A 72,089-nucleotide genomic window follows, 5' to 3' on the forward strand; every position below is an offset into this window, starting at 1 on the left:
ATGCGAAATTTGCATTTATGTTTATTTAAATTATACAATGGACTACAAAATGTAAATGTGTCATGATATTTGTTTTATTATATCACCTTTATCTTTCAATATTGTTGAAATGAAGATCAAATATCTGTATGTTGAAATATGTTGAAAAAGTCAAACCTTTACATGGGGTGTATTTACTTTTTCATGTGTCTGTATGTACATATATATATATATATATATATATATATATATATATATATATATATATATATATATATACATATATATATACACACACACACACACACACACACACACACGCACGCACGCACACACACACACACACACACACACACACACACACACACGTTATTCATATACACATCAGTTTAGAACTGTTGGGGAAAATATGATATTGTAGCGGTTACCGGAAGCATGACACAATTACCGTGCACCGGCCGATGACGCAACCAGCGAGCGGTCACGTGTCCAGACTTGCCCTCTTGGGCGAACACTTGCCTTGCATACCACGCCCCGCCGAGAGGCGTGACTTACCTATTTTGCATACCACGCCCCGCCTGAGAGGCGTGGCTTTTGTGTGTTGAGTTTGCATTATAAATTGCCGCCCGTTCGAGGGGCGGATTCAGTGTGCTTTTGAGTTCTTTGGTTTTGAGCTAAATAAATAGCTCGGTGAAACTTCGTTCCTGTGTCGTCCATTTTGTCTGGCTTTATCGTGCGAGCACAGCTCCCACAATTGGTGACCCCTTTCTACGAACACGGCGATGGAGTCAGCTGTAGCTTTGAAGCTCCCGGGCTTTTGGGAATCTCACGCGGCCGTTTGGTTTGCTCAAGCGGGTTCTCAATTCGCCCTGCGGAACATTACGGAGGACACGACGCGCTACCACCACGTGGTCTCCGTGCTCAATGCCTCCACCGCGGCCCGGGTCCTGAGCTTCCTACAGCACCCGCCGGACGCCGACAAATACGGTGCGCTCAAAGACCTACTCCTCGGTGCGTTTGGACTCACGGAGACCGAACGCGCACGACTACTACTACACCTCCCAGAGCTGGGCGAGGCCCGTCCGTCCGAAAGCATGGACCACATGCTTGCTCTTCTCGGTGACCACAGCCCGGACTTCCTCTTCCGCGAGCTGTTCCTCCAGCGGCTACCCGGGCAGGTACGCTTAGCTTTGGCTAATTCACCCATCACGGACCCTCGCGCCCTGGCCAAGGAGGCCGATAAATTTTTCTCGGCCAGACGATATGTCGGAGCGGCCGCCTGGGACCCTGGGCCAACCGAGGCAATGCCCGCGCCACGACCGGTGCCTCCACCGGCCGAGTCCGTGCCACTGACGGCTGCGGCCGCCGAGACGCCCCGTTGACCGAACCCGACACGACCGCCGGAGCCTCCACTAGAGCGGACCATGTGCTATTACCATGCCAGGTTCGGGCAGAAGGCCAGAACGTGCCGCCCACCGTGCACTTTCGGCGGTTCGGGAAACGACCAGGCCGGCGCTCGCTGCCTGCCATGAGCGTCGGCCATTCAGGCAGCCTTCTGTTTATCACGGACACGGAGTCCGGGCGGCGTTTTTTGTGTGACACCAGCGCTCAGCTGAGCGTGATACCTGCCTCGGTGGAGGACAAACAGGCCGCGCTTTGCGGCCCCGCCTTGGTCACCGCAAATGGTTCCTCCATCCGCACCTTCGGTTCGCACAGCGTCGCATTCTGCTTTGGGGGCCAGCGCTTCAGGTGGGACTTCATCACGGTAAACGTGCCCATGGCCTTGCTGGGTGCAGATTTTCTTTTGTGCGCATGGGCTTTTGGTCGACGTCAAATGGCGTTGGCTCATCAACGCAGAGACCTTCAGCTCACTCGTTGCTCATTGAGCGGCTACAATCCGACCAAGCTAGCCTGCGCGCTCCCGGCCGTGGACAATTTCACCCGCCTACTCGCCGAGTTTCCCGCCCTCATGCAGCCGACGTTTTCGGCTGTCGCCGTCAAGCACGGCGTCGAACACCACATCCCGACCACAGGTCCACCGGTCTACGCCAGGGCTCGCCGCCTCGACCCGGCCAAACTCGCCGTGGCGAAGGCGGAATTCGACGCGCTGGAGCGGTTGGGCATTGTGCGGCACTCGAATAGCACGTGGGCCTCGCCCCTGCCCATCGTGCCCAAACCGGGTGGCAGATGGCGACCATGCGGCGACTACCGCCGCCTCAACGACGCCACCACCCCCGACCGGTACCCGATACCACACATACAGGATTTTTCCGCCCCTTTGGCGGGGCGGGTGATCTTCTCCAAGGTCGACCTTATTCGGGGCTACCACCAGGTACCTGTCCGGCCGGCCGACGTTCTGAAGACGGCTGTAATTACACCTTTTGGCCTCTTCGAGTTCCTCCGAATGCCGTTTAGCCTTAATAACGCGGCCCAGGCCTTCCAGCGGCTGATGGGCAGTGTGCTGCGCGATCTCACCTTTCTGTTTGTCTACCTGGATGACATTCTCATTGCCAGCACTTCCCGGGCGGAGCACCTCGTCCACCTGCGCATGCTTTTTGAGTGCCTCGGCCAGCATGGCCTCATCATCAACCGGTGAAATGCCAGTTTGGCGTAACGGCCGTCGACTTCCTGGGGCACCGCATCACGAAGCGTGGGGCCGTCCCGCTGCCTACCAAGGTGGAGGCAGTCACAAGTTTCCCACGCCCCCGCTTCATCAAGGCCCTACAGGAATTTTTGGGGATGGTAAATTTTTACCACCGGTTCGTACCTCGCGCCGCCCAACTCATGCGCCCCCTGTACGAAGCCCTCCGGGGAAAGCCGGCCAAGCACGACGTCGCCTGGACCAAAGAAATGGACGAGGCATTCACGGGCGCTAAGCTGGCCCTCGTCAACGTGACCATGCTGGCGCACCCGGTGCTCGACGCACCCATCGCCCTCACCACGGACGCTTCCGACTATGCGGTGGGCGCCATGCATGAACAGTGGGTGAACGGAGCTTGGCAACCGCTGGCATTCTTCAGCCGGCAGCTTCGCCCTAACGAGCGCAAGTATAGCACTTTCGACCGTGAGCTCCTCGGCCTTTACCTGGCCGTTCGCCACTTCCGCCATCTTTTGGAGGGCCGCCTGTTCACGGCGTTTGTGGACCACAAACCCCTGGTCTTTGCCATGACCAAGGTTACGGAGCTGTGGTCGGCCCGCCAGCAGTGCCACCTCTCCGCCGTGTCCGAATTTACGATGGACATCCGGCACGTTGCGGGCAAGGACAACGCTGTGGCCGATTGCCTCTCCCGGTCTGGCGCGAACGCCGTCCACCTGGGTGTGGACTTCGCCCACATGGTGGCTGACCAGACCGCCGACCCCACGGTGCAAGCCCTCCGGACAGCGGACACAGGCCTGCGGTTGGCCTATGTCCCCTTCGAGGACACAGGCACGGTTCTCCTGTGTGACGTTTCCCTGGGCCAACCTTGCCCCATCGTGCCCACCGGATGGCAGCGGCACATTTTTGACGCCTTCCACGGCCTTTCCCACCCGGGCCGGAAAGCATCACAGAAGCTCGTGGCAGCAAAGTTCATCTGGCACGGGCTCCGTGAGGACGTCCGTGACTGGGCCAATGCCTGTGTCGCCTGCCAGCGCACGAAGGTCCACCGGCACACCCAGGCCCCATTGGCACCATTTGATGTGCCCGCGCGGCACTTCGACCACGTCAATGTCGACCTGGTGGGACCCCTTCCCTCCTCGCGGGGTTTCACCAACCTCCTCACGATGGTGGACAGGACGACCAGGTGGCTGGAGGCCATCCCGCTGGCATCAACAACACCCGCCGACGTGGCACAGGCCTTCATTGGCACTTGGATTGCCCGTTTCGGCGCGCCCTCGGACATCTCCTCCGACAGAGGCCCGCAATTCACCTCCGAGCTTTGGGGTGCGGTCGCCCAGGCCTTGGGGGTCAAGCTTCAGTGCACCACGGCCTACCACCCCCAAGCCAACGGCTTGTGCAAGCGGTTCCATCGCTCGATGAAGGCCGCTCTCAGAGCCAGCCTACAGGACGACGGTTGGGCCAACAGGCTCCCGTGGGTCCTATTGGGCCTCCGAACAGCCCCAAAAGAGGACCTCCAGGCTTCCACCGCCGAGCTGGTCTACGGCCAGCTACTGCGCATGCCGGGCGAATTCATCCCTGACGCCACTGGCCCCTGGTCCGCGGCTCGCCAACGCTCGGACCTCCAGGAGGCCGCCAGGAGATTTGCCCCCGTGCCCACGTCCCACCACGGCTGCCCCCAACCCCACATCCCCCCAGCACTTCGCACTGCAAAGTACGTTTTTATCCAGCACGACGCACACCGGGGACCGCTCCGGCCACCGTACGATGGGCCTTTCCAGGTCCTGCAGAGGGACGACAAGTCATTCATCATCGACATCGGCGGCAAGCCGGACCGCATCTCCGTGGACCGCCTCAAGCCGGCCCATTTGGACCTCGACCAACCTCCATGGTTGGCCCTTCCTCCACGACGGGGCCGTCCCCCGTAAACCAAGCCCCCCGCCCGACCATCCACCGCCACGCTGCCTACCACCCCCACACGAATCGCCAGGGGTCGTTTCGGCCGGGTCATCAGGACCCCCCTCAAACTGACTCTCCCGGTGCAGGTTAATTCTGGGGGGGCGCATGTAGCGGTTACCGGAAGCATGACACAATTACCGTGCACCGGCCGATGACGCAACCGGCGAGCAGTCACGTGTCCAGACTTGCCCTCTCGGGCGAACACTTGCCTTGCATACCACGCCCCGTCGAGAGGCGTGACTTACCTATTTTGCATACCACGCCCCGCCTGAAAGGTGTGGCTTTTGTGTGTTGGGTTTGCGTTATAAATTGCCGCCCTTTCGAGGGGCGGATTCAGTGTGCTTTTGAGTTCTTTGGTTTTGAGGTAAATAAATAGCTCGGTGAAACTTCGTTCCTGTGTCGTCAATTTTGTCTGGCTTTATCGTGCGAGCACAGCTCCCACAATATGTCTGGGTTTATACAACACTGATGCATTGGAGAGATCCATCTGGAGGTATGCTATTGTTCAACCAACCCCTTCAAAAGGGGGGAATGGTTGTAAATTGTTTGTTGTTGTATTTTCCATCAAGTTTTGTTAATGTTAGAATTATTCATCAAGTTTTGTTAATGTTAATTTTGTTATTAATGTTGTTGTTAATTCCACAATTCCCTTGGGTTGCTTGATCATTTGAAATTTTCTGCTGAGGCAACTTGTACATTAGTAGTAAAGTCCATTACCACATTTGGGGGACAGAAAAACCTCAGAATATTTGGCAACATTAAAGAACTCAGCAAAAATCAATGTTTGGTGTTCCCTCATGGAGTCACACACACACGTCATTGGTTCTTTCTTTTTTTGGAAGAGGCAAAAGTCAATGGTGAACGTTACTTTGCAATCTTGTTGGGTTTCTTTGATCCCAAACTACGATGATTAAAGCTTTCACATTTCACCATTGTGTACCACCAGCAAGATGAGGCTCTATGCGACTAAGCTTCAAATACACAACGGTTCTTGAGTGATATCTTCCCAGACAAGTGGATCAGTCAGTAGATGTGGACCAATTGCTTGGCCATCTTGGTTCTCTGACCTGTCTCATTGGACTACATTTTAGGGGTTATCTAAAGCTTTATTTACTCATCAAAAACTGTTGTTTACACATTCTTTGGATGAACCTAGGGCTATGATCACAAATGCAATTCATAAAATTATTCACCACCAACTGCAGAATATTTTCAACAAATTGCAAAATCGGATTGAACGATGTATTATGAACGATTGTGGTTATGTTGAAGTCTAAAACTTTCAACTCTATTGAGTAAACACGATATGAATTTTGCTTTCCTGCACCACTTATAGTTTGTTTATGACTTTACATCAGAAGTTAGAAAAGTTAAAAGTTGCACAAGGACTTTATGGACACCCTGTACAAAACAAGCGTTACGCCTATGTCCCCCTTCATTGAAGTGATGTGAGTTGACAAAGTGGAAGACGCAAGGCGGCCATCTTGGATTTTGACGTGGCGACCCAATTTTAAACAGCGTTCTTGCTTGTGCCTAGATACACCCACACACCAGATTAGAAGTTAGTAGTTCGTTTATTTGTCAAGATATTTCGCTCACAAAGTTCAGACATATATATGGTGGCGGCCATCTTGGATTTTGACGTGGCGACCCAATTTTCAATAGCCTTCTTCCTTATGCCTAGATACACCGACACACCAGATTAGAAGTTGGTACTTCGCTTATTTTTCAAGATATTCCGCTCACAAGGTTCAGACATACATGGCGGCGGCCATCTTGAATTTTGACGTGGCGACCCAATTTTCAATAGCGTTCTTCCATATGCCTAGATACACCCACACACCAGATTAGAAGTTAGTAGTTCATTTATTTTTCAAGATATTCCGCTCACAACGTTCAGAGATACATGGCGGCGGCCATCTTGGATTTTGACGTGGCGACCTAATTTTCAATAGCGTTCTTCCATATGCCTAGTTGCACCCACACACCAAATTAGAATTCGGTCCTTCGCTTACGCACGCACGCACGGACACACGCACGCACGGACGGATGCACTCACGGACGGAGGGGAAAACCATAGTCCCCCTCTCGGGTGCGGTGCGACGGGGGACAATTAGTTATGGACAAATTTAGTTTATGGAGAATTATGTTCTCGTATTCAGTTAGTTCATACAACTTTTGATTTTATATATTTTGAGCAAATTGCTTTCATTGTTTTTCTTATTACAGGTGAGTAAATTGATACTCTGGAAAATGGAGTGGCATCATAAGTGAGCAAATCATTTATATTTTGAAGTTGTCGTGGAAAACTGGAAGGAATTACAGATAAGTTTCTACAGCATTTGAGAATAAGGTTCCAAATGTTATTTTTCTATCAAGCCAAGTAATACACATGCTTGATAAGAAGTATGATGTAACAGGAAACGTTGCAGATGCACCAAGGAGTGGTCGCCTCATAACATCTACAACAGGTGAAAACAAACAAATTTTTGCAAACAGTCCTCAAAAATCTGTTAGGAGAGCTTCAGTCGAAATGAATATTTCTGTAGCCAGTGTCAATCGCATTTTGAAGCAATTGAAGATAAAACGTTACAATTCACACTTGTAACAAGGTTTAAATGAGGATGAGACAGATAGACGATAACAATTTTGTGAATGACTTCTTAATCGTGCAACAGCAGATCCGCAATTCATAAATCACATTGTGGAGTAATGAGACAACTTCAAAAACATTGGCTAGTAAAAAGGCATAATTGTGTCTATTGACCTGATGTCAATCCAAATTTTGTTATTGAGCACGAACTAAATGTTCCAGGAGTTATCGTTTGGAGTGGAATCTATGCATTTGGTGTAATCGGGCTGTACTTTTTTGAAGGGACCGTGACTGCAGACACTTATTGAACCATGTTATAGGTCACTGTCTTGCCACAACTGCAGCAACTGCCATTCTTTGATGACTTGGTTTTGCAGCAGGATGGGGGCACAACCACACTTTGGGCTACAGCTTCGGGAATTTCTGAATGAAATATTTACAGAATGACTTGGTTGTCATGGGACTAATGAATGGCCACCTAGTTCACCTGATCTGTCAGTGTGATCTTTCTGTTTGGTGAGTCATTAGAGAAAGAGTTTATTCGACACACCCCACAACTGTAGAAGACTTGGAAAAAAAGCCATTCAGCTTGAATTGATGTTTTTTCACAACAAACATGAACAGAACAACAAACATGAATCTGTCATAATGTTGTCGTAAGATGTGAAAAATGTATAGAGAATGGTGTTACTCACTGTGTGCACCATCTGTAACACCGTGAAGTTAAGATTATAACAGGTTAAAATCTGGAACGGCACTCAGTAGAGAGCATACTTCCGCCAGGTGAACAGTTTACGTTTTGTATCCCACTGATAGGTCATATCTGGATACGGACCTGAACCAAAATCTAATCAGCTTGTTCTTATCACCTAACCAATTTATGCACCTTGTTTTATCATAACTCGTCCATAACTTTTTGATACATCCTGCGATACATAGTTTTTGGCCCTATCTCTCAATGGAGAAGAATCACTTAGAAAACTAAATAATTCTCTTTTCTGAATCCATATTCAGATCTTTACCAAAATCGAAATGATTCGTCCTTGTTACACACCCAACCTGTCCACCAAGTTTCGTCCAAATCCGTCCATGACTTTTTGAGATATCCTGCTATTTATCGTTTTTGGCCATATCTCCCAATGGTAAAAAAAAAATCACTTAAAAATTCTACAAGTAAGATCCAAATCCAGATCTTCACCAAAATCTAATCATTTCGTCCATGTCACATAGACTACCTCTCTGCCAAATTTAGTCCGAATCCATCGACAACCTTTTGAGATATCTTGTTCACAGCCAAAGAAACTAACAAGAAGATGTCATGCAGAGCACGATACTTGCAAAATCCGCCCCCCCCCCCCCAAAAAAGGTTTCCATTGACACAGCAAATTGTCCATTTCATCAAGATTAAAATTGACGATCTTGATCAAAACTCAGGTTAAGAGGATGAAAAGTGACGATTTTTCAAATGAAAATTTATGATTTTAGAAGTTTCACCTTGAATTGACATTTGACCTTTTGACCTCGAAAATAGTTGGTTTCCCAATTCAGTGAGGCACTATGCAAATGCTGTTAAATTTTCAAGTCAATTGGATGAAAATTGATGATTTTAGAAGTTTCACCTTGAATTGATCTTTGACCTTTTGACCTCAAAAATAGTTGGTTTCCCTATTTAGTGACTCAATATGCAAATGTTATTCTATTTTCAAGTCAATTGGACGAAAATTGAATGTTTTTTCAGATGAAAATGTATGATTTTGGAAGTTTGACATCGGGTTGACCTTTGACCTTTTGACCTCAAAAATCGTTGGTTTTCCTATTTATTGACTCAATGTGCAAATGCTGCTCAATTTCCAAGTCAATCGGATTAAAAATGGCGATTTAAAAAAATTGACCTCCAGATGACCTCTGATCTTTGACCTCAAAATCAAGAGGCTTCTCAATTTCAACGACCTCTAAAACTTGGTGAAGTTTTGTGACGATCGGTTTAGAATTGTGACCTATAGGCCGGTGACAAACAAACAGACAAACAAGAAGACGTCATGCAGAGCACGATACATGAAAAATCCCCCCCCCCCCCCCCTCCCCCAAAGTTTTCCATTAATACAGCAAATTGTCAATTTCATCAAGATTAAAATTGACGATCTTGATCAAAGCTCAGATCAATAGGATGAAAAGTGATGATTTTAGAAGTTTGACCTCGAGTTGACGTTTTGACCTTAAAAATAGTTAGTTTCCCAATTGAATGAGGCACTATACAAATGTTGTTCAATTTTCAAGTCAATTGGATGAAAATTGAAAAACATTGATGAAAATCTTCGTAACAAGAAATATGTTATGCATAGCACGACACTTGCAAAATCCCTCAAATAGGTTGTTGGCCTATAATGACCTCAAAAATAACTGGTGGTTGAATTCAGTGACCAGACATGCAAATCCTCTTAAAATTTCAAGTAAATTGGATGAAAATTGAGGATTTTAGAAATTTGACAAATTTGGTGACCTTTGTCCTATGTTGACCTATTGACCTTTTGACCATTAAAATCAATAGGATTCTTGCTTATGGTCAACTATACCATTTGGTGAAGTTTCGTGAAGATCGGTTGAAAATTGTGACCTGTAGGCGACTGACATATAGACAGACAAACAAACAGACAGACACACAAACAGACAGGAACGGGAACAGAACAGACAGAAAGGACAGAACAGAACAGAACAGAACAGGAACAGGAACAGGAACAGAACAGAACAGACAGGAACGGAACTTCCAACGGAAGGAAATCTCATTTCCTTTCACAAAGCCCGAAACAAGTGTGTGTCCACCCTCAGGAGAGCCAGGAAACAATATCTCTCCATTCTCAATACCGAACTCTCTTATCGGTCTCCCTCTTCCAAATCCTTGTGGTGACTGGTTAAATCTGTTTCTGGTGTTTGTTCCTCCTCCATCCCCTCCCTTACCTCAAAGGGCTACACAGCTGACCGCACGTGAAAAAGCTGAATGCCTCAACTCTGTGTTTGCCTCTAAATCTTGTGTCCCAAACCCATCCCTCTCTGTACCCACCGTACCCAGTCGTACCCAGCTGCTCCTGGACTCTGTGTCCTTTCCTCCTGACAAGGTGGAAAAGTTTCTGTCAACCGTCGACTCTGATTCTGCAACTGGACCTGACGGCATCAGCCCATGGGTCCTAATATCCTGTTCTTCCACTCTTTCACTCCCTCTCTCTATACTCTTCACCCTCTCTTTTGCTCAAGGTCAACTGCCATCTGCTTGGAAATCAGCCAACATCACCGCTTTACACAAAAAGGTGCAAAAACAGATCCTAGCAACTACAGACCAATCAGCCTTCTCCCAATTATCAGCAAAGTCATGGAATCCATCATTGCTTCGGATATGAAATCTTTCCTCTTCTCCAATGGCTTGATCTCTGATCATCAATTTGGTTTCAGACCAGGTCACTCTACTCTGGACATGCTGCTTCTGCTGTCTCAACAATGGATGGAGGTCCTCAATGCCAAACAGGAAATTAGAGCTGTCTCCCTCGACATATCACGTGCCTTCGATACTGTCTGGCACCTCGCTCTGCTCACCAAAAGTCTCCTCCTTTGGTATCCATGGAAATCTCCACACATGGCTGGCGGACTTCCTCTCTAGTCGTAGTCAACGTGTGGCCCTGAATGGGTTTCTCTCATCTCCTCTTCCTGTTCAGGCTGGAGTTCCCCAAGACAGTGTTCTGGGCCCTGTGCTTTTTCTGGTCTTCATCAATGATCTCTCCGACTCTCTTGAAAATCCTCTCTATCTCTTTGCTGATGACTCCACTCTCTGCCGCTCCATTCCTCATCCCTCAGATCGGCAGTCTGCAACCTCCTAACTGTCTGCAGACCTGGACAAAACTGGTCGTCGTGAAACATGTCTTTCAATCCTGACAAATCTCACACTCTTACGATGTCTCTCTGAAAAGACAGACTGGACAACCCTCCCATCCACTTTCTGAATAATCCTCTCCAAGAAGTTCTGTCACTCAAGCTTTTGGGTCTCACTATCTGCCATGATCTTTCCTGGGAAAACCACATTTCAAATCTGGCCTCCAAAGCCAATCGCCGACTGGGCATCCTCCGTCGTGCGAATTCCTTCCTTGGCACACCTGAGCTCCAGACCTGTGGTGCGAAGTCACCACATACAAGGCTTTCATCCACAGCAAAATGGAATACTGCTCTCCCCTCTGGGCTGATGCTCCTGCCTCACACCTAGCTCGTCTTCACGCTGTTGAAACCAAAGTGTTCAGAATCATTGGAATCTCCCGTTATGAAGCTACCTCCGAGGGCCTTTCACTTACTCACCGCAGGCAGGTTGGTTGTCTTTCTGTCTTCTACCGACTCCTCTCCGGCCTTGCTCCTCCAGCTCTCTCTGGGCTCTGTCCCCCAAATATTCCTAAAGGTCGCACAAAATCTGCCTGCAACCCTCTTATTGTTAAACTGCCAAAATCAAGACTCTCTGCTCACCTTCACTCTTTCATTCCCCTTTTCTCCCGCCTCTGGAACAAACTCCCCCACTCCCTTCAATCCCACTCCTCCCTCCAGGTCTTTAAAACAGCTGTTCACCACCATCTCTTATCTTCCCCCATCCAAAACCTTGATCTTTTCTACCCCTGCTAATTTCACCCCAAAACCTCTTTTTTGAAATACCAACTTCTTTCCTGGAAGTCCTTGGTGTCCTTGTGTTTATACTTCTCCCACCCCCTGCCCCCCCCCCTTCCCACGCCGCCACCCCCCAAGCCCTCTCCTTCCCACACATTCCCGATGTCCCTCACAAATGTTGTGTTTATGTGCTTTCCCTTCTCTCCCCATCTTGTCTACCGCTCCCCTTTTTACATACTTTGTTTGTTTGTCTGTTTGATTTATTTCTTTGATAAATGTTAGCTCTTTCACGAGCCTCGATTATGTATACAAAAAAAAGAAAAAAAGAATGACGCTCAAGACCAACCAATATACTTGAAAAATCTTCGATTTTCGCAAGTACCAAACAAACAGACAGACAGACAGGGGTGAAAACATAACCTCCATCCACCTTTGGTGGCGGAGGTAACAACCTCATTGTGCAAACAATTTATGTTTACACAATGGGGTATTTGGGGGTTTTATCGGGTATTTGGGGTCTTTGGGGTGTTAAGGAGTATAATCTCCCAAGCATATAAAAGGTCTTCTCTCAGGCATGTAATATATTCTCTCAAACATGTAAAAAGCATGTAAAAAGGATCTTAGGGGTCTTCGGGGACTTTAAAGGCTGAGGTGGTGGATGAAAATATGCTCAGGACAATCCCGGGTCGGACTTGGTTTGTGTGCCAAATTTGGTTGTTGGCGGGCCAGTGGTCTTTGAAAAAAACCAAAAAAAAAAATTGCGAACACAGACAGACAGACAGAAAGACATCTGATTAATTTTATTTCTTAGATTTTCATTCCTGTGTTGCTGGTCGGGTTTTTTATTCAATTTTCGGTGCCAAAGCATACTTTTTTGTGTTGAATTGTCGAATTATTCTCCCTTGTAAAGTCCGGCCTACTCGTGCAGAGCTGGGCTAGTCGGGTTGTTGCTCCTGCTTCCGTTTTTGAACGCATGTGCTTCACTCCTTTTATCCCAGGTGTTGTTACTTTTGATTCCTCAACGTAATCCTTTTCCACTCTCACTTGAAAAAAAATACAAACAACAAAAACCATTTTTCAAACAAACAAATATAAAAAAACAACAGAAAAAACAACAAATTAATCTGCCGTGCACAGTTACGCCTTCATTCTCTATCCCTTTTCATTTTCAGTATCCCCAAACTGAATCTTCAATAAATAAAATGGTTGTTCCTTTAAAAGCTCTTGATAATGTTTTTTTTAATGTGAAAAAAAAGTATTTTAAAATGGCTTACTCTCCTTACTACTCCGTCAGTAACAACCCATTCATTCTTTTTCGTCATCAAAACCTCTTACTTTTCTTTTTCACAAAACTTTTTCCCAAAACCTCTCCACTTCAAAACGTGTAGTTCACCCTCATACCGACAGCCCAATTTTTCTCCGTGCTTTCAATTATTACCACCCAACCCATGAAGTCTGTCACCGTATATCCAGTTTGAGAATTCTGAAAGTCCATTTGCAGAGGATAGGAGGTTACACATGAAGGTTGCACATGACAATAAAATCCCTCACCTTCCCCATCATCCCGTCTCCTCTCCCCCTCTCGATCACCCCCTCGAGGATTTGACCCCAACACACACCACCCTCCCAGCTTCCCTCCCACCACACACCCTCCCAAGGTTCACCCCCACCCCCCATGCAGTTTCGTCCCAGCAATACACACTACCAGCTTCACACCAGCACTACAGCCTCCCACATTCCCCTCGCCCCGCTCTCTCTCCTTCCTTTTTCCACATTCTTAAATAAACCCTACAAGCATCTCCTCCTCCCCTGTCCCTAACTGTGTCGATCTCAACCATCTGAGTCCTCCACTCTAACCTGACAGATCTCTTAATCCATGTCGCTGCCAATAAACCGGACATCATCTGTTTCGCAGAATCCTTCTTCACACAGGACGGTCCCTCCGTCCTGGCGGCGGATTCGCACTGTACATTAATAACTCCACTTTTCACTCTCTGTGTACTGCTCTTACACCTCCCGAACCCCAGGAGTACATCTGGCTGTGAATTCCATTCCGTTCCCACCTCTTGATCATCTCTCAGACAACCTGCACCAACTTTTAACCATTCATTGCAACTCTCTCTCTTCCCCATTTGTGGTGATTTAAATTGTCACCATGTCATGTGGCTGAGTGTTTGTATCTTCAACCATGGCACTTCAGCAAAGCACTTCAATGACTCCATTGGACTGACTCAGTCTGTAAACTTTCCAACTCCGATTTCTCCCAATGGTAAATCCTCCCGTCTGGACTTGGTGATGAAAACTTCTCCACCAATGTCTCGTGTTCTTTTTCTGTTCCAATTGGTTCATCTGATCATGTGCTTATAAAGATAAATATCTCTCTAGCCATTATCAGAGATCAGCCTCAGTGTCGGTAAGTCTGGCAGTACACGCAGGAGGCAAACCGGCAGGGACTGCAAGGAGCGATTACACTTCAGGACTGGTCTCTTATATCTCTCACTCCAAGTCGCTGCCACTGATAGTGATATTGTCGCGCGAACCCTTCGGTTAATACCAGGGCTCACGGATGGACCAAAAACGGCTTTACTTGGAGGCGACGACTGAACACGGATTTAACTATGAAACGCGGGAGGAAGAAGGAAAGTGGAAGCTGCGGTAAAAGTGTGTACCTGTGGAAGGCGAACGAACTCAAACGGCAGCTCCGATCCTGCATGGGAATTAACTCAAGCGAACGACACAGATTTTGAGTGGAAAGGGAAAATAATGCAAAGGTTTATTTACAAGGAATCGCGGGACAGGGAAATACGCGCCGGTAATAAAATGTCCTAAATCGGGATCCCGCACACCAGACTTCAGATACAGATGAGGGAATGAATTACGAAAATAGAAACGTCCGTTATGTTTCGGGGAAATGTGGAATGGTCTTATCTGTCTTGTTGTCTTGCGTCCGTCGACGTGCAATGCGGCCCTCTCCGTCTGCCTCCGAGCACCACCAGGCCTCGCTCCAAGCACCACAAGGCCTCGCTCCAAACACCACGCGTCCAACGCAGGCTAGCAGCTCCACACGAGGTCGATCTCCACACACGATCGGTCTGCCAAGTCCCAGTCAGTTCTCCCAAAGGTTGGACGTGCCAGAGAGACAAAGGAATGTGCAAGAAGCAAGCGAACTCCACTCAACTCAAGAGAACTCTCAGACGCAAGCCAGCAAACTCGGGCTAGGACTGCGCATAGAGTTTGGTGCGCCCTCTTATAACCATGCTGCGGTGACGTCAGCCTCGGCGCGCCACCCAATCAGTGCCCTCCACAGGCCTGGAGCGTGGTCATAGCATGTAGCGTGTAGCATGGTCATAGCACGTAGCGTGTAGCGTGGTCATAGCTCGTGCTACCCGAGGCCTAGCGGAGATGCAGCTGGCCACGGCCCATGCGGCGGTGCCCTGAACTGGCCTCCCGCCTGCCCCCTTCCAAAGTCTTGACAGGGAAGGGAATTTAATTAATGCGTGCACTAAAGGGCCTAACTAAGTGTCTACAAGTGTGCATTGCCATAAGGGACAAAGGTTTGATGACCAGGTTGGACACACAGGGGCGTTATTCTTAATCCCTATACTATCTAACACTCGAACATCCTGGTATGTTCACAAGCAGACATCTTAACCCGACAAACCGCCTAAACACACAGAACTTATTACAGGTAGATTCCCTATCACGACAGTCGGATACCTACCTACACAGATCTATCTGGCTCTAGATATTGCTTTACCCCCAGACATAACAATATTTATTCAGCCTGTAACAGAAACCTGCTCTCCCTTATGCACAGATTCATCCCATCTCGTCTTCAGTTGTCATACCCATCCTCCCACCGATAGTAAACTGAATCCTTGAAACAACTTGCATTCCCTGGAAGGCGAATCTGACTGAAAACAATCTCAGATAATTCCACAATTCCTCCAACAAGAGTGTGTCCACACTCAGGAGAGCTGGAAAACATCTGTCCAACCTCAAGAATTAACTTTCAAAGTTGTCTCCCTCCTGAGAAATCCTACATACGTATGGGCACGTGCATGCGCACACACACACACACACACACACACACACACACACACACACACACACACAAACTCTCTCTTTCTCTTTCGAAAGAACTATGTATATGGCAAACCCTCCCATCTGCTTTCTTAACAAGCCTCTTGAAGAAGTTAAATCACTCAAGCTCTTGGGTCTCACTCTCAGCCATTATCTTTCTTTAACAAACAATATTTACAAGTTGGCCGCCAAAGCCAGTCGCTAAGTGGGCATCTTCCGTTGTGCAAAGTCCTTCCTTGGCACACCTGAACTTTTATCCACCTACAAAGCCTTCATCCGCAGTTTAATGAAATATTCTTCCCTCTGGGCTGGCATCCCTGCCTCACACCTTGCTCAGCTTTGATGCCAAGGAAATCAAAGCCTTCAAGATTACTGGAATTTCCCATAATGAAGCGGAGTCTATGGGTCTATCACTTTGCCATCATAGACAGGTCGGTGGTCTCTTTGTGTCCTTCTGCATTCTTTCTGATCTTACTCATACCTCCTCATATCCTGTTTTCCCAACTTCTCAACTTCTGCTTTTACCGCATTCACAATCTCGGTAACAGTGAGACAATCTCGTGACAATAATTATCCAAACTACCTCCAAGTCCCAGTGGTTTAACAGGATAGAAAAGTTCATGGTTCTGTTCGTTGCCCCCCCCCCCCTCCCTCCCCTACAGGTTTCTGCTGGGTGCACATAGTCCAATAGCAACCCCTACTCGGGAAACTCCCAAAATTCAGAATCACTGCTCACCTTCACTCATTTGTTCCTCTGTTTTCCCACCTGTGGAACCAACTTCCACATTCTCTTAATTTCTCATTCTTCCTTCCAGATATTCAAGACAGCTGTTCATCACCCTCTCAGATTTTCCCAAATCCAAAACCATTATCTTTTCTACTCCATTAAACCATTGGGACCTGAAGGTAGTTTGGATAATTGTTGAGACCTCGAAGGGACCTAATTTAAGGTAAGACCTCGAAGACCCATAAGACTTTGAAGACCCTAAAGACCCGCAAGGCCTTTTAGACCACTTTACCCACCGGCATCACCTCAACCCACCATTTAAAATATAAACCCAAACCGGCATCACTTCAACTCACTATCTATCTATCTATAATTCCAGTAATCTCTGTGTGTCTGTGTGTGTGTCTGTGTGTTTGTCTGTGACCGCTGTTTCTCGACAACCACGGGTCCGATATACTTGCAACTTGCCAGGTATATTGCTGGGGACCCGAGGATGTGCCTTTTCAAGGTTTCATATTAATCGGACAAGTAGTTACCGAGCTATGGCGATTTCTTTACCAAACTCCGCAAGCCGTTCGCTTTGGACCAAACCATTTCATGTAAATAGAGGGGGGGGATTGTCACCGTACTCGCAAGCCGTTCGCTTTGGACCAAACCATTTCATGTAAATAGAGGGGGGGGGGGGGATTGTCACCGTACTCGCAAGCCGTTCGCTTTGGACCAAACCATTTCATGTAAATAGAGGGGGGGGATTGTCACCGTACTCGCAGGCCGTTCGCTTTGGACCAAACCATTTCATGTAAATAGAGGGGGGGGGGATATAATTTTAGATATATATATAGTACGGGCATGCCCTAGTATATATAAGTGCGCGTTTTCTGTGTGTCCACGTTTTATTCAGATATGGCTGAACGGATCTTCATCAAACTATCAGAGGTTCATCAGTGAGTGCCTGGGGATGTTTTAGGCAAAAAATATATATATTGAAAGAAAACAAGTTCGTTTTTTGGAGAGAAAAAATAAATAAATAAATAAATTAATAAATCGCTCGATAGTGCCTAAGCCTTTTTAAATTAATGACAGTTATATACAAATACACATTCGCATAAATAAATACAAAACAATCACCAGACATTTGAATACAAATGTCTCAAAAAATTCCGGAAGTGTACGAGGTTGCTAGTCTTCCTGATCGGCAACACACTTAACTCAGAAACGTGATGAACGCCACATTCACCCACCAGCATATATATGAACCCCCTTCTGCTCCTGTCTCCCTTCCCCTCCCCTTTCCCCCTCTCCCCTCCCCTCCCCCACCCGGCAACGCAGGGTACTTCTGCTAGTTTTATATAAACCCAAACCGGCATCTCCTCAACTCACCATTTTCTATAAACCCAAACTGGCGTCACCTCAACTCGCCATTTTCTATAAACCCAAACCGGCATCACCTCAACTCACCATTTTCTATAAACCCAAACCGGCATCACCTCAACTCGCCATTTGCTATAAACCCAAACTGGCATCTCTTCAACCCACCATTTTCTATAAACCCAAAGCGGCATCTCTTCAACCCACCATTTTCTATAAACCCAAACAGGCATCTCCTCAACCCACCATTTTCTATAAACCCAAACCGGCATCACCTCAACTCGCCATTTTCTATAAACCTGAACCGGCATCACCTCAACCCACCATTTTCTATAAACCTGAACCGGCATCACCTCAACTCGCCATTTTCTATAAACAAAAACGGGCATCACCTCAACTCACCATTTTATATAAACCCAAACTGGCATCTCGTCAACCCACCATTTTCTATAAACCCAAACCGGCATCACCTCAACTCGCCATTTTCTGTAAACCTGAACCGGCATCACCTCAACCCACCATTTTCTATAAACCCAAACCGTCATCATCTCAACCTACCATATCATATAAATCCAATCCGGCATCACCCCAACTCACCATTTTATATAACCCAAACCCACATTGCCTCAACCCACCATTTTATTTAAACCCAAACCCGCATCACCTCAATCCACCATTTTATATAAACCCAAACCCACATTGCCTCAACCCACCATTTCATATAAACCCAAACCGGCATCACCTCAACCTCCGATTTTATATAAACCCAAACCGGCATCGCCTCAACCTCCCATTTTATACAAACCCAAACCGGCATCGCCTCAACCCCCCATTTTATATAAACCCAAAACGGCATCGCCTCAACCCCCCATTTTATATAAACCCAATCCGGCATCACCTCAATCCACCATTTTAAATAAACCCAAACCGGCATCGCCTCAACCCAAAAATTATATATATATATCCTCATGTTCCCCACCTCACTGGCTCTCTCTCCCTCACCCCTCCCCAACTCCCATCTCACAGGTTTTCTCTCCCCCATGCGCCTCCCACCTCCTCACCGGTTCTCGCTCCCCCACCCCCGACTCACGGGCTCTCTATTCTCCACCCCCACCCCCCGACTGGCTCTCTCTCTCCCCACCTCTCCGAGCCACCCATCTCCCACACCCCACCTCATTGTCTCTCTTGCCCCCAACCCTGCCTCACCGTCTCTCTCTCCACCAACCCCCTCCCCTCCCCCCCAGAGGTCTCCGGCACTCAGCCTCGTCAGCTCTCTCTCCCCCACCCACCACCTCACCAGCTCTCTCTCTCCCACCCCACCTCACCGGCTCTCTCTCCCCCAACCCCGCTCCCCTCCCCCCCCCCCACCCACGAGCTCTCCTGCACCCAACCTCATTGGCTCCCTTGCCCCCAACCCTGCCTCACCAGCTCTCTCTCTCCACCAACCCCCCCCCCCCCCTCCCCAGAGCTCTCCTGCACTCAGCCTCACCAGCTCTCTCTTCCCCACCCACCTCCTCACCGGCTCTCTCTCCCCCACCCACCTCCTCACCGGCTCTCAATCCCCCACCCACCTCCTCACCAGCTCTCTCTCCCCCACCCACCTTCTCACCGGCTCTCTCTCCCCCACCCACCCGCTCTCTCTCCCTCCCCGCCTCACCAGCTCTCTCTCCCCCACCCACCCGCTCACTCTCCCTCCCCACCTCACCAGCTCTCTCTCCCCCACCCACCTCCTCACCGGCTCTCTCTCCCCCACCAACACGCTCACTCTCTCTCCATCCCCGCCTCACCAGCTCTCTCTCCCCCACCCACCTCCTCACCGGCTCTCTCTCCCCCACCCACCCGCTCTCTCTCTCTCCCACCCCGCCTCACCGTCTATCTCTTCCCTACCCCCTCCTCACCGGCTCTCTCTCTCCCCCACCCACCGGCTATCTCTCCCTCCCAACCACCGGCTCTCTCTCCCTCCCACCCACTGGCTCGCTCTCCCCCACCCACCGGCTCTCTCTCCCCCACCCACCGGCTCTCTCTCCCCCACGCACCGGCTCTCTCTCCCCCACGCACCGGCTCCCTCTCCCACCCCCCCACCCCCGAGCTCTCCTGCACCCCACCTCACTGGCTCTCTTGCCCCCAACCCTACCCCTTCTCGGCCTCCCTCTCCGAGCAATGCCGGGTACCTCTGCTAGTAAAACAATAAAATAACATATCTGGTCCGGAAAATTTTAGCTTTGTTAAGCTGGAGCGAGAAACTCACTCACGAAGCAGCAACATTCAGGGACAAACCCGGAAGCGGAAATGAATTTCTGATCTTGCGCATTTCCTCTTCATTGGTGTATCGTGCTCCGAATGGACGCTGAGCTGTGTCCATGTGCTAGCATTAGTTGGTGGACATTAAAGATCCCACATTTACTTTCCTTAAGAGATGAGTTCTTTCCAGGCACCCTGAACCAAGTACAAATTCCTACCCAGATCAACTAATTAGGCGAAGGTGAGGCCTGATCAACTGGTTCGTAAATGACTTGGGACAAACTTCCCCCACGGCCGAACTCACAAGGTTTAAAAGCAAATCTTACATACTGAAGGATGCAGTGCATTCTGAGAATGATTATTTATGAAGTTACTAGGAGGGCTTCAGTGCTTCATTTGGATCTCGAAGTAATCGCCTAACAGTAAGAGCCCATCCATCTATTTATTATTGTTACGTTTGTGGGAATGTCAGTCATTTGGGAGGTGTGTTGTTTGGGGTATGTTGCATTGGGGCGTCAGTTCGGTTGAGGTTCCCCAAATAGGAGTTTTTCGTATTTATTTTTCCTTTTTCCTAAAGTTGACCCCATACCGACTCCCTTTACGCCACGTGATTTTGACTGTTGGTGGTGTTGCACAAAAACAGCTTTGGAAAGGATTCAACCCTTATTCTGAGGCAAAAAAAGGGCAGGAAAATGGAGAGGAAGAAGAAACGTGGCCGGCGTGGAGGCCTTGCTGATTTACCGTTTCCTGGACCTTGTGAAGCAGATTTACAAGGATCTAGCAAAAGTAGTGTGCCTGAAGAAGTCGAAGTTCCTCGGAAACCAAAAGCTGTTCCAGAAGCAAGAAAGTGGGGGAGAAGGATAAGGGAAGAAGAAGAGCGGCTCTTGGCAGGGTGGTGAAAACGCGATCCTTGCTCGTGGAGGTTGATGAAAGGAGAGGGGGATTGCGGAACATTGGTGAACCTTGGTTCCCGCCAAGCCCACTCTGACGAACGTTGAGTAAGCTGCTCTTCAAACAGGCCTGAACCCCATTCCATCCCCATCCTCAAATCACATTTTATTTAAATTCCCTGCGATTATTATTTTATTACTTTGCTTACCTTCCCTTCCCTAGGTTAGATAGTGTTGTGTGTGGATGTTGTGTCAGCCTTTCATATCAGTTGTATGTGGCCTGTGTTAATTGTTTCAGTCTGTCATTATTAATTAATTAAGTCTGTCATACTTGTACTTATATGATTTGATTATTGTATCGTTTTCCATTATTTGAAGTAAATTGATTGCGTTTCATTTTGTTTGATTGACCTTTTTTGGATCGGTTTGCAAGCTCCCCTGAGATGACAGTGTGGCAGTTTAAACTCCTTGCACTAAACCAAAAGTTCAAGCTTCCAAAAAGCGCTCGGCCAGCTTGCGGGCCTCGGCCCGGTGGGTTGGGGATAGGATTTGGGGTCGCTGACATGTCACCCTATAACACACTTAGTTGGGAGTGACGTTTGGGACTCAGGTCCTCATCCTCGACGCCCGTAACATTATGTTTGCATATATGGGGGGAATTTTTAGGTCCCTCCCCATCTCCACTTCCTCCATTTCCTCCGTGGCTCCCATAAGAGTATGAACTGGCCACAAGTTCCATAACAACAAAAAACTAAAGTTTCATCGAGATCTCAATTTCCATTGACAAACACACGTACTTTTAAATTGTACATTAATTGTAATCAGAATTTATTCAGTGTAATATTGTTGAATGACAAGAACAACGATAACAGAACCGAATTGGAGAAACTCAAAATGTCCTATTCATAGGTATCTCTGTTTGAGAATATCAGATCTCATGAGCAAGGGTTAAAAGTCTTGTAAATCAGCAATTGTTTATGAAACCAAAATGTAAATTGGGGAAAAAAATAAAAAGGACCTTTATTATCAACTCAACTGGGTGCCTCTGGTGGAACAAGATACCCCGCAAGGATAACATGCCCGGTTTCCCTCTGCAAGCAATTTTGGAGGGGTAATTGCATCAGGAAGGTGACATGGTGTAACCTAACAACAACTCTCAAGTTACCCAGAGAGGCTTGTGAAAGGAAAGCTAAAATGGGGGCTTACTGCAGGAAATCTTCACCTAAGCATCCATTTGGGACCAGCAAACAGAAATCAAACCTTGTTAACTCATCTCTGTTCTAACATTTGTACTCCATATGAGACTCGAGATGTCGCAGGATTGTGGAGCGTATTCTGCATTTACATCACTAAACGTATGACCTTTTTTCAATGGACCATCCTTCACCATTTCTCCAACCATTTATACTTTCAACCATGTCCACCACTATCTACACCATTATTCTCTCCTCTGGTGGAATATTCAGATTCCATCCGTTCCGCCAATCATCTTTTCTTTCTTTATTGTCACTTCGCACCCCATCCCTCCCTACCCCAGTAAATGTTCAAACGAAAAAATTGCAAAATTTGCACAAAACTCGGTTAAAGTTTCAAAGAGAAAATAAACAACTAAAAAAAAAAGCATATTGCGTAACAAACAACCAATCATCAAACCTCGTAGATATCGACATCATTTTCCCAGCCCAACCTTGCAAGTCTCCTCTCTGCCACACCATCACACTCCTCAACCATTCCCAGGGAAGATAAAGCATCCAAAGTTTCAAATAAACCTGCTTTCACCATGACAGACCCAGATCTGGAGATATCATCAAAATCCACCGACACAGAATATGAACAGGTTTCTTTTTTTCCTTCCATCACCCATTCATTCACCCAACATTGACAATTTCCAAAAGGTAATAGGCTATTAAACTCTGATCAGAGATGTGTTTGCTGCGAATACAATTGTTACAAAACTTGTAAGCTTTTGTAACTTTTGGATTCACAAATAGCCAAATTGTAAAATTGCTCTTTTGATAGCCGCTTTTTCAGGAAATTTGGAACTCGTAATAATGTTGCCGTCCTGACTTCTAAACACCTAGTTTTCCCAAGTTTGTAGAACTTTTATAGATAAGGACATGTCTTATATTGAGTGCAAAGACATAACTCTGATTAGGTTATTTGGGCTGAAAGAGCAATTTTGTCTGTAACAACCGCTGACCCTTTATACACTCACTGGCTCCCTACCTTTTATTTTCCTTCCTAAGTTGTCTCCTTGTTGACACCACCCTCCTGATTTCTTGCATGTATTTTAAAATTCCATCCAAATATGGAATGACAATTATATCAAAGCGGTTCGATCAAAATCAAACTCTAAATCATTTAACTTTTTGTTCCATCAGGTGGTACATGAAAGCTCACTGCCAATTCGAAGTCACCTACCCACACCTGTGCTTGTACAAATCTTACTTAGATAAACTTTTTTTTCTTCTTTGCTACCCCATTGTCAGTCCTCAATCATTCATATCTTCCATGAAACAATCTGCAAACAAGCAACAAAGACGAGTCTCCTCACGAGGTGAGCGACATCACACTGAAGAGTCAAACCAAGAACCAAAATGCACAGGTATTCTTAATTTAAAAAAGAATTTATTAAAACTCTCAATTCTGTACATTTGTACAAAGATATACAATCTGTAAAAAAAAAAGTGTGTACAAAGTCCATTTTGGCATTAAAACGAGAATCCATATTCTTAAACGGCAACTTCAAACCCACAACGAACGCCTTTACAGGCCTTCCCGAGTAAGCGCAGAAGAGCTGGTGAAATGAAGAAACGTGCAGGACTTTCCCAAAAAACTCTGCCGCACAAAATTAAATGTGCCACCTCGTTCCTTCACAGTAATTTCAGGCGAAAGTAACCCGATACAACAACTGATGCCCCCACCAACCCCCCCCCCCCCCCTCCTAAAAAAAGCTCAAGAAAGAGGCTTACCCTCCTCCATAACCGGTATGGTGCCTTTTAACACAACAATAGCCTGAAATCTTGCTTTTCTCGAGGGCCACAAGGTCACGACCTCAATCGTGCCTTTCAAACAAGTCACAAACTGAAGTCAGCAGTTTTATGCACAGTCCATCAAAGCTATCTATCCCTCTTCCCCAGCTAACATCCTTCAATCAACTGAAGTACAGGACACGTTAAAATAATTAAAAAAACAATAAAAGAGAAGGCTGGAAATTATCCAGTCATTGTGCTTTTTCCCCAAACCTAAGTGGAAACTTCACACGACAACTAAGTGCTGACAGGCCCAAAGCACTGGTGCTTTAACTTTCCAAATATCACCTCAGCAGTGACATCACAGCACGAGCTCCTGGATTACTCAAAATTGCTATAGAGCGAGGAGTTTCTTCACTAGGAGGTGCAGCGAAACGAATTGTCGTGTGCAATTTGGGTTCAAGTCGACTCGATGGCCTCGAGTGTAAATATGTTGTGATTGGTTGGCGTGGTGAAGTAGAGACGTTCACAGCTGCGTCGGTTGTCACATGGAGGAGAACTCAGGCCCAAGCGCCTCTCAAAATCCAAGAGTTGTCCCATGAAGTTGAAGTTGGGCGAGATGTTGGACTTCTTGCGCTTGACAAAATCGTAAGCATCGTTGAGGGAGAGGCTCAGTTTCTGCATGAGGTAGGCCACCGTGACAGTGACCGATCGGCTGATTCCGGCCAAACAATGCACAAGCACGCCACACTGCTGAGCGCGAGCTTCCTCTGTGAAGGAGACAAAATGGAGAGATATTTACAAATGACAAAACCCACAACCCAATGAATCATAACCACCACAACTTTTTGGCACAAAACAACAATACTTTCTCCCACTCCACATGTTTACCACCAAACAAATCACTTATGGAACACATTATAAAAGTACTGCGTAAAGTACTTCAAGTTACCCTTACCGATGAAAGCAATCGCCTCTGGAAAGAACTGCGACAGATTCTGGTTCCAGTGGTCCGAGATGGGGATCTGCTTGTACTTGAAGCCATCATTGCGCTCGAACATGTTGGGCAGGTTAGGCGTCACGTTGAGGATGTATCGAATGCCATACTTTGCGAGCACGTCGAGGTTGGCCGAATCCTTGGCGCAGCCCAGGTAGAGGTAAGGCAGGATCTGTACAGGATACTGAGGCTGCGGGCCGCTCACCAGAGGGCTCCCATCAACTTCGCTGGCGCTGCCCAAGTCCGACTCGCCATCTGAGCCGTCAGAGCTTATGCGCAGGCCACTGAGGCCAAGCGCCGTGATTGTTGCGGCACTGCTCGAATCGCCGTCTTGATCGCCCGCTTCGCTCGTCTCACAGTAATCCGGGAAGGCACACTGGAACTTCCTGAAACCACCTGCCACCAAAAACAAAAAACAAAAGGATCCAGTTAGCTTAGCAACAGAATAAAAATACAACCACTTCCACACATTGTTCGTTGTCCAGGACAAATCTGCATCTAACGGAAACACTGGCCAGAACGTCCCCATTGAAATGGTAAAATGCTCGAATCGTCAATTCGGTTTGAACTTCAACCGCCACATTTGGAAAACCATTGCTGCTTTTCATCCCACAAAACCTGAATGGAAGGCCTCATTTGGGAATGCAGCTCGGGTAGAGGGCTACTCGAGCGGAGTGTCATCGCATATTCAAATCCGGCAAATTTGTGAGGACCAAGGAGGTGCTTTGTTATGAGAGAATACAATTACCATAAGCGTACAGCAAAATAAACCTGGCGAGTTTATACCGCAACATTGTGGAATAGACCGAGAGCAGGCAGGACACAGTCCGACACATCAAAATAGTTTAAAATACCAGAAAACTTAGATGCTGGCGTTTCACCAACGTCTGTGGAACATTCATGTTTAATTTGGAAGTCAATTGTTTGTTTATTAAATAAGAGAGCACTTTGGCGAATACACCAAGTGCAGCATCTGGAAACGTTTGCTCGGTTCTGGGACAACCGCCAACCGCCAAGACGTGGGTGGTGGTGGAGATCTATCCAAAAATTTGCGATTTTTAAAATTTAAATAACCATCACCACCACCACTCGCAAAACTAGAACGGCACTCTGTAGAGCATACCTCCACCTGGTTGGTCATACCACTTAATGGTGAAGAATCACTTAAAAATTCTACTAGCTGGATCCGGATCCGGATCTTCACCAAAATCGAATCTATTTGTCCTTGTCACACACACAACCGGTCCAACAAGTTTCGTCCAAATCCATCCATAACTTTTTGAGATATCCCGCTATGTATCGTTATTGGCCCCATCTCCCAATGGTGAAGAATCACTTAAAAAATGAAATAATTCTCTTTTCCGAATCCATATTCAGATCTTCACCACATTCGAATCGATTCGTCCTTGCCACACACACAACAGGTCCACCAAGTTTCGTCCAAATCCATCCACAATTTTTTGAGATATTTTGTTCACAGATAGACAGACAAACAGACAGACAGGGGTGAAAACGTAAACTCCATCCACCATTGGTGACGGAGGTAACAACGAACACACGGGGGTAACAACGAACACAAAGCCAAACTTCCTGGGATTCAACGTCACAATCGAAGTGTCGACGGACGCAACTCGGAATGTTGTTGTGCAACTTTATCGCGCGATCGCAACACGAACTCTGACGACCGATTGCGCAATCCCTCCCCGGATCGTGGCCTTTTTGGGAACGCATCGCATACACGGTGCTTATAACCAGGTACCGCACTCGGTGGTTTATATTTACCTTCCAGCGAGCTGGCGTCGCAGCCGTCTTGCCGAAGTCGCCGCAGCACAGCCGACAGCAAGGAGGACTCGTCGGAGCAGTCGCCGTCGTCGCCACCGTAAGCCACGATGGGCTCGGCCTTCCAGCGGCGACCGAAGGTCTCCTTATGCCGCGGGTCGGGGATGAGCGAGCGCACGGGCAGGCTACCTTTGCGCAAGCGGCGCAGCATCAGCCCCGGAGCCGCGACCCCCAACGCCCCCCGGATGCGAGCTCCGGCGAACGACTCCGGCGAGCGACAGTCGAGGAGCAGGATCCCGTCCGGGTCCGAGTCGTCCAGCTGCGATCGCACACATTCGGCCGACTTGATGCTGGGCATCGTATCTCCGGCGCGCTCTTTCATGGAGGGTGGATTCGAACCGGAGGCGGCAGGACAACAGCGGCGCAGAGGACTTCCTTTTCCTTCCTTTTCCCGCCACTTCCCTCCCCTTCCCCGTGCTGTTGCTGTTCGTGCTTTCCGTTCTGTCTCGATTGCGGACCATCCGCGGCCCGATACAACCCGCCGGTCTCCGACCCTTGTAGACTATTATTCAATTACACTACGCACCTCCAGTCCCGTCGTCACCACGTTTTCAATTGATTTCTCTCTCAAAGCAATTTCTTTATTATTATTATTTTTTAAGACCTTAGATCCCTACACTTCAAAACAACTTATCATCGCGATGCTTCCTTCGCTAAGGCGTTTTATAACGCCCTCGTTCGCATCACGTGACAATCACATAGCTTCTGCACCAATGGGCGCACTTTAGGGGCGTGACTACTGGCGTCGCCAGGGTAACGACTCGGCGATTGGTGGAAATCCGATGTCATTGAGAAAAAAAAACAAATGCATCCGCACACTGGGCCTGAGCACATTGCACTGCGGTAGGGGTGGTGGAGGAGGGAGGAGAGTAGTTGTGTTTATTTCTATGGAGGAATTTCCGGCAGTTTATCGTAAAGCGGAAAGCTCAGGGTGATGTAGCGCAGCGATGGTGGAAGAGTGTGCGGTGTCTGTAAATAATGGCTCACGATGAGTCGTCAAATAGATGAACAATTCAGTATGTGAATATATTATTTGGGATACTATTTGGGATATTATTTGGGATACTATTTGGGATACTATTTGGGATATTATTTGGGATACTATTTGGGATGCTATTTGGGATATTATTTGGGATATTATTTGGGATATTATTTGGGATACTATTTGGGATATTATTTGGGATACTATTTGGATACTATTTGGGATACTATTTGGGATACTATTTGGGATACTATTTGGGATACTATTTAGGATACTATTTAGGACACTATTTGGGATATTATTTGGGATACTATTTGGGATATTATTTGGGATATTATTTGGGATATTATTTGGGATACTATTTGGATACTATTTGGGATACTATTTGGGATACTATTTAGGATATTATTTAGGATACTATTTGGGATACTATTTGGGATACTATCCGGGTATATTGAGATCGATTTTTGGATAAATTATCCCCAAGACCGTTACTTGCTTCCGACCTTCCGACTATTATCGACCGACTATAATTATCCGACCTTACGTTACTCTTCCGACCGTTACTCGTTATTTGAAATTTCTCCCGTTCGTCGATATCGCTGCCCTTGTGGTCGATCAATGAACCCGGGCAAAAGGTGCTGCACGATGCCCGTCGGTGCTCGCGCTCCGCGTCCCATTGATGGTCGCGCGGCACGTGATGTGAATTCGAGACGAGCACTCGGTGCTAGCGCTAGCGCACGCGATGCCCCGCCCCCTGGAGCTAGCTCCGCCTCCTACCATGGCCGAGCGCGTAGCGAGCGCGGACCTTTCGCACTAATAACGGTCAATTTGCTTTGTTGTGCTATTCGACGGTGCGGAGGGCGCCGGACTCGGGGTGCGGATTTCACGGGGGAGAGAACCATTTCCGCTCGCGCCACTAGCCCCGCATTCCTGATCCGAGCGTTCCAACCCCCACACTCCACCACCCCAACTCCTCTCCCCCCCACCCCCCCCCCCCCCCCCCAGCCATTCAAACGCGGTTTCACCGGATCAGTGGAGATCCATTAACAACGAGTCTTAATCAAAGGAAAGCCAAAACAGATGGATCCCACGGTAATCGCTTAATAGACAAATATTAAACGGTCAAAGCGGACGTGTTGATGGGCAGAGCTGCAGCCGCTGATGTCAATTTACATTTTGCGAATGAATTTGTTTTTCCCACCAAAGTTCCTGAAAGCCTAAATACCTAGAACGGCACTCAGTGGGGAGCAAACCTACGCCTGGTTCGCCATGTCACTCAATGGTGAAGAATCACTTTAAAAATTCGACTAGCTGGATCCGGATCCGGATCTTCACGAAAATTGAATCGATTCTTCCTTGTCAGACACCCAACATGTCCAACAAGTTTCGTCCAAATACATTCATAACTTTTTGAGATATCCTGCTATATGTTGGTTTTCGCCCGATCTCCCAATGGTGAAGAATTACTGAAAAAAATTAAATAACTCTCATATCCGAATCCATATTCAGATCTTCACCAAAATCGAATCGATTCTTCCTTGTCAGACACCCAACCGGTCCACCAAGTTTCGTCCAAATCCATCAACAACTTTTTGAGATATCCTGCTATGTATCGTTTTCGGCCCTATCTCCAAATGGTGAAGAATCACTTTAAAAACTTCTAGTAGCCGGATCCGAATCCGGATCTTCACCAAAATCTAACCATTTCGTCCTTGTCACATACGCTACATCTCTGCCAAATTTCGTCTGAATCCGTCCATAACCTCTTGAGATATTTTGTTCACAAACGGACAGACACAGACAGACACAGTGGTGAAAACATAACCTCCATCCAGCTTCGGTGGTGGAGGTAATCAGCTTGTCTTCTGGTGGTTTTAAGCACTCAAACGAAACAGTTCATAAGGAACGGCTGGCTTGGTAAGCGATAGCAAGCTGATTGGAAATGGAACACACTCCAGAATTCATGAATGTAGCTTGATCTTCTTCTTCTTTAACGTTCGAAGAAGCAGGAATTTTGTAATTTGTTCATGGGGCCGGCGATAACTCGCCTACTATTCGTGGAAGGACACCGTGGGATCTTTAACGCCCACCAACGAATACCGGCAGACAGGTCACCCGTACCCGTTTAACACACATTGATGAAACACCGGGGTGACAGTTTGGAGTCGGGATTCGAACCCAGGCTAAGCTTACAGGTGAGTGTGTCGTTGCGTCGGCGAACCTACGAGCGTCTGTCGATCAGATAGCGACGTGCAGGAATGTACGGTGTGGGTGGAGGAGTCAAGAGGCCATCTTGGGATGGTATCAGCACACCATCTAAACGCCTGACCTTTGACCCCCAACTGGTTCCTCTCTTTTCCCACCCTCCGCGTGTAAACATCGTTCTGGCGCCAGAAGCAACCGAAGGACACACTTTTCTCAACAATTTGTTGTGGCTTGTCCTGTGAATCACAGGAGGAAAACGTCAACGGAATGTGTTTGTGGTCGCACGTTCGACATCAACACTGAATCGAATGAAATCTCTGCCCTGTTCATTCATTGGCTCTTCAGAATGATTCAGCGAAGTCGAGCAGGTGCAGCAAGAACTGAACTTTGCATTAATTCACCTTTTTGTGGCCAATTTTCATGGAATGTCTTCGTGTCATTCAGGAATTAAACACCTGAGAGAGGTGAATGAGCACAGTTGTAGTCCAATTTTTATGGAATTAAGTAGATGCAACATCTCGAGGAGGAAAATCACTTTATTCACCTGCTTAATGAAACCGGAAGTCCGTTGATGCTTCTTCTTCTTCTTCTTCATGTTGTCCTTTCGTATGCAGCAAATGGCTGCTGTTTGCGTCGTTTTGCTTGGGGTGCAGGTGTGTCGTTGAGATGTAGTGCCGCCTGTAGGTAGGACTAGGAATTTGTAACTCATTTCGGATGTCGATGAAAACTCACCGACTCTTGGCAAAGGTCCGCCAATGATTTCCGGCAGACTATAGGCACCCATTTTGTTTTTGCATACAAAGTCAAGGCTGTTGGAAGAGCTAGATAACTGAACGAATCAGGGTGAAACAGAACAAAAGGAACAATAGAAAGAGGGAGGGAAATATCAACAGCAGGATTAAAGGAAAAAAATAGAGGGAGACTTGGACAAATAAGGGATGGAGGGAGGAATGAGGGATAGGGAAGGATGCACAGGTGGACAAGATGGATACAGAAGGGAACTCGCAAGAATGAGAAACTGGAGGTTTGTAAGGAGATGGGCTTTGTGTGTGTGTGTGTAGAGGGAGAGGGGTGGGGGAAGGGGGTTAACCGGGGTAGAAAAGATCATGGTTTTTGATGAGGGAACGTGAACAGCTTTGGAGGCCATCTGAGTTGGTATGGTGGTGAACAGAACGGAGAGAGTATGTCAAATCTATGTCTCTCTCCGTGCTTTGTTCACCTCAGGTGTCTGCAGGGAGCACATAGCCAACCATAAACCCCCTTCTGGTGACAATCCCAAAATCCACAATAAAGATCATGGGATGGGTGGAAGGAATTTTTGTTGAAGCCACGGCGAAAGGTCATGCTGTTGGAACAGGAGGGAGGGGGGGGGGGGGGGGGGGGGGGGGAGGGTTGATAGACCCAGCACTTATGCCTTGTGAAGAATTAGAAGGAAGAGCAATAATCTTATCGTGATGAAGAAGTACATGTGGGGTACTCCTGATGGAGAAATAAGAAGAGTGATGGATTTGATTAAAATAAATAAAAAAGCCAAGAAGCATTTCCTTCAATGCAGATTCAGTTTGCAGACATTATTTTGAGAAAATAAAGAAGCGGAATGAGAAACAACCCCAAAACCAGGAGTCGGCCAGAGCTACACAAAAATGAATTCGACAATAAAGCAAAACAACGTACGATTTAACATGTAAAATTGGACGAAAACACAAGAAGCCACGTGTGGACGAATATATAACAGAAAAATACGATGGATCTGGTTTGGAAAATTCGGCTGTGATAGAAGTTTTGTTTAACGTCCATCCAAGGGACAGCACACACGTTGATGCATCGTCTTCCCCGTGAAACACCAGAATGACAGTTTATAGCCGGGTCGAGATTCAAACCCATGACTAACCTCAGAGGTGAGTATGCGTACTTCCCGGCTATCCTGACAGCCTTATCTGTGAGTGACCATCCATCACTTTATCTATATAGCGATTATATAATTATATATATATATATATAAACAACCAGTGGAACTGAAAGGTGTTTACTATGGAAGGAAAACAGGTGGTTAATCAGTCGACAAACCACAAAAGAATATTGTCCTGACAGCAATCCCATAAACACGTCACACGTCATCAAACAGTCCCACCCTCCACCTCAAAGTCAGTATCTGTTGTGTCCACCATTTGCACGTGCACAAGTCTGATAGTGGCATCAGGGATGTTCCTCCACTCATTCTGTAATGCCTGACCCAACGCAGCAACGTTGTGTGGTGGCGGCTGACGTCGGCGTACACGTCGCCCTTACTCATCCCAAAGGTGCTCGATAGGGTTTAAGTCTGGGAACAAAGCTGGCCAATTGTTAGGGTTAGGGTTAGGGTTAGGGTTAGTTGTTAGGGTTAGGGTTAGTTGTTAGGGTTATGGTTAGTTGTTAGGGTTAGGGTTAGGGTTCGGGTTAGGGTTATACAAAGTTGTGTTTTCAAAGTGTGTCAGGTTGCGTTTTCAAAGTGTGTCAGTATATATATACATATATATGTATATATATTGTTATGTCGGTGTGGTAGAGGAATATCTAGAGCCAGGTAGATCTGTATAGGTAGGTATTCGACTGTCGCGATAGGGAATCTACCTGTAATAAGTTCTATGTTAGTCCGGTTTGTCGGGATAAGCTGTATTGATGTCCCCGCTACGAGGGAGCAGGGCATGCTAAATAGTGCAGGGATTATGGGTAAAGATTCCTTTGTTCGTCGTCCCCTCTGTCGTCAAACCTTTGTCCCTTATGGCAACGCACACCTGTAAACACTTAGATAGGCCCTTTAGCACACACAGTAATTAAATCCCCTTCCCTTACAACGACTTTGGAAGAAGCCAGATTGGGGCACCGCCGGGTGGCCGCTGTCAGCTACACCACCAGCTAGGCCTAGCAACATCGCGTGACCACGCCACAGGGAACGTGTGATTGGAGGGAAGGCGCTGGAAGGTTCGGTGGAAGGCACTGGTTGGTGGCGCACCAAGGCTGACGTCACCGCCCAGGTTATAAAAGGGCGTGCCGGACGACATTTTCCCTCTTGCGCTGCGTGTCTCTGCGTGTCTCTGGAAATTTCACTTCACAACATCCACTTTCTGAATAATCCTCTCCAAGAAGTTCTGTCACTCAAGCTTTTGGGTCTCACTATTTGCCATGATCTTTCCTGGGAAAACCACATTTCAAATCTGGCCTCCAAAGCCAGTCGCCGACTGGGCATCCTCCGTCGTGCGAAGTCCTTCCTTGGCACACCTGAGCTCCTCACCACATACAAGGCTTTCATCCGCAGCTCTATGGAATACTGCTCTCCCCTCTGGTCTGGTGCTCCTGCCTCACACCTAGCCCGTCTGCACGCTGTTGAAACCAAAGCGTTCAGAATCATTGGAATCTCCTGCGATGAAGCTAACTCCAAGGGCCTTTCACTCACTCACCGCAGGCAGGTTGGTGGTCTTTCCGTCTTCTACCGACTCCTCTCTGGCCTTGCCCCCACAGCCCTCTCTGGGCTCTGTCCCCCAAATATTCCTACAGGTTGCACAAGATCTGCCTGCAACCCTCTTATGGTTAAACTGCCAAAATCAAGACTTTCTGCTCACCTTCACTCCTTCATTCCTCTTTTCTCCCGCCTCTGGAACAAACTCCCTCACTCTCTTCAATCCCACTGCACCCTCCAGGTCTTTAAAACAGCTGTTCACCACCATCTCTTATCCTCCCCCATCCAAAACCTTGATCTTTTCTACCCCCGCTAATTTCGGTCCCCTTGTGTTTTATACCTCTCCCCCCTGCCCTCCCCCTCCCACGCCTCCTGCCCCCAAGCCCTCTCCCTCCCACACTTCTCTCTGCTCTCAAATGTTGTGGTTGTGTGCTTCCCCTTCTCTCCCCATCTTGTCTTCCGCTCCCTCTTTTTGTGTGTTTTGTTTGTCTGGTTGATTTGTTTGTGAAATAAATGTTAGCTCTTTCACGAGCCTCGATTCAGTATACAAAAAAAAAAAAAAAGCTCTTGGTTGTCTCTGGCTGTCTTGCGCTGCACGACATTTCAGCAGCTCTAGCTCTGTCTCTGGCGCTGCACCCTCCCTGGTCTCTTGGCGCTGCACGATATCTCTCTGTGCTTGAAGCTCTTGCGCTTCTTCTTGGTCTTGAGAGGTCCTGGTGGTCATTGGTTCACCATCTGCATGGTGCAGGAGCGAGGCTCTGTGTCTGTGAACAGGCGGGACCTGGTGTGCGAACGGAGAGGGCGTTGGCTCGGGCCTAGCGAAGTGTGCGAGGCGGACGGAGGGTTTCTCCGCACCGGAGTTTGGAGCCGTGGTGGATACGGCACGACTACAGACGGACTGTTAAGACGCACCACAGTCACCATCCCACGACGAACGTGTTCTTTTATTAATTCATTCCTGTGTCCTGTTGTTGAGTCTGGTGTGTGGGATCCCAATGTAGGATTTAGTTTATTTGATTGCCGCTGCATTTCATTGTATCGGGTCCATGAATAAATCCCTATTTTTGTACATTCTGATCCGGTGTTCGAGTTCATTCCCCTTCCACAGTTACGCGCTTTTACCGCTTCTTCCTCTTCCCTTCTTCTTCCCGCGCTACATAAGTAAAATCCGTGTTTGGTCGTCGCCTCATCGGCAACTTATTACAGGTGAGGTTCTCTAGCACGACAATCGAAGCATGATACCTATGCAGATATACCTAAATCTATATATGCCCCTACCCAACCGACATAACACAGCCCCCCCCACCCCCCACCCTGGAACCCTGTAACCATAGCCCCTGCTCGGTTCACTGCAGGCGCTACCATTCCAGTTTAACACTTACTGTCTCACACTTAATTAGCCGATGAAATAAATCAGGAGGGCTGTGGGAATTGAGCCGAAGCTACCTGCCTATTCTCCTTAACATGCTAACCCCCTTAACCAATCATGCATTTTAAGTATTTAAAATCATTTATAACGGGTCGTTCCTGCGGAGGGAGGAAGCAAACAACAACATGCAAAAACTAACTTAACCACAAACATACCCTTCTTCAAAACTTTCTAAAATTTCAAAAACTCTATGAACATTTATACAACCCCATCCTACAGACCGCGTCCCCGGGTGGATGCCACAAGACTCAACGTTACCTCCGGGGCCATCCCAATGCACCCCCCAAATTTCCATGGGCCCTGTCCTGGTGTTACAGGTGAGTGACGTGGCTCAGTGGATTTCGCCCACATTCATTCAATACAAACCCATAACCATGCATTCTCATTCCATAAATCATTAAGGCACAGAAATCACAACAAAGCACGTATTTCACCCCCCTGCAGGACCATGGCATAGATGTCATATCACAGTGTGTGCATTTCCCTCAACTAAGCAGCGGGGAGGTACCGCACAAGTAAGATGGTGGGCGCTTCATGCTGTGGTGCCCACAGTCCAAACACAAGTCACTTGACTTACAAATTCATTGCCCCCCCCCCCCTTTACCTCTTGGCCCTGTGACAGTCAAACAGCCCTTTCCGCCAATACCCCGCCGGTGGGGGCCTCCACACTCCAGGCTCCATTGCCTCCTGCTTCCTCGCAGCTACAAGGGTCGCCGGGAGTCTTCCACCCCAAGGCGCCCAACAGACCCCACCACTGACGGGCTCCAATTTCCAGTCACCACTGGCTATCAGGGGTAATTGCCGCAGAGCGGGGTCGCAGTCATCGCTCCTCTTGAGCTTGATCCGTACCTGCGGACACGCATACCTTCCCCACCCACAAAATCCCCAAAACACATTTCCTCACATTCCATCCCCCTCACCGGCCATGTCATCACTCTCACCCGCATCCCCCCACCCCCCAACTCCAAATGACATGTCCCCAATTTACCAAGCAAGTCCTGAAGCCTGGGGCAGTAAACATCAAGGCCTTACCTCTACCTTGATGTGCAGGTATCTACCGGTTGGTCAGGTCCAAAGTGCCATCCACCCTCAAAATCCCAAAATTTCTCCCATTGGACCGATCAAATTTCTCCAAATTTCACTTTTCTCCCTACTGTACTGGCAGGTATGTGGATCCGTATCCTCAGGTGATCTGTACTACATAACTACATTTGCCACGACAGCTCCGCACCTCAACCGTGCAAGGGTCATCGGGACAAGCTGAGCAGCCGAAACGCCAACATGGCTCCTGAGTGTCCATAAGGGTGCGACCCACCATCCATCCTTCAGCCCCCCTGTGAGAACCATGGCCGCACTAGCCCCAGATGGCCAGTTTGGTGAGCACCTGCTGCCAACCACACCAACGCACTCACAACCTCGGCCCTGGGGGAGACGGTCGCAGTGTGTGGCATCCACATCACGTCACCTACGCCGCCCTCATCCCCCAGTCCACACAACTGCAGTCCCCAGTTCCCACCCACACTTGACCACGCCAAGATCCAGCAGACAGCCATGCTCCACCAGGAGACTCCTCCAGAAGACATGGTCCACACACTTTGGACACCCACAGCACCACGTTGACCCTCAAACTACCCAACCACAATCTCCACAACCCCGCATCCCAAATATTGGCACAGTCGCCCCCGTAACCAGTTGAAAGCTGTGTCCTGCTAATCTGTCCATTTTTATCAGTCTCCATCACTTTGGTCTAACACACCTTGATCAATAATGGTGCCACTGTGCAGTGTCCACCATGCATTTCAAAATTCACCCTTAAATTTGCATCTAATCCTCAGATTATCAATGCCAAATATTTTTCACATTTTACTAATCTCACCAAAGAAGGATGCTTTTCCATATACATGCCAGCTGGGCATGGCCCATATGCTCAGCACGGTACTATCTCCTGATTCAACAATCCCATGGCTGTTTTCCCAAGCCGAGAGTCCACAAATCATAATGGAACATCTGTGGAAGATCACTCTCACACCATCGTGTTCCACAGATGCCCCAATGGTTGTCCGCTCACTTTTATCAGATGTTCTCTGACATCAGCTCTGTATCTCCCCCAACCAGTGCGTTGCTTACTCGTAGCCTTTTGCACCTTCTCACGTCACCGGCACTTCTTCTCCAACCAGTGCGTAGCTTCTTGGTAGTGGTTTCACACCTTCCGCACTGATTGGCCGTGGTCTCGCGCCTTTGGTGTTACGTCATCATGTGGCACGTCATTGTCGGTGGCCAATCAGTGTGGCACGTCCTTCATCTTTCCCACTCTCCAATCACGGGGAAGCTTTCTGTCCCTTCCCTGACCAATCACACGTCCTTCCCTACTCTCTCTGCCAATTGGTGGCCTGCTCTTTGCTCGCCCCTCCCCCCGACCAGTCACGAGCCTTCCTGGGCATGTCTCTCAGCCTGCCTGTTCGATGTTTGCTGCCCTGCCGGTGTTGTCAGCCCAAGTGCGTGGTCGCTTGCTGTTTGTTCTTCCGGTCAGTCATTGTAAGGGGGGATTTAATTAATATGGTGCTCTATTGGGCCTAGCTAATGTATGTGATGTATTGCCATAAGGGACACTGGGATGATCACAGAGGTTTCACATACGTGGGAATTAGCATAGACCCTATAACTATTTAACATACCCCATTCCTCATAATGGGGACGAAGATACACCCTAATCCGAACAAACCGCCTAAACAGAACTTATTACAGGTGAGGTTCTCTAGCACGACAATCGAAGCATGATACCTTCGCAGATCTGCCTAAATATATATATGCCCCTACTCAATCGACATAACAATATATATATATATATATATATATATTGTTACGGACCGCGGATAAGATGTTAATTTGCCGAGCGGATGGCGCCACGGCCCGAACCGTTTTTACAATGACTAGACCCGATTCTGAACGTTGGCCAAATCGTGCCACAGATATTCAATTTGGAAAAGACAAAGACGATGCGGATGTGAAGAAGAAGAAGAAGAAGAAGAAGACAAAAAAAAGGTTTTAAATACGATTATAATTTATTACTATTTACAGGACCAAAGAAACCAAGGAAGAAGGAAGGATAATAAAATAATGACAGAAGGAATCAAGGAGACACAGTGAAATGCTAGCTTATCTACACAAGCTTAATTAATAAACCCCAGGACAACGTGGAAGACGGACGAACATTCACACTTACACGGGAAATGCAGGCAGGAAAGAATGGCTTGGAGATGGGTGGCTGGAGGGGGAGGAAGGCACGGAGCTGGCTGGAGCTTGATCCCGCACGGGACGTCGGGCTGGACCTCGACGGCCGCCGATGCCACCGATCCTGTGGTGTGCGCGGGGTAACGGGTCGGAGCTGCCTGGTGGAGGCAACGCTGCTGGTGGGGGGTCTGGCGTGACGGGTTCTCTCTCCCTCTCTCACAAACTCGCAGGACTCTCTTCAGACTTGTCTGTGATCTGATCTCCTCCCTCCTCGACTCTGGTTGGGGACGTCTCTCGCGGGTTATATAAGCCCCACCCTTGACCCTTTTGCGAACCTCCCCCAAACGTTCTCTCTCCGCCCTCTAAAGCCAACCCCTCGTTCTGGGTTGGTCGGCAAGGGCTGGTTCACTCCTCCCCTCTATGACGAGGTGGAGACACGCCTTTCTTCCCCGACCTTACCTCGTGACTAATGGTGGTTTTGGGGCGATTCGAGCTAGCCCCAGCCAAAGGGCAGCAATGGCGAATGAAGAAAACCGCCCAAATGCAGTTGGCAATTGCAGCAAACCTGGCAAACCTGGCACTTTGAAGATGCCATGTCGGAGGGATCTATCTTATTTAATGCGGTGCAATGGAGTGTCAAATTAATGGAAGACAAGGCCTTACCCTACTACACAGAATAAGGAAATAACTGTCAACAAGGAGGAAATCTATTATTGGTTACGTGGGTGCTTGTGAAATAACTACGGGCACGACCTTTGACCTTTATACAACAACAAATGGAGGAAGGAGGGTCCACAATAAAACAATAAAAAAAACACAATCCTCATATCCACAACAATATATATATATATATATATATATATATATATATATATATATATATATATATATATATATATATATATATATTGTTACGGATCTCTACGTCGGCCTTTTTCCCCTTAAGAAGGGGGGATTAATCCCCTTGTGTGCGACTGACCGACGTGAGTCCTGAAGTTGCCCAAGCTCCCTCCGGAGAGGCAGGTGAGCAACCACGTTCGCGACCGCGGACAAGATGTTAATTGCCGAGCGGATTAGCAGCTGCGGCACGAACCATTAGCAAGTAACTGACCCGATTCTTAAACGTTGGCCAAATCGTGCCACAGGTATTCAATTGGGAAAAGACAAGGACGAAACGGATGTAAAGGAAAGAAGGCAAAAGTAGGAAGAACAAATATAATTTATTACTATTATTTACACAATTAAAGGAACCAAGGAGAAGGAAAGATACGAAAATAATTTACAGAAGGATGGAAGGACCAGAAGGACACAGAGCAATTTCTAGCTTATACAGGCTTACTTAAACCCCAGGAGACAACACAGAAGACGGACGACAATCAGACTTACACGGGGAATGATGATAGGGATGAATGGCTGGAAGGGGAAGAAGGTTCAGCTGGAGCAGGAGAATTGTTGGGCCGGGAGTGAGCAGCCGCCGCCCCTCCGCAGGCGTGTTCACACGGTGGCGTCGCTTTGTAGCCACAACTGCCGTCACCGCTGTCGACGCTCAAAGCTGTGGTGGTCAAAACTGCTGTTGGTTCAAAGCTGCGGTTTGTCCAAAGCTGCGGTAAACTCCTTTTGATGAACTTCTCCCTTCTCTCTTACTCTCAACAACAACCACCGGTGGACTCTCTCTGACGCATCTCCCTCATCTCAATCATCCCGGTGGGGGCTTCGCGTGACGGGTTATATAGGCCACACCCTCGAATCTCCGCGAACCTCCCCGATCGTTCTTTCTCCGCCCTCTCAAGCCAAACCCCTCGTGCTTGATTGGTCGGCAAGGGCTGGCTCACTCCTCCTTCCGCTGATGAGGGCGGAGACACGCCTTTCTTCTCCGAACCGACCACATGTTCAATGGAGGGCGAATGCAGTTGGCAATTGCGGACAAATGGGGAATTGAAAGGGGATCTATCTTATTTGAATTCGGTGCAATGTAGAGTCAACTAATGGGAAACACAGCCTTAAACTAATACACATAATAAAGAAATAACTATTTAGAAGGGTATATGATTTGCTACGTGCATGTATATGGACTAACTAAGAGGATGACCTTTGACCTTTACACACCAAACGGAGATATTTACAAGAATTCATTACACTTACAGAGGGTTATATTTACAACAATTACACATGATTCTCAAATCCGCAACAATATATATATATATATATATATATATGGCATATTTTATATATATATGGCATATTTTATATATATATATGGCATATTTTATATATATATATATATATATATATATATATATATATATACGTATATATATATATATAGGTATTGTTCCATTGTCTGCGACAACCACCAAGCCTTGTTCTTGCAGTCACTTTTTGTCTGAACAACTGAGGAGTACATGGTCACTTGTGTCCTGTGTCCAATTAATAATAATTATAAAAACACATCCTTTAAATATTGTCTACTCTCATTACAATTCATTGTCGAAACACACTAATTATAATACAATGAGTGCAAAAAATTAATAATCAACATTGACGTAAATAAATGGGATTATAAATTTTTCCTAGAATTACCACATTTAAATTGTAATAAACGAGTATTCGTTTTAAAAAACACAGAACATTTATTCATTCATTTGTGCACATAATATGAGTGCTTGTTTACATCGATGCTGTGCTGCTGATGCAGTGCCCCCTGTAGGCGAGATCAGCAATTTGTAATTCGTTCAGAGTGCCAGCGTGAATTCGCCTACTCTTCGCCAAAATAATTCACCGGATTTGTAACGTCCACAAACGACGGCTACTCTGGTTTAACGTCCACATATGACGGCTACTCTGGTTTAACGTCCACACATGACGGCTACTCTGGTTTAACATCCACTCATACACTGATGCCTCGCCCTGAATGTGAAACAGCAAGATGAGAGTTTATATTTGGGTCGACATTCAAACCCAGTCAAGACGGCTCAATGGCGAGTACGCACACCTCCTGACTTTCCTGTCACCCATAACTCAATCCCAAATTAAGCTACTAACACTTGCACCATCCGCCCTCTCATGGCTCCCCCAGGTTTCTGCAGCGCACACAGTCTGCCAGTAACCCTCTTCTTGTTAAACTCCAAAAATCCAGGCATCTGTTCCTGTTTTCTCTCGCTTGTGGAACCAACTTCCCCAGTCTGTGCAGTTTCCCTCCAGGGCTTCAAGACAGCTATTTACCACTAACGCAGGTCATCCCCCAACCATACTCATGATCTCTTCTACCCCACATGACGTCATTCCCAAGCACTCCCATTTTCCAGATTAATGTAACTAGCAACGGTACCCGCCCTACGGGCGGGGCTTCAATTGGGAGGCCCAAATGAAAAGGCAAAATATCAAAAATTGAAGGTTTTTTTTTAATTTTAAACGATTTATATAAACATCTGTTAAATCATATCACACACAATTCATCAAAATCTAAACAGTATTTGTAGAATTTCAATAAAAGCCACATCACTGTTCATATCGGTAAATATTATTCCATCGTGTTTGGAAAAACTGGAAAATTGGAAAATTGGAAATTGGAAAAATTGGGAAAATTTTGGGAAAACAATATAGCCTATTATACTCCAGGAGGTCCCAGGATTACCACCCAAAATTTCGTTGCGATCGGTTCAGCCGTTTTTGCGTTACATGGGAACAGACAGACAGACAGACAGACATTTGGTGAATTATAGTAAGATTTCCTCCTCTCCCTCACCTCTTTTCGTTTGTTGATTGTCTGTTGGTTTCTTCTTTATTCTGTTTCATCCCTTTCTCGTTTTACTTTGTTTCACTCAGCTTGTGTGCCGCAGGCTTGTTCCCCCCATGTGTCCTTCTCCTCTCGTTGATCTCACTCTCACTTCAACTCTGATTATGGTGTTTCCCCCTTTCCGTTTTGTTACAACGGTGCCACAGACAATGACCATGGAATTGCATCATGCCAGGTACCCTCATGGTGGTTAAAATTCAATGCTCACGAGTTCGCTCAACGTCTCAGTCAACATGACTTGTCAACTCAGGTGAATAAGATTTGCAGTACTCTTCTCATGTTGGAATTTTTCAGGTATCTGAACAAATAGATCATTGCACGTCAGCAAAATAACCACCGAGGACAGTGCAGTTACGCAATGCTGTTCAGCAGCCATTGTTGCGCTGCTGGAGATACACCATAGAGAGAGAAATACATCATGCTGTAGTTTTGCTATTGCTTGCATTACAGGTTTGCCTGTACATATTTAATTGCTTCACATAACTTTTCAGAGTTAGCGAAAATGTAGCTTAGGTTTGGACAACGAATGGGGTGGAACCACCCTACTATACCTGACTCACTGTGGTGTTGCCGAGAAATCAGCTCCGTCATGGCACAGTGAAATAAGAATCCTCTTACAATATCGTATGACTTGTGTGCTAATGGCATCCTAACACCTCCAGGTCCCACACTGAGGGCGTTCCAACTCACTCGCTTCTGAGAGTTTCACATACCGTTCCGTTGGAGACATTGTAATCAACAATTATAACACATCCAGTTACCTCTGCCACAGAAGGTTGATGGACGTTGTGTTTTCATCCCTGTTTGTCTGTCTGTCTGTGAACAGGATATCTCAAAAAGTTGTGGACGGATTCGGACGACATTTGGTTGGCAGGTTGGGTGTGTGACAAGAACGAATTGATTAGATTTTGGTGACGATCTGGATCTGGATCAGGTAATTTTTTAAGTGATTCTTCACCATCGAGTAATAGGGCAAAACACGATACATAGCACGATATCTCAAAAAGTTGTGGACTGATTCGGACGAAATTTGGTGGACAGGTTGGGTATGTAACAAGGACGATAGGATTATATTTCGGGGAAGATTCGAATCTGGATCTGGTACGAGAATTTTAAGTGGTTCTTCACCTTTGAAAAATATGTCAAAAAACAATATACTGTTGGACCCCGCTATTCGCAGGGGATACGTTCATGGAAAATCCGTGAATAGCAAAACCGTGAATAGTGGGGTCTTGTTTCAATGCAAAAAGGGGAGATAGGTTCCCGATTCGTGAAAATCCACAAATAGAGAGGACCAAACCACGAATGGCGAGGGAAAATCTGCGAATGGCGAGGCAAAATCCACGAATGGTGAGGCAAATCCAGAGAATGTCGTCCATAATCCGCGAAGGTCGATGAAAATCCCGCGAATGTATGCCGCAGCATTGTTTCAATGCCCCTGGAAAACCATGAATTTGTGGAACAATTTTCCACAAATAGAGAAACAGGTCGCATTTTATCACCTGCAAATAGCGGAACCAACCGCGAATAGGGGACAAGTCATCATGGCGGACATTATCGGAATTTAGGTCAGTCTACTCTGGACGTGCTACTTCTGTTGTCTCAACAATGGATGCAGGTCCTCAATGCAAACAGGAAATCAGAGCTGTCTCCCTTGACATATCACGTGCCTTCGATACGGTCTGGCACCCAGCTCTGCTCACCAAACACTCCTCCTATGGTATCCATGGAAATCTCCACGCATGGCTGGCGGACCTCCTCTCTGGTCATAGTCAACGTGTGGCCCTGAATGGGTTTCTCTCATCGCCCCTTCCTGTTCAGGCTGGAGGTCCCCAAGGCAGTGTTCTGGGCCCTGTGCTTTTTCTGGTCTTCATCTATGATCTCTCCTGGGATCTCTCCATGGATATTATTAATATTCATTACATCAATGATCTCTCCAACTCTCTGGAAAATCCTCTCTATCTCTTTGATGATGACTCCACTTGCTGCCTCTCCATTCCTCATCCCTCAGATCGGCAGGCAGCAGCCTCTTCACTCTCTGAAGACCTGGATAAAATGACAAGCTGGTCAAATACTTCCCATGCCTTCTCCCCCCAAGCCCTCTCCCTCCTACAGATCGCCGGATGTCCCTAATCTCTGCTGTTGTACTTGTGTGCTTCCCTCTCTCTCCCCATCTTGTCTCCCGCTCCCTTTATTGTATGTTTTGTGCGTCCGTTTTTTTTGTTGTGATTAATGTTAGCTCTAACACGAGCCTCGATCTTGTATACCAAAAAAAAAAAAAAGGAAGAAAAAAGCGGCACCGTGAATAGCGGATCTGGCCAACTGTATAGCACGATATCTCAAAAAGTTGTGGATGGATTCAGACAAAAGTTGGTAGATGAGTTTGGTAGGTGAGAAATCACCAATGTAATAAAATGCAATCCATCTGACATTGATTGCACCAAATGTGTCACTGAATGGTAAATGGGGAAAGAGGAATGCACAAAATGTGCACACTGACTTGTGGAAGACTTTGACTGTAACTCAAGCTAGAGTTTAAAGATGTATCACTTGATCATCACTTGGGGGACATTGTGCTCGAGTGTTTTGTAATCGGCATGAGACGATCGAGGAAGCTTGAGGAAAGATATACCTGGAGCATTTAAATAGAAATTTAATTTTTTTTAGAAAAACTCAATAAAAATGTCACCTGTTTGTTGAGGTCACAGGTATAATCTACCCTGTCCAAGCTTCACTTATTTTTATGTAAGATTGAAGCTCATGGAAGAGCTTTGCGGTAGAAGGTAAAAAGGTCACGAAATGCCAGTGGGGCAACAGCTGGGCATGAATGTACAGGAAGGAAAAGAGGAAAGAGAGAGGGAGAGAGATATGACAATACAAGGTAACTGACAAGTAAGAGGGTCCAGTTAGGTGGGCTTAATGGGGTAGATAATATTGCGGGTAGTCATGGGGGCTCGGATGAAATAGTAGTCGACAAGATGCTTGAAGTCCTGGAGGAAAGAGTTAGACTGAACAACCTTAGAAAAGTGGTTTCACAGAGGAAAAGAAAAAGAGGAACAAAAGAGTTGAGGAGTGCTGAAAGGCTGCATTTTTTGGAGTTTAAGAAAATCATTTTGATTAAAGGTTTTCTCAGTAAGGTAACCACTAATCACAGTAAGTGAATTGAACTACTGTTTCATTAAGAATAGAAAAGGCTTAGTGTAAGCCTTGACACCATGCAAGAGGTAACATGTTCGCCAAAACGCATCCACATAATGTCTTATCGTCAAAACAATCTTGGCCAGGCATGTAGGGAAATCTGAAACATGCTTTTGGGATTTCTATGAGGTCCTCTGCTCCGGTGTTGTTTTGCAAATGATGACCATGACACACAAAGGAAGTGCAATTCGTGAATGCTGATACACGTTGAATGGGAACGTCTCTCGTATTGAGGTTACGTATTCAGTCCTGTTTGCCTGTGAGCATGATACCTAAAAAAGATGTGCACTGATTCGGCCTAAATTTAGTGGAGAGGTTGGGTGTGTGACAAGGAAGAAATGGTTCGATTTTGATAAAGATCCGGATCTGGATCTGGATCAGAGAATTTTTTCAATGATTTTTCACCATTGAGAGATAGGGCTAAAACCGATATATATCACGATATCTCAAAAAGTTATGGACGGATTCGGACGAAACTTGGTGGATAATTTGGTTAGGCGACAAGAACAAGCGATTAGATTTTAGTTCAGGTCCGAATCCAGATCTGGCCTATCAGTGGATACAAAAGCCTGGTGTTGGCTTAGCGGTTAGGGTGCTGGCTTGGGATCATATGATCCTGAATTTGAATCCTGGTTGATTGTTGAATTAATGCCAGAGAGGTTGACTCAGCCTGTCATCCTTCCGAGGTCGGCAAATGGAGTAGCAGCTCACTGGTAATTGGGGCACTGCATCAGCGGCACAAACGTGCTTCCAGAAAAATGAGGCAACCAGCAGCCACAGACTACATACGAAACAACAAGTGGATACAAAACATAAACTGTTCATCCTGGTGGAGGTATACCCTCTACCTATTGCTGTTCTAGTATTAATATTAATATTATTATTATTATTATTATTATTATTATTTTACGGCCTTCAGTGAGGTTCCCACTGGAAGCCTGGAAGTTCTGGAAGTTCTTGTAAGGATTATTATTATTCTCACACTATTTGTGGAGATGCTCCCGAGAAAACCGTTATAGCTAGCTCTACGAAACTTTAAAACATTATAGACACCAATGTAACTTAGTGCATCATGAATTTTGTTTTTGCAATTTAGATTTACATTGGCTGCCATTGCCTATGACATTTTTTTTTGGTATACAAGATCGAGGCTCGTGTAAGAGCTATCACATTAAACACACATTAGTACATAAAACACAAAAATCATAAACGGACACATAAAACATAATAAAGAGAGGGGGAGACAAGATGGGGAGAGAGAGGGAAGCACACAAGCACAACAGTAGAGAACAGGGACATTGGGATATATGTGGAAGGGAGAGGGCTGGGTGGGTGGGGGGAGGGGGGTGGAGGGGTGCACGGTATAAAACAAATTGACACTACATGGAATTTCAGGAATGAAGTCGGAGATTGAAAGAAGTGGATTTGGGATGTATTAATGGGGGTAGAAAAGATCAAGGTTTTGGATGGGGGAAGATAAGAGATGGTAGTGAACAGCTGTTTTAAAGACCTTGAGGGAGGAGTGGGATTGAAGAGAGTGTGGGAGTTTGTTCCAGAGGCCGGAGAAAAGAGGAATGAAAGAGTGAAGGTGAGCAGAGACTCTTGATTTTGGCAGTTTCACCAGAAGAGGGTTGTTGGCAGATCTTGTGCGACCTGTAGGAATATTTGGGGGACTGAGCACAGACAGAGCTGTTTGAGCTCGGCCGGAGAGGAGTCGGTAGAAAGAAAGACCATCAATCTGCCTGCGGTGAGAGAGAGAAAGGCATCATAAACTTTAAACATCTTCTCCAGAACCGCTGAACGGATCAACACGAAATTTTACAAATATTATCACCTAGCCATGGGGATAAAAGTTTGTGAAAAAACGTCATAGGTCACATGGTTTGGTGGCCATATTGGATTTAAAAATAAAACTTCAAAAACCTAATTCTCTGAAACCATTTATCCGATCGATACGAAACTTGAGACACATATTTACATTCCGGTGGGGGGAAATATTTGCAAACTATGACGTCATCAGTCTTGTGGTTTGGTCACCATCTTGTATTTAAACAAAAAATTAAATAATCTTTTCTGGAGTACCTCTTAACGGATCAATGCAAAATGTCAAACATATGATGAACTACTGACTGAGTCTCCCATTTAAAACGATAAACAGGGTGCTTGGTTTGGGACAGGGAATTCCTTAGATAGCAAAAAGGGAAGACATGTGGATGATAAAACAAGATTAAGGAAGGGAAACGAGGAAAAACCTGAAACAAGAATACATGTTGTTGTGGCGGACACAAAAGCCCACTGGCGTGGTGACATCATTCCACGCACCAAGTGGGCGGTGGCCACGCCCGAGGGGTAGGCGTGGCCTCATGATATACACCGGGTGACCAGCCCGGAGCAGTTCAGTGTTACAGTGTGCTCTTACAATAAAGACGTTTATATGTTACCGCTTGTCCGCTTCCTCCTTGCTCACAAGCAGCGCGCATAACGCCGCGCTTTACTGGTGACCCTCGACGTTGGATCTGCCGTAGCGATCCTTCCGAACACGACGCCATTGCAATGGCCAACGACAAGGCAATGGCGATTAAACTTCCCGAATTTTGGGAGGCCCAGGCCGAAGTCTGGTTCGTTCAAGCCGAAGCCCAATTTCAGCTTCGGCGCCTCACCAACGACGACCTGCGCTACTGCCATGTCGTCGCCTCCCTCGGGCCCGGCACGGCCGCTCGAGTTGTGTCCGTCCTTCGCCACCCACCGGACGGCCACAAGTACGAGGCACTCAAGCGGCTACTCCTAGCCACGTTCGGCCTCACGGACGACGCACGGGCCGACCGCCTCCTGGATCTCCCCGAGCTCGGTGAGATGCGCCCGTCGGTCCGAATGGACCATATGCTGTCACTGTTGGGCGACGAAGCCCCCGGTTCGCTATTCCGGGCGCTTTTCCGGCGCCAACTTCCAGCGCAGGTTCGCCTCGCGTTGGCCGGGACTGAGCTAACGGAACCCCGAGCATTGGCAGCCGAGGCGGACAGGTACTTCGCCGCTTCGGACACGCGGGCGAGCGTCGGCGTGGCCGTCACGGCCCTCGACGCTGATGTTCAGCAGCATGTTCCACAGCATCAGCTTCTACAGCATGCTGATGTTCAGCAGCACGCTGATGTTCAGCAGCATGCTGATACGCACCTTGTGAACGCCGCCACGCCCCGCCCACCGCCGCGGCGAAAACCGCCACCGCGGGGAAACCCGCCAACTCCACCGGCCTGGCGGAGCCAGCCGCGCTCCTCCAGCTCCACCACCTGGTGCTGGTTCCACGCCAAGTTCGGCCACGAAGCTCGGCGGTGTCATCCGCCGTGCTCCTTCAACGGGTCGGTAAACGCCCGGGCCGGCGCTCAATAGTGGCGATGAGCGCCGGCCGTTCGAGCAGCCTGCTGTTCATAACGGACACCTTCTCCGGGCGCCGTTACCTGTGCGACACGGGAGCGCAGGTGAGTGTCATTCCCGCCGGCACGTCAGACAAGCACGCCGCGGGTGGGGGCCCCGCGCTGCTTGCCGCGAACGGGACGCCCATCCGTACGTACGGAAAATGCTGCCTCTCTCTGCGGTTTGGAGGGCAGGTTTTCCGATGGACGTTCGTCACCGCCGACGTGCCCATGGCACTGCTTGGCACGGACTTCCTGTGTGCTAATGGGCTCCTGGTCGACGTCAAGCGCAGACGGCTTGTCCAGGCCGAGACGTTCAGCTCGCTCGCTTGTGCGTTGCCCAGCTAAACGAGCGGCTTGCCAAGCGGCTTGCCGAACGATACGGTTCCGGCCACGTTGGTCTGTACGCTTCCGGCAGCGGACGCATTCACCCGCCTCCTCGCCGGCTTCCCGGCCCTCACGCGGCCCACCTTCTCGGCGGGGGCCGTCAAGCACGGGGTGGCCCATCACATCCCCACCGTCGGGCCACCGGTCTACGCCCGGGCACGCCGCCTCGAGCCGACGAAGCTGGCGGTGGCAAAAGCGGCGTTCGCTACCCTGGAGCGACTCGGCATCGTTCGGCGCTCAGAGAGCGCTTGGGCATCGCCGCTGCACATCGTGCCGAAGCCCGGCGGGGGATGGCGACCGTGCGGGGACTATCGCCGTCTCAATGACGCCACGACTCCCGACCGCTACCCCGTCCCCCACATTCAGGACTTTTCCGCCCGTTTGGTGGGCAGGTCCTTCTTCTCGAAGGTGGACCTCATACGCGGCTACCATCAGGTCCCCGTCAGGCCGGAGGACGTCCCGAAGACGGCGGTCATCACGCCATTCGGACTCTTCGAGTTCCTGCGCATGCCCTTCGGTCTGAAGAATGCGGCTCAGGCGTTCCAGCGACTGATGGACAGCGTCCTGCGCGACTTGGATTTTGTCTACGTCTACCTGGACGATATCCTCGTCGCCAGCGCGTCCTGCGAAGAGCACCTACGCCACCTCCGCACGCTCTTCGAACGCCTGGGCCAGCATGGCCTGATTGTGAACCCCGCAAAGTGCCGGTTCGGTGCCACCACAATCGATTTTCTGGGGCACCGTGTCACCAGGCACGGAGCCGTCCCCCTGCCGGCCAAGGTGGAGGCGGTGAAGGGGTTTCCGCGCCCCCGCACGATCAGAGGGCTGCAGGAGTTCCTGGGCATGGTGAACTTTTACCATCGGTTCCTGCCCCGTATCGCCCAGCTCCTGCGCCCCCTGCACGAAGCTCTCCGAGGTAAGCCGGGCAAAGGCGACGTTACCTGGACCGAGCAGATGGACACGGCGTTCACGGGCGCGAAGCTCGCCTTGGCTAACGCCACCATGCTCGCGCACCCGGCGCCCGATGCACCGATCGCCCTCACCACCGATGCCTCGGACTACGCGGTGGGCGCGGTGCATGAGCAATGGGTGCGTGGAGCTTGGCAACCGCTGGCATTCTTTAGCCGGCAGCTTCGCCCGCCCGAACGCCGTTACAGTACCTTCGACCGCGAGTTGCTCGGACTTCACTTGGCGGTCAGGCACTTCCGCCATCTGCTCGAGGGCCGTGCGTTCACTGCCTTCGTCGACCACAAGCCGCTGATCTTCGCGATGGGCAAGGTCACCGAGCCGTGGTCGGCCCGGCAGCAGCGTCACCTCTCGGCCGTGTCCGAGTACACGACGGACATCCAGCACGTCGCGGGGAAGGACACCCGGTGGCGGATTGCCTTTCCCGGGCCGTCGCCCACGCAGTCCACCTCGGCATCGACTATGCCCGGATGGCAGCGGACCAGGCCGCTGACCCCGACGTCCAGGCCTTGCGGACCGCCGTCACGGGCCTCCGCGTCACCGAGGTGCCGTTCGACGGCGTGGGTGCGGCCCTCTTGTGCGACGTCTCCCTCAGGCGTCCTCGCCCCATCGTGCCCGCAGGCTGGCAGCGCCAGGTGTTTGACGCCATCCACGGCCTGTCCCATCCGGGCGCGAGGGCCTCCCAAAGGCTGATCGCCGACAAGTTCGTCTGGCATGGCCTCTGGAAGGCCGTCCGCGGCTGGGCCAGGACGTGCCTCGCGTGCCAGCGCGCCAAGGTGCACCGGCACACCCAGGCCCCGTTGGCCCCGTTCACGGTGCCGGAACGCCGGTTTGACCACGTCCACGTGGACCTGGTGGGACCTCTGCCCCCCTCGCGGGGTTTCACCTACATCCTCACCATGGTGGACCGCACCACCCGTTGGCCGGAGGCCGTGCCCTTGGCGTCGACAACGGCGGCCGATGTCACGCAGGCTTTCATCGCCACCTGGGTCGCCTGGTTCGGCGCCCCCTCAGACATCTCATCCGGCCGCGGCCCCCAGTTCACCTCGGAGCTCTGGGGGGCGGTTGCGCAGGGGCTCGGGGTCCGGCTGCACCGAACCACGGCCTACCACCCCCAGGCTAACGGCCTGTGTGAGCGATTTCACCGCTCATTGAAGGCCTCGCTCCGGGCCACCCTCCGCGACGGCGGCTGGGTCGACAGGCTCCCCTGGGTCCTGCTGGGCCTCCGGACGGCGCCCAAGGAGGACCTGCGCGCATCCGCGGCGGAGTTGGTCTTCGGGCAACCGCTGCGGGTGCCGGGCGAGTTCCTCCCCGACTCCACGGCACCATGGTCCGCGGCACAGCAGCGCTCCGCTCTGCAAGAGACCGCCCAGAGGTTCGCCCCAGTGCCAACGGCATGCCACGGGCACCCACCGACGCACGTCGCCCCGGAGATTCGCACGGCGGAGTACGTCTTCATCCGCCACGATGCCCATCGGACACCACTGCGGCCCCCGTACGACGGGCCTTTCCGCGTGCTGGAGACCGGGGCGAAGCACTTCACCCTGGGCATCGGCGGTACTCCTGACCGCGTTTCGGTAGACCGCCTCAAGCCGGCCCACCTCGATGTGGACCATCCACCGCCAGTGGCCCGACCCCCACGTCGGGGCCGCCCTCCTGCGGGCGGACCCCCGGCACCGCCCAGCCCCGCCGCCACGCCGCCCCCCGGGCCTGCACCCATCCCAGGGGCAGCCAGGGGCATCCCACCTGGCATCCCTGCACCCCGGACGCCGCCGATCGCCAGGGGGCGCTTCGGCCGGGTCATTCGTCTGCCCCGCAAACTGGCCCTCCAGGTGCGCGGGAATTCTGGGGGGGCGCGTGTGGCGGACACAAAAGCCCACTGGCGTGGTGACATCATTCCACGCACCAAGTGGGCGGTGGCCACGCCCGAGGGGTAGGCGTGGCCTCATGATATACACCGGGCGACCAGCCCGGAGCAGTTCAGTGTTACAGTGTGCTCTTACAATAAAGACGTTTATATGTTACCGCTTGTCCGCTTCCTCCTTGCTCACAAGCAGCGCGCGTAACGCCGCGCTTTATTGTCATATATATTACAACTTGCAAACATATTTCTTGGCAGATGCACAATATTAATTTGAAATCAAGTCGATGTTTTATTGTTGTTAATTTTGGAATACCTCAGAAGTGAAGTGATTAAACTATGTCACTGTTGGATTCCTACTCAGATTGGCCTAAAACTGCCATTTGGAGAGTGCCAACAGTGTCACAGATAGGTTTCAGAATCCTACACAAAATGGCTCCCAGTTTCAGTCTGTTCGTGCCAGCGTTCTCATGTCGTGAAAAAGGAGATCTGGAGATAGTTAGTCTCTTTTTGTCAAATCAATAGAAGGGCATCGTCGCACTTTAGTGGTGGAACGTCAAGAGCATACTTGAACTTCTGGAACCTTGGTGCTAACTCTTTTTCTTTTACGTAACCTTTTTTTCTTGCAAACCAGACTTTTCTAACCAATTTGTGTGTGGCCTTTCTGCTATTCCGGAAATTAAAGAAAAAAAAAACATGTTGTGAAGAGAAGAATGGAAAGAGCGGAGGTGGAACAGTGGAAAACGCACTTACCACAAACAAATGAAATAAAAAGATACAGGTGAAAAACAATAAAACCGACCATGCTTCCTTCCTTCCTCACAGAAAAGCTCCAGATCTCTATTAGATTGGCATGAAGCCTAAACAACGAATCTACAACATCTTTCTACATTTTCTTTCTCTCTACCTCTCTCTCTCTCTCTCTCTCTCTGTCTCTATATATATATATATACTGTATGTGTATAAATAAATAAATAAATAAATATATACGTATATATATATATATGTACATGTATATATATATGTATGTGTGTGTATGTGTGTGTGTGTGTGTGTGTGTGTGTGTGTGTGTGTGTATATATACGGGTGACATGAGGCAGCTGGAGAATAATTATCTCCTAAAAATAATTTACTTACACAGTAGGATGGAACTGTAGCTCAAAATACACAGCAAGTCGTTTAAAAACATACAGGTTTAATAAATAAATACTGGGATGGGGACAAGGGAGGTAAAATGCAATGAAAGGCACAGACAACTGAATGACGTGCTCAATAGGTGGTACCAGTCGTGTATATGAGTTAGCCTTTGCATGGATGATATCACTGGCAAACACAGCACGAACTATAACGGGCACTCGGAAGAGCGCATACATACCTCCACCAAGCTGAACAGTTTATATTTTGCACAGCATTGGTAGGCCGGATCTGGATTTGGACCTGAACCAAATCGAATGAGCTTGTTATTTTCACCAACCCAACTGAACCACCTACTTTTGTCATAAGCCGTCCGCAACTATTTGACATATCATACTGTGTATCGCTTTTCGCCTGATCTCTCAATGTGAAGAATCACGTTAAGTTTTGAATAATTCTAGTGTGCGTTTCCTTCCATGTCGGATCTTGTCCACACACACAGAACCTGTCCACAAAGTTTCGTCCGAATCCGTCCTAACTTTTTGAGATATTGCGCTATATATCGGTTTTGTCCCTATTTCTCAATGGTGACTTAAAAAAATTCTCTAATCTGGATCCTTACCTGGATCTTCACCAAAACCTAACCATTTCGTCCTTGTCAGAAACACAACCTCTCCACCAAATTTCGTTCGAATCTGTCCACAACGTTTTGAGATATCCTATTCACAAGAAACAAACAAACAAACAGCGGTGAAAACATAGCCTCCATCCACTTTCGGTGGTGGAGGTAAAGAGAATAATCACAGTGTTGGTATGGGTGGTGTGTGTCTCTCCCTGAGAGCAGACGATGCAGACACGCTCCTGGCACCTCTCCCAAACTGGTCTTGCCCTTGGCCGGCCATTGCTGCGCTGATGGCTGTGCGATTGTTCTGGGGGTGGGGGCTGGGAAGTTGGTTGGGGTAGCGGGGAGGAGAGGGGGAGAGAATTGGAGCTGCTTGCTGATGGCTGAGTGCTCTGGGCCATGTGAGTACCAGACTGTGAATCTGAGAGAAGAGGAGAGCCTCGACGGTCCTGGCTATAAGAGAGAGAGAGATGATGGTACCGGTTGTGTCTCAGTGCGGCAAGGATAGAAGAGATGAAAGTTCCGTGTGATTGGCTGGGTGTTCCGGCTGTGTCTCCCTCTTGGCATCCCAGCTGTAACTCTTTCAATCCGGCTCACATGAGACGCGAACCCCCTAACTGGTGATTAAAAGGGCAGAGACAATGCGTTTGTGTGGCAGACGACTTTGTTGCTGACAGATCGTGCAGCATTTGCTGGTATGGGCCTCAACCTTTGCCTTGCTGCCTCATCAAGTTAGGCGGTACAATTTTTAGTGAACCAGATGAGCATGGTAACAAATAAACGAGTTCAATGTCGTCCTGACGAGCCCATAATATGTGTGAAACCTGGATTTGTGACTCTGCTTTCATTTATTTGTCCTGAGTGCCATACGGAGGTTATCCTAGTTGAAGGTGATGTGTTGGCCTAATTTATGCGCATGACGTCACCATCATCTCACATTCAGTGTCAGAGTTTCTCTTTTTGGTTAACACATACATATCCACATATACTCATGCTGATCTGGGTCATTGGACAATACCACCTTTCTAAGTGGAAGATCATTGGAGAATTTGACCTTGAACCTCGGTTCTCTTTTTCTCTGATCATTTATCGATCTCACTTGCGCAGGGTTTGTGAAGGTAAATAATTTATAAGAAAGTGACTTTCATTGTGGTGTAAAAGCTGATCTGAGAATTCTCACCTTCAGCTCTGATTACCTGCTCCCTCTGCTGATCAATAACAGGCCTTCAGTATTCCGATAGGTAATTGATATGCACTGAGATTTGTGTGGACCGTGCAGTCCAAGCCATGGGATGATGGAATTTTCATCGTTTTGATTACAAAGTGTTTCTCAGGAAATATATTTATTGTGTGATATTGACTTTGCGCATTTGGGCCTGTCATCCGAGCCAACATGCATAATGCAGCATCCTCTGCGTTTTTAATGCATTTCAGATCATGCTTGTTTGCCTCGCTGTCTGAATGTGATAATATATTAAAATATGAATGACATTTCAAGGAGAATTCCAGACATAAAGCCAAATTCCAAAACGTTGCCACATTGAAGAGCTACTTTAAGCCTTGTCATTTGGTTCTACTAGGGCATGCCCGTACTATATATATATCTAAAAGTATATCTCCCCCCTCTATTTACATGCAATGGTTTGGTCCAAAGCGAACGGCTTGCGAGTACGGTGACAATCCCCCCCCTCTATTTACATGAAATGGTTTGGTCCAAAGCGAACGGCTTGCGAGTACGGTGACAATCCCCCCCCTCTATTTACATGAAATGGTTTGGTCCAAAGCGAACGGCTTGCGAGTACGGTGACAATCCCCCCCCTCTATTTACATGAAATGGTTTGGTCCAAAGCTAACGGCTTGCGGTTGCGGAGTTTGGTAAAGAATAAAAGAAATTGCCATCGCGTGCACAAATGCGCAGGAAAGCGAAAGAATCGCAAATTAGTTTTAATTAGTTTTAAAACATAGTTTAACGCCCGAGCGAGTTTAACGCAATCGCAAATCGCATCGCAAAGTGAAAGAATCGCAAATTAGTTTTAATTAGTTTTAAAACATAGTTTAACGCCAACATAGCGCCAACATAGTTTGCCGACGGGAAATAAATGAATACGCTCTCAAATGTGCCATCCGAGGCAGAGTCTGTTCGCCACGTTCGGCACACGTGATAGCTCGCTGCTCTCTGATTGGTTGAATCGTTTTTTGGACATAGCTCGGTAACTACTTCTGCGATTAATTTAAAACCTTGAAAAGGCACATCCTCGGGTCCCCAGCAATATACCTGGCAAGTTTCAAGTATATCGGACCGGTAGTTGTCGAGAAACAGCGGTCACAGACAAACATACATACAAACATACAAACATACAAACATACAAACATACAAACATACACACAGAGATTGCTGGAATTATAGATAGATGAAAGAGTCTTCCACAGATTGCAAACCCTCCCTCATTATACTTTTAGAAATAAAATGCATTATCCGAACTTAACTTAATAATTACTGTCGCGAAGACCCCCCATCCTTATGGACAGGTTGATTTCCCCAGAATTATGAATAAGATAATTTCCCCAGATTTGATGTATTTTGTTACGACTTGTAATACCCCTTCCCAACAGCAGTGGCATTAGGTCATACATATTTCCTCTGATGGGTAGTGCATTTCACAGCAAAGACTCAACCATGAGCACCAAGGAGCTTTCAAAAGACATCCAGGATAAACTTGTGGAACGGCATGGATCAAGAGATGGGTATAAAAATATTTCAAAGGCTTTGAATATCCCTTGGAGCAAAGTCAAGACAATCATTAATAAGAGGAAGGCGTATGGCACCACCAAGTCCCTGCCTAGATCAGGCCGTCACTCCAAACTGGGTCACCAAGCAAGGAGGAGACTGATCAGAGAGGCCACCAAGAGACCAATGGCAACGTTGAAAGCACTACAGGTGCCGTGTGCATGTAACTACAATATCCAAGCACTCCACAAGTCTTGTCTGTATGGTAGGGTGGCAAGAAGGAAGCAATTACTCAAAAAAGCCCATGTTGAGTCCCGTTTGAGGTATGCAAAAACCACTCTGGAGATTCTGATGCCATGTGGCAAAACGGTTTGTGGTTTGACAAAACCAAGATGGAACTTTTTGGCCTAAATGCAAAACAGCACATCACCCAAAGAACACCATCCCTACTGTGAAGCATGGTCGGGCCACAGAGTCGGTGTCAGAACAAATCTAATCGGGGGGCATTAGGGTAACCACGGGGGGGGGGGGGGGGGGGCACAAACTGCCGTTCAGAACTCAATCTATGATGTAAATGCTTGATAATAAGAGTTTGCCGTTAACAATCAACACACCAACCCAGTTACAATTTAAAAACATGCTGCAAAGTCTCTCTCTTACACACACACACACACACACACACACACACACACACACACACACACACACACACACACACACACACACACACACACACACACACACACACACACACACACACACACACACACCACTGTGCCCCCACTTTGCACAAAATATAGCCAACGTGCAGCCACGTCTCTGTCTCTCACTCTTTCACTATTTCGCTCTTTCACTCTTTCACTCACTGCACTGTGCGCGTCATTGGACCATCATTTGAAATAGACTATTTTTCTCCACTCTTACCGAATAAATGCAGACAGACCCAAAAATCATTCAACATTTTGCGTAATAATCATGAAAGCCAAGGCTGGCATCATAAAGTGAATTAAACGCATGGCTTACCTTCAGAAGAGTTGCAGGCGGCGAGTGTTGGTGCTGAACCTCCTAAGAATGGTGTCCTTCCACTCAGTTGTGCATTTTCGGGTTAAGTCCCTCTCAAACGCTAGCTGAACCAACTGGGCCTTTATTTTGTGGAGCATTGCGTGTCTGTGGTCCGAAAATACGTTTCTCTGAGTGGAGAATGAATTCTCGCACATTGCTGTGGAGGCGCCAAATGTTGAGGCATGTTTGAAAGCAGTCAGTACACTGGGCATTCCGATCAGATGTGTGTGGTACTTTGAGAGGATGTGCTGTGTAGTCCAATCCCCCTCGATTGGCTGTGATTGTTTTTGTGAGCTGAAAAACTGTTTAGCAACTTCGTACTCTGTCTCAATTATAGGCGATCGTGACAGGTCCACAATATGCTTCACAGTCTTTACATCAAGAAATGTATCACTTTCTGGATTCAGTGCAACAAGTGCACTAGCCAAGTGTGAGTTCCACTCGCTGAATCTGTGATCCATCTCTCCAAGCACTGAATCAATAGTGTTGTAGTGCAGTCTCTGAAGTTCTGTTTTTTCGTCATCATCCCTGTGTCCTGTAGTTCCCATAACGACATACTCATCCATATTTGTGTTCGCTTTGCGTCTCCGTTTGGGGATCGCGGGTCTCAGTGATGCGCTGGCAGCCGTGGCCATGTCCCACACCTTATTAAACTCCTCGTCAATGAGCATACTACTTCCTCAAATGTGATCTGATGCAAATATGACCAACAGGGTGTGTTTTTTCTTTTCTTATTTTTGTTTTTATTTCATTTCATTCAGCGAAAAGATTTTCACTTTTAATATGATAAATATAAATTAATTAATAAAGCGCAAAGTTTGGCGCCAAAGGCTTGGCCTGCGGTGGGGGCGGGGGGGGGGCACAATAACTCATTTGGGGGGGCATGGCCCGCGAATCCCCCCCCATGACGCTGACCCTGTGGGGGCAGCATCATGTTATGGGGTTGTTTCTCACCAGCAGGGAGTGGGGCACTTGTCAGGATAGAAGAGAAAATGCATGGAGCAAAATACAGAGAAACCCTAGAGGAAAACCTCCTGCCCTCTGCAAGAAAGCTGAAATTGGGACGGAAGTTCACCTTTCAGCATGACAACGACCCGAAGGACACAGCCAAAGCTACACTGGAGTGGCTAAGGAACAAAAACATAAGTGTCCTTGAGTGGCCCAGTCAGAGCCCCAACCTAAATCCAATGGAAAATCTGTGGCATGACTTGAAGATTACTGTCCATCAACGCTCGCCACACAACTTGACTGAACGTGAACACTTTTGTACAGAAGAATGGGCAAATATTGTCCAATCAAGGTGTGCAAAGTTGGTAGAGACCTAACCCAACAGACTCATAGCAATAATTGCTGTCAAAGGTGCTGCCACCAAGTATTAACTCAGGGGGGTGGACACTTCCTGGTTACTCCCTCCCTCCTCCGGTATGATAGACCTGAGCCTCGGCCTGGTGGTGGGGTGGCTATCTTTATCAAAAACTCTCTTCCTCACTCTCCTTGCACTGCCCTCTTTCCTCCTCACCCCCAGGAGTACCTCTGGCTACGGCTCCCTCTCCGCTCCCACCTTTTGTTCATATGTGTTCTGTACCGTCCCCCAAACAGTGATGACTCCATCTACATTTCACTGTCTGACAACATGGACCAACTTCTATCCACTCATCCCAACTCTCTCTTCCTCATATGTGGTGACTTCAACTGTCATCATGCCACCTGGTTGGGTGTGGGTTCCTCTCTCACCAGTCATGGCACCTCAGCAAAGGACTTCTGTGACTCACTGGGATTGACACAATCTGTCACTTCCCGACCCGGATCTCAGCCAATGGAGTATCTTCTCTTCTAGACTTGGTTATGACAAACTTCCCTGCTAATGTTTGCTGCTCTTCTTCTGCTCCAATCGGTTCTTCTGATCATGTGCTTGTCAAAGTGGACATCTCTCTGGCCATTCTCAGAGAGCCTCCTCAGCGTCGACGAGTCTGGCATTTCACTCAGGCCGACTGGGACGGTCTTCAAGCAGCCATCAATCGTCTGGATTGGTCTCCCATCTCCACTGCCTCTGACATCAATTCTTCCTGGGAATTCTTCCAAAGCAAACTGATCTCTCTCATGCACAGATTTATCCCATCTCGCCTTCAGTTGTCTTACCCTTCCTCCCGTCCATGGTACACTGAATCTTGTGGGGAGGCAGTTGCCCTGAAACAACTTGCCTTTGCCTCTTGGAAGGCTAATCCAACTGAAGGCAATCTCAGTTCCTTCCACCAAGCTCGGAACAAGTGTGTGTCTACCCTCAGGAGTGCCAGGAAGCACTATCTCTCCTCACTCAAGAATGAACTCTCAAACCTGTCTCCTTCCTCCAAATCCTGGTGGCGTCTGGTCAAATCCGTTTCTGGTGTTTGTTCCCCCTCCATCCCCTCCCTTACCTCAAATGGCCACACAGTTGACATCGCATGTGACAAAGCCGAATGCCTCAACTCTGTGTTTGCCTCAAAATCCTTAGTCCCAAACCCATCTCTCTCTGTTCCCACCTTTCCCAGTCGAACCCAACTGCTCCTGAACTCTGTGTCCTTCTCTCCTGACAAGGTGGAGGAGTTTTTGTCAAACCTCGACTCTGATTCTGCAACTGGACCAGACGGCATCAGCCCACGGGTCCTAAAATCCTGCTCTGCCACTCTATCTCACCCTCTCTCTGTTCTTTTCACCCTATCGTTTGCTCAAGGTCATCTGCCAGCATCCTGGAAATTAGCTAACATTACCGCTTTACACAAAAAAGGTGCAAAAACAGATCCTTGCAACTACAGACCAATCAGCCTGCTCCCAATTATCAGCAAAGTCATGGAATCCATCATTGCTTCGGATATGAAATCTTTCCTCTTCTCCAATGGCTTGATCTCTGATCATCAATTTGGTTTCAGACCAGGTCACTCTACTCTGGACATGCTGCTTCTGCTGTCTCAACAATGGATGGAGGTCCTCAATGCCAAACAGGAAATCAGAGCTGTCTCCCTTGACATATCACGTGCCTTTGATACGGTCTGGCACCCAGCTCTGCTCACCAAACTCTCCTCCTATGGTATCCATGGAAATCTCCATGCATGGCTTGCGGACTTCCTCTCTGGTCGTAGTCAACGTGTGGCCCTAAATGGATTTCTCTCATCTCCCCTTCCTGTTCAGGCTGGAGTTCCCCAAGGCAGTGTGCTGGGCCCTGTGCTTTTTCTGGTCTTTATCAATGATCTCTCCGACTCTCTGGAAAATCCTCTCTATCTCTTTGCTGATGACTCCACTCTCTGCCGCTCCATTCCTCTTCCCTCAGATCGGCAGTCTGCAGCCTCCTCACTCTCTAAAGACCTGGACAAAATCACAGACTGGTCAAACAAGTGGAACATGTCTTTCAATCCTGACAAATCTCACTCTCTTACTATGTCTCTCCGAAAAGATCGACTGGACAACCCTCCCATCTACTTTCTCAACAATCCTCTCCAAGAAGTTCTGTCGCTCAAGCTTTTGGGTCTCACTATCTGCCATGATCTTTCTTGGGAAAACCACATTTCCAAGGTGGCCTCCAAAGCCAGTCGCCGACTGGGCATCCTCCGTCGTGCGAAGTCCTTCCTCGGCACACCTGAGCTCCTCACCACATACAAGGCTTTCATCCGCAGCTCAATGGAATACTATTCTCCCCTATGGGCTGGTGCTCCTGCCTCACACCTGGCCCGGCTTCACGCTGTTGAATCCAAAGCTTTCAAAATCATTGGAATCTCCCGCGATGAAGCTACCTCTGAGGGCCTTTCACTCACTCACCGCAGGCAGGTAGGTGGTCTTTCTGTCTTCTACCGACTCCTCTCCGGCCTTGCTCCCCCAGCTCTCTCTGTGCTCTGTCCCCCAAATATTCCTACAGGTCGCACAAGATCTGCCAGCAACCCTCTGATGGTTAAACTGCCGAAATCTCGGCTTTCTGCTCACCTTCACTCTTTCATTCCTCTTTTCTCCCGCCTCTGGAACAAACTCCCACACTCCCTTCAATCCCACTCCTCCCTCCAGGTCTTTAAAACAGCTGTTCACCACCATCTCTTATCTTCCCCCATCCAAAGCCTTGATCTTTTCTACCCCCACTAATTCACCCCAGATCCACCTTGTTTGAAATTCCAACTTCTTTCCTGGAAGTCCTGGCAGTGTCCATATGTTTATACCTCTCCCACCCCCCCCCCCCCCTTCACATGCCTCCCCCCCAAAGCCCTCTCCCTCCCACAGATCTCTCGATGTCTCCATGTCTCTCGGTCCCTGCTCTCAAATGTTGTGTTTGTGTCCTGCCCCCTCTCTCCCCATCTTGTCTACCGCTCCCGATGTTATTTGTTTTATGTGTCTGTTTGTCTTTCTGTGTGATTAATGTACGCTCTTTCACGAGCCTCGATCTTGTATACAAAAAAAAAAAAAAAAAAAAAAAAAAAAAACTCATCCAACCAAGATAATCTAGTTTTGTATTTTTAATTAAATTTCTGAAATTTGTAAAAACTAGCAACGGTTTTATTTTAAATGATTTATATAAACATCCGTTAAATCATATCACACGCGAATCTTCAAAATCTAAACAGTATTTGTGGAATTTCAATAAAAGCCACATCACTGTTCATATCGGTAAATATTATTCCATCGTGTTTGGAAAAACTGGAAAATTGGAAAATTGGAAAAATTGGAAATTGGAAAAATTTGAAAATTGGGGAAAAAAATGGAAAAACAATATAGCCTAATTTACTCCAGGGGGTCCCAGGATTACCCACCCAAAATTTAGTTGCGATAGGTTCAGCCGTTTTTGCGGTACCTGGGAACAGACAGACAGACATTTGGTGAATTATAGTAAGATTTGTTTTTCACTTAGAGGTTGTGGGTTACCATTTGTAAATAAAGGTGGAAAAAGTCTGATTTAATGCAATTTAATTCCAGGCTGTAAGGCAACAAAAGGTGAAAATTTTGAAAGGGGGTGCAGACTTTCTATAGGCACTGTATACATACACACACATGAAGGAGCTGTGCTCCTACGCGAGTTGGAAGGATTGACGCGACAAAAGACGGGAATTCGTCCGAGTTTCTTTATTCAGCAAAACCAAACTTGGGTACTCTGAAAAGCCCGTTTATCGGGCAGCAATATATATATGCAATCAAACACGGCGAGAGTGGGCGTGCCCGGGCGGCCTGGGCGAGCCCGGTACAGTGATCGCTCCCTGGTTGCGTCTTCGGCAGGTGTAAGGCGATTGTGTATGCTCAGCGGCAACCGCTACACGCGCCCCCCCAGAATCGACTTGCACCGGCAGGGTCAATTTAAGGGGGGTCCTGATGACCCGGCCGAAGCGACCCCTGGAGGGTCGTGGGGGTGGGGGGGGGGGTCCGGTGTGGTGGTGGGTGGTCGAGCGGGGGGAACAGTGGACGGGGGGCGGCCTCGCCGCGGAGGAAGGGCCAACCGTGGTGGTTGGTCGACGTCCACGTGCGCCGGCTTGAGGCGGTCAACCGAAATCCGGTCCGACCTGCCGCCGACGTCGATGACGAAAGACTTGTCGTCCCGTCGCAGGACCCGGAAGGGTCCATCGTATGGCGGCCGGAGTGGCCCCCGGTGTGCTTCATGACGCACAAAAACGTACTCCGCTGTGTGAAGCGCTGGGGGGACGTAGGAATGGGGGCCACCGTGGTGGGACGTTGGCACGCGGGCAAACCGTCGGGCGGCCTCCTGGAGGTCCGAGCGCTGGCGAGCTGCGGACCAGGGACTGGTAGCGTCAGGCACGCACTCGCCCGGGACGCATAGCGGCTGGCCGTAGACGAACTCGGCGGTGGACGCCTGGAGGTCCTCCTTGGGGGCCGTGCGGAGGCCCAAAAGGACTCACGGCAGCCGTTCGGCCCAACCGCCGTCCTGAAGGCTGGCCATGAGCGCGGCCTTCATGGAGCGGTGAAAACGCTCGCACAACCCATTGGCTTGGGGGTGGTAGGCCGTGGTATGGTGGAGCTTGACCCCCAGGTTGCGGGCGACCGCACCCCACAGCTCGGAGGTGAACTGCGGACCGCGGTCCGAAGAGATGTCCGCCGGTGCGCCGAAGCGGGTGACCCAGGTGGCGATGAAAGCCTGCGCCACGTCGGCAGTGGTGGTGGAAACGAGGGGGAAGGCCTCCGGCCACCTGGTGGTCCTGTCCACCATGGTGAGCAGGTGTGTGAAACCCCGTGATGGGGGTAGGGGGCCCACCAGGTCCACGTTGACATGGTCGAAACGCCGTTCGGGCACGGTGAAAGGTGCCAGCGGGGCCTGGGTGTGGCGGTGGACCTTGGCCCGCTGGCAGGCCGTGCAGGCATTGGCCCAATCGCGGACGTCCCGTCGAAGTCCGTGCCAGACGAAACGCGCCGACACCAGCTTCTGGGAAGCTTTCCGGCCCGGGTGGGAAAGGCCGTGGAGGAAGGCGAAAACGCGGCGCTGCCAGGTAATGGGCACGACGGGGCAAGGCTGGCCTTGGGAGACATCGCAGAGCAGGACAGTGTCCGTGAAGGGGACGTCGGCCAGGCGGAGGCCCGTGTCCACCGCCCGGAGGGCTTGCACCGTGGTGTCGGTGGTCTGGTCGGCCGCCATAAACGCGAAGTCCACACCGAGGTGGACCGCGTTCGCGCTGGCCCGAGAAAGACAGTCGGCCACGGCATTGTCTTTTCCGGCAACATGTCGGATGTCCGTGGTAAATTCCAACACGGCGGAGAGGTGGCGCTGCTGGCGGGCCGACCACGGCTCCGTGACTTTGGCCATCGCGTAAACCAACGGCTTGTGGTCGACGAAAGCCGTGAACGGGCGGCCCTCCAGGAAGTGGCGGAAATGGCGAACGGCCAGGTATAGACCGAGGAGCTCGCGGTCAAATGTGCTATATTTTAGCTCGTTCGGCCGGAGTTGCCGGCTAAAAAAAGCGAGTGGCTGCCAAACCCCGTTCACCCATTGTTCGTGTGCGGCGCCCACCGCGTAGTCGGAGGCGTCCGTAGTGAGGGCGATGGGAGCGTCGAGCACCGGGTGAGCCAGCAGCGTTGCGTCGGCGAGGCCCAGCTTTGCGCCTGTGAATGCCGCGTCCATGGCTGCAGACCAGATGACGTCATGCTTGGCCGGCTTGCCCCGGAGGGCTTCGTAAAGGGGCCACATGAGCTGAGCAGCGCGGGGCACGAAACGGTGGTAGAAATTCACCATGCCGAGGAACTCCTGCAGGGCCTTGATGGAGCGGGGATGCGGGAACTCGGTGATGGCCTCGACCTTGGTTGGCAGCGGCACGGCCCCGTTTCTGGTGATGTGGTGGCCCAAAAAGTCAACGGCCATCGTGCCGAAGTGCCATTTGGCCAGGTTGATGATTAAGCCGTGCTCGCTGAGGTGCCCGAACAGTGTTCGGAGGTGGAGGAGGTGCTCGGCCCGGGACGCGCTGGCGATGAGGATGTCGTCCAGGTAGATGAAGAGGAATGGCAGGTTGCGCAGCACGCCGTCCATCAAGCGTTGGAACGCCTGGGCCGCGTTCTTGAGGCCAAACGGCATTCTCAGGAATTCGCCGAACAGCGTGATGACGGCCGTTTTTGGGACGTCAGCCGGCCTGACAGGTACCTGGTGGTATCCCCGTATTAGGTCAACTTTCTAGAAAATGACCCGCCCCGCCAAACGGGCGGAAAAGTCCTGGATGTGCGGGACAGGATACCTGTCGGGGGTGGTAACGTCGTTGAGGCGGCGGTAGTCGCCACATGGGCGCCAGCCGCCCCGCGGCTTCGGCACGATGTGCAGTGGCGAGGCCCACGCGCTATCGGAGCGCCGCACGATGCCGAGGTGCTCCAACGCGTCGAACTCGGCTTTTGCCACGGCGAGCTTGGCCGGGTCGAGGCGGCGGGCTCTGGCGTAGACCGGCGGGCCCATAGTTGGTATGTGGTGCTCGATACCATGTTTCACTGCGACGGCCGAAAACGTCGGCTGCGTGAGGGCCGGGAACTCTGCGAGCAGGCGAGCGAACTCGTTCGCCGCCGGGAGGGCGCATGCTAGTTCGGTCGGCGCGGGGCTGCTCATCATGCATGCCAGGGAGCTGAAAGTCTCGGCGTTGACAAGGCGACGCCATTTGACGTCGACCAGCAGCCCGTGTGCGCAGAGGAAGTCGGCGCCTAGCAAAGCCATGGGCACGCTCGCCGTCACAAAGGTCCAATTAAAGCGCTGGTTGCCGAAGCAGAGGGTGACGTTGCGTGGGCCAAAGGTGCGGATGGCCGATCCGTTGGCAGCGACCAAGGAGGGGCCGCAAACGGCGGTCTGCCTGTCCTGCTCGGAGGCGGGTATGACGCTCAGTTGGGCGCCGGTGTCACAAAGGAAACGCCGCCCGGACGCTTTGTCCTTGATGAAAAGCAAGTTGCCCGAGTGGCCGGCGCTCATGGCTGGTAATGAACGCCGGCCCGGCCGTTTCCCGACTTGCCGAAAGTGCACGGGGGTTGGCATGTCCGAGCCTTGTGTCCGAACATGGCGTGGTAATAACACCACACCTGGTCAGGTGGAGGCCCCGGCCGTTGTGTTGGAAGCGGTCGGCGTGGCGTGGCGGCCGCCAGTTGCACCGGCAGTTCGGCCTCCAACCGCACCGGGCGCTCGGGCGCCATGGGCGTCGCCTCGGATGGCGGCGGGCTGCAGGTAGCCGCCCTGATGTGCTGGCCTGCCGAGGAGATCTTGTCGGCTTCCCTGGCGAGGGCGCGGGGATTCGTGATCTGCGTGCCTGCCAGGGCGAAGCGTACCTGGCTAGGCAGCTGGCGGAGGAACAGCTCTCGGAAAAGACAATCCGGGGAGTGCTCACCGAGCAGCGAGAGCATGTAGTCCATTCGCTCGGACGGGCGCATGTCGCCGAGCTCGGGCAGGTCGAGCAGGCGTCGTGCGCGTTCTGCCGGTGAGAGGGCGAATGCATCGAGGAGGAGCGTCTTGATCATGCCATACTTGTCAGCGGCTGTTGGGTGCTGGAGGAGGCCCAGGGCGCGGGCCGCGGTGGCGGAGTCGAGTGCCGCTACCACATGGTGGAAGCAGGTGTCGTCGGCGGTAATGCCTCGCAGGGCAAACTGGGAGTCCACCTGGGTGAACCAAACCGCCGCGTGAGCCTCCCAGAAGGTAGGCAGTTTAAGGGCAACTGCCGTGTCCATGTCGGGGGTCACCAATGAAGGAGCTGTGCTCCTACGCGAGTTGGAAGGATTGACGCGACAAAAGACCGGAATTCGTCCGAGTTTCTTTATTCAGCAAAACCAAACTCAGGTACTCTGAAAAGCCCATTTATCGGGCAGCAATATATATATGCAATCAAACACGGCGAGAGTGGGCGTGCCCGGGCGGCCTGGGCGAGCCCGGGAAAGGCAAGTCTGGACATGCCCGGGAAAGGCGAGACTGAGCGTCTCTGGGTGGTCTGGGTGAGCCCGGGAAAGGCAAGTCTGGACATGCCCGGGAAAGGCGAGACTGGGCGTCTCCGGGCGGTCTGGGCGAGCCCAGGAAAGGCGAGTCTGGACATGCCCGGGAAAGGCGAGACTGAGCGTCTCCGGGCGGTCTGGGCGAGCCCGGTACAGTGATCGCTCCCTGGTTGCGTCTTCGGCAGGTGTAAGGCGATTGTGTATGCTCAGCGGCAACCGCTACACACACACATATATATATATATATATATATATATATACATACATACATACATACATATATGTACATACCACATACTAATGACAACAATGTCCATTTAAATTTTTTTTTACAAGATAAAGGTTGATGGAAGAAAGAGATGATAGAGGTTATTGACTGAGTGTGGTGGTGGGGCTCCATAATAAGCAGTGGATTGAACGAACAGGAAAAGATCAGAGAGAGGAGTGGAGGAAACAGCAATCTGCACATAAGAGTTAGGGCTTGGTTATAGGTATATAGGTTTAATGGAGGCAGAATATGGCTGTGGATATGCAGAGGCAGAGTGCCAGCTCTTCCGCAAGCAATTACATGCGTGGTGAACTCTGTTAGCTGCATGAGTTTATATCTCGTGAATGTGATTGATTTTGAACCCACAGTGATGTCATGTCAGTGTTGCATTTCAAACCTCCATGTTAATTCTCTCCATTAATACTGTATGGCTTGCATATTCCTGTAAGAAATGAAAGCCAAGTAACGAAACCAATGTTGCGCGTAGAGAAAACACCTCGAGTGCACAACTGTTGCCTTTCTGTCTCTTCAATTAGCTGTCGCAGTGCCGGCCATGCACGTATTGATGCTGCAAAGCCATTTCTTAAGGTTCCTCTTAAATGTTGTTTGTACCAGATTCGGTGATTTCATGGTTAGAGCTCCTGCTGTGAGTCTGGGCGATCATCGGATCGAATTCTGGCCGAGTCATACAAAAGACTTAAAAAATTGTACGTGCTGCTTCCTTGCATGACACTCACCATTTAAAAGTAGCTGGTTATAGATCATGGACAAACAACTATAAGTTGGCAACACCAGCGCAAGCTTTGATGGGCCTCATAGCCTTATTGTGACTTTTAGTTTTACATGCATCATTTTCGACATGAACAGATGATGCAGGCAGAATCAATTCACCAAGCTTGTTCCTTCACATACGGGCGTTCATAGTGGGTGTGGTTTAAAATCAGGAACAACCAATCAACTCTCTCTGTGCGTGAGGACACAGCAGGAGGAAGAAGTAAAGGGTTGGTTTTACGTGGACTCTCTCATCTCGAAGGGCTTGGCGCTAATAGTACATGGTGTTATGTAGAATTATTATATGTAAGTGCAAAATTTGCTACACTCGTGGAACCAATGTTTTTTTGCATCTATATACTCTTGGCAACAAGACCTGAGTTGGTTCCATTTTATTCAATGGCGTCTTCGGCGGCCATTTTGAATTTCAAAATGGCCGCCGTTTTTGCAATTTTGTATGTATTCTAATTTCTACAGTCTTAAACTACACATAGATAACTATAATTACAATAACTAGGGCATGCCCGTACTATATATATATCTAAAATTATATCCCCCCCCTCTATTTACATGAAATGGTTTGGTCCATTCGCAAAGCCAAAGCGAACGGCTTGCGAGTACGGTGACAATCCCCCCCCTCTATTTACATGAAATGGTTTGGTCCAAAGCGAACGGCTTGCGAGTACGGTGACAATCCCCCCCCCTCTATTTACATGAAATGGTTTGGTCCAAAGCGAACGGCTTGCGAGTACGGTGACAATCCCCCCCCTCTATTTACATGAAATGGTTTGGTCCAAAGCGAACGGCTTGCGGAGTTTGGTAAAGAAATCGCCATAGCGTGCACAAACGCGCAGGAAAGCGAAAGAATCGCAAATTAGTTTTAATTAGTTTTAAAACATAGTTTAACGCCAACATAGCGGCAACATAGTTTGCCAACGTGAAATAAATGAATACGCTCTCAAATGTGCCGTCCGAGGCAGAGTCTGTTCGCCACGTTCGGCACACGTGATAGCTCGCTGCTCTCTGATTGGTTGAATCGTTTTTTGGACATAGCTCGGTAACTACTTCTCCGATTAATATGAAACCTTGAAAAGGCACATCCTCAGGTCCCCAGCAATATACCTGGCAAGTTTCAAGTATATCGGACCCGTGGTTGTCGAGAAACAGCGGTCACAGACACACAGACATACACACAGAGATTACTGGAATTATAGATAGACTAGGGCATGCCCGTACTATATCTATATCTAAAATTATATCCCCCCCCTCTATTTACATGAAATGGTTTGGTCCAAAGCAAACGGCTTGCGAGTACGGTGACAATCCCCCCCCTCTATTTACATGAAATGGTTTGGTCCATTCGCAAAGCCAAAGCGAACGGCAGTTACGAATCGCAGTTACGATGAATCGCAAAGTAGTTTTAATTAGTTTTAAAACATAGTTTAACGCCAACATAGTTTGCCAACGTGAAATAAATGAATACGCTCTCAAATGTGCCGTCCGAGGCAGAGTCTGTTCGGCACGTTCGGCACACGTGATAGCTCGCTGCTCTCTGATTGGTTGAATCGTTTTTTGGACATAGCTCGGTAACTACTTGTCCGATTAATATGAAACCTTGAAAAGGCACATCCTCGGGTCCCCAGCAATATACCTGGCAAGTTTCAAGTATATCGGACCGGTAGTTGTCGAGAAACAGCGGTCGCATACACACACACACACAGACAGAGATTAGTGGAATTATAGATAGACTAGGGCATGCCCGTACGTGGGTGCAATGCCCGTACGTGGGTACGTGGGTACGTGGGTGCGAGTACGGTGACAATCCCCCCCCCTCTATTTACATGAAATGGTTTGGTCCATGAAATGTTTTGGTTCATTCGCAACGCCAAAGCGAACGGCGAACGCTTTACATGAAATGGTTTGGTTCATGAAATGTTTTGGGTTATTCGCAACGCCAAAGCGAACGGCGAACGGCTTGCGAGTACAGTGACAATCCCCCCCCCTCTATTTACATGAAATGGTTTTAATTAGTTTTAAAACATAGTTTAACGCCAACATAGCGGCAACATAGTTTGCCAACGTGAAATAAATGAATACGCTCTCAAATGTGCCGTCCGAGGCAGAGTGTGTTCGCCACGTTCGGCACACGCGATAGCTCGCTGCTCTCTGATTGGTTGAATCGTTTTTTGGACATAGCTCGGTAAGTAATTGTCCGATTAATATGAAACCTTGAAAAGGCACATCCTCGGGTCCCCAGCAATATACCTGGCAAGTTTAAAGTATATCAGACCCGTGGTTGTCGAGAAACAGCGGTCACAGACAAACAAACAAACAAACAAACAAACACACATACAGAGATTACTGGAATTATAGATAGACTAGGGCATGCCCGTACGTGGGTGCAATGCCCGTACGTGGGTACGTGGGTACGTGGGTGCGAGTACGGTGACAATCCCCCCCCCCCTCTATTTACATGAAATGGTTTGGTTCATGAAATGTTTTGGTCCATTCGCAACGCCAAAGCGAACGGCGAACGGCTTGCGAGTACAGTGACAATCCCCCCCCCCCTCTATTTACATGAAATGGTTTGGTCCATTCGCAACGCCAAAGCGAACGGCGAACGGCTAAATCGCCATAGCTCGGTAAGTACTTGTCCGATTAATTTCAAACCTTGAAAAGGCACATCCTCGGGTCCCCAGCAATATACCTGGCAAGTTTCAAGTATATCGGACCCGTGGTTGTCGAGAAACAGCGGTCACAGACATACAAACATACAAACATACAAACATACAAACATACAAACATACAAACATACACACAGAGATTACTGGAATTATAGATAGATGAAAGAAATATGAACATTTGCTTTATTCTTTTTTATCTTACAGGTATTCATAGACAAGTTGGATTTCAGCTTCACCGCCGCATAATGTCATCGTTTGAAGAGCCGCCTTCTAAGAAGCAATGCACAAGTTACGAACTTTGTGTATTCTGCCAAGAGAGAACTCCTGAACCTTTGGTTGACGTTGCTCATGCCAATTTCAAATGTGCTTCATATGAAACATTTCTTAGCAGCTTACACAAAAGAGTGCAACTTGGCAACTTAAGCTTTGCGTCAGCTAGTAAGAGACTATGTGATGTTTCTTCAGTAGTACTTAAAGAAAAAAGGCTACATGGCACAAGCAATGTTACAAGGCAGTGACAAATCGTGCTCATATCAAACGTGATGAAGTGAACTTTAGTAAATCTTGTGAATCAAAGAATATTTCAAATCTGACGAACCGCAAGAGGGGACGACCGTCGAATCCTCAAAACCGAGCAGCACCGTCAACTTCAGCAACAACTGTGTCAACAGTTACAAGATCTCAAAGCAAAAGTGACTCATTCTTCAGAGATAAATGTTTCTTTTGCCAGAAAGATACTAATGAGGTTCTCCATCCTTGTACTAGTTATAGTAGAGGCTCGCATTTCACAGATATTGTCAATAAGAGTGGAAACAAGACTTGGCAGGTAAACCTAGGTGATGTGATAACTTCTGGTGATTTACTTGCTGGAGATATTGTGTACCATCACCTTTGTTACACTCGTAACTGGGAAAAATATGTTCAACGTCCACATCGTAAGGGTGGTGAGTTGTCCTTTGAAGCCAAACAGGAAGAGAACCTGAAATCCATAGCAGCTGAAGTAGAGTTTACAAGCATCATACAGCAAAGGATTGATGAAGGAGAGTTCATCCCCATGCCTGATGTGCACCTTCTGTATAAAGATATCTTCCAGAACCACAACGTTCCTGGTTTTGATCCCAACAAGAGGCTATACTTAAACCAGAAACTGAAAAACAACCTGGATAATGTCGAAATCACAGGCATATCTGGAAAACTATCAACAGTTCATTCCAGTGATGCTGTTTCTGCAGCTATTCGGGCAGCTTCTGCTGAACAAAAGGATATGCAAGCAAAGTTCAAAATTCCCTTTCAAAGTGGAAAGACTATAAGAAATGCAATAACACAGGTGAGGCAAAATCCTTGGAAATTTGAGGGGTCGCTAAAGGACAGTATTGAAGTTGGAATACCGGAACAACTGTTCTGTATGATAAGATGGATCATCCAGGGAGCAGCCACCACCAAAACACAATCACGCAATGAAAAGATAAATGGAACATGTGCACTTATTGGACAGCACATCATCCAGGAGTTCAAATCTGATCGGCAGGTGCAATATCAGCCAAAGTCCTCAACTTCAACCTTCAGGTTCACAACTGAAACGCCATTAGGGGTTGGACTTTCACTCCATAGCCATCATGCACACCGCAGTCGCAGAGACATAGACAT

At 48.6% G+C, this 72,089-nt stretch overlaps 1 protein-coding gene across 1 annotated transcript; it reads right to left on the minus strand.

Annotated features, from left to right (window-relative positions):
• Positions 1–23,676: 23,676 nt before the first annotated feature.
• LOC137413435 (dual specificity protein phosphatase 7) lies at positions 23,677–27,514 on the minus strand. Its single transcript, XM_068098844.2, has 3 exons — positions 26,820–27,514; positions 24,999–25,433; positions 23,677–24,810 (listed from the first exon to the last, which is right to left on the minus strand). Exons 1-3 carry the CDS (start codon positions 27,196–27,198, stop codon positions 24,500–24,502), a joined length of 1,125 nt encoding a protein of 374 aa, XP_067954945.1. The 5' UTR covers positions 27,199–27,514; the 3' UTR covers positions 23,677–24,499.
• Positions 27,515–72,089: the final 44,575 nt, after the last annotated feature.

This window comes from Myxine glutinosa, chromosome 1 (genome assembly GCF_964187855.1).
Source record: "Myxine glutinosa chromosome 1, kmMyxGlut1.1, whole genome shotgun sequence".
Lineage (NCBI taxonomy): Eukaryota > Metazoa > Chordata > Myxini > Myxiniformes > Myxinidae > Myxine > Myxine glutinosa.

Excerpts from the sequence above, each read along its gene's own strand:
- LOC137413435 (XM_068098844.2), bottom strand. The coding sequence starts at position 27,198 with ATGAAAGAGCGCGCCGGAGATACGATGCCCAGCATCAAGTCGGCCGAA. Across the intron at positions 25,434-26,819 it reads CGACGCCAGCTCGCTGGAAG|GTGGTTTCAGGAAGTTCCAG; the intron begins GTAAATATAAAC and ends TTTTGGTGGCAG. Across the intron at positions 24,811-24,998 it reads AGAGGCGATTGCTTTCATCG|AGGAAGCTCGCGCTCAGCAG; the intron begins GTAAGGGTAACT and ends TCTCCTTCACAG.